Source organism: Populus alba, chromosome 14 (genome assembly GCF_005239225.2).
Source record: "Populus alba chromosome 14, ASM523922v2, whole genome shotgun sequence".
Taxonomy (NCBI): domain Eukaryota; kingdom Viridiplantae; phylum Streptophyta; class Magnoliopsida; order Malpighiales; family Salicaceae; genus Populus; species Populus alba.
Window position 1 is genome coordinate 22,273,392 of NC_133297.1, and position 72,089 is coordinate 22,345,480.

General features: G+C 34.1%; 1 protein-coding gene across 1 annotated transcript; it reads right to left on the minus strand.

The window, feature by feature from the left end:
• Nucleotides 1-18,438: 18,438 nt before the first annotated feature.
• Nucleotides 18,439-20,053, minus strand: LOC118042785 (uncharacterized). Its single transcript, XM_035050487.2, has 5 exons — nucleotides 19,642-20,053; nucleotides 19,407-19,541; nucleotides 19,207-19,305; nucleotides 19,012-19,107; nucleotides 18,439-18,905 (listed from the first exon to the last, which is right to left on the minus strand). Coding segments are annotated over exons 1-5 (564 nt in total). The 5' UTR covers nucleotides 19,643-20,053; the 3' UTR covers nucleotides 18,439-18,672.
• Nucleotides 20,054-72,089: the final 52,036 nt, after the last annotated feature.

A 72,089-nucleotide genomic window follows, 5' to 3' on the forward strand; every position in this document is an offset into this window, starting at 1 on the left:
TTAAGTTATGGGCTTTTCACTTTAGGGTTTTGGGCCAGTTTTGAGTAGACCTTATATAAGTCCACATAAAGGGTCCATTAGGGTTAATTTTTCAAGAACTATTTAAACTCATGTAAGCCAAAATTTCAGTAGCTTTGATGATTATTATTCTGAATTTTTTAGTTTTAACGTATGAGAGTGATTCTTGCATTCTTCAGTTCTTGAACGAACTAAATCTGACTTATCAAAGATTAACTGGCTTCGTGGCGTCATTTTACTCATTCCAATAGTGTTGGTGCCTTGGGATAGGTTCCGATTGTTTCACACTCCTATCAGACCTATTTCGGCTTTCTGGGATCAAATCTCAATCTTGATTATAGGTTGCATGACAACTTAATCACGAGGTTCGCATCACACAATTAGTTTTTTTTTAAAATATCAACTACTACCCTTCCCCCCAACCAAAATGAGACATTGTCCTCAATGTCTTAAGGTAGAAAGATAGAGTATAGAAGACATCAACTAAAATAGCGAACATTGACAAACCTGAAACACCCTTAAACAAATATAAGAAACAACAAAACATAATAATAAAACCAAAAAACACAAAGTTTTTACAAATGAAGACTCAAATCCAATCCAAGATTTTTACAACTTTTCTTAGTTGACCAATTTATGCGACTCATAGAGGGATCAATTACAAGGATGAAAGATTGTAGTTGGTTAATCAATTGTTTAGCAGTAGTAGTAGAGATTAAGATTTGTAGTGCTGAAGATGGTAGAAATTCTTGTTCCACAGCATGATCAAGAAAAGACAATAACTTATCATAAAAACCATTAACATTTAACAGACCTATGGGTTTATGGTGAATGTGTAGTTGGGTCCAAGAGAAAATATGAAAGATCTCTTCCAATGTGCCCAAACCACTTGGTAAGGCAATGAAAGCATCAATGTGTTTAATTATTGTATTCATTCGATTAGACATTGTGGAGACCTGTAATTCCTCTCCAATTATTTTTCCAATGATGTCCCCTTGTGCTAAAGCTTTGGGGACAACCCCCAAAACTTGATTACCTTCTAAAAATGCAGCTATTAACACTCCCCCCATTAACCCAAGGCTGCCTCCCCCATACACTAAATGAATCTTTTTCTCAGCTAGTACCTGACTAACATGATTTGCTAATTCTAAAAACTCTATTTCCTTCCTAAGATTGGATCCACTGAAAACATAAATATTTTTTATGTGATAACTTGAGGAACCTGCCATTTCTACACACTTCTATATTTGTTGAATGTATAGGTTAAGTAGAAATGAAAGGAAGGAAGATAAGATTTTATAGATGAGAAATTGAAAAGACAATCATACCACCTATATGTAGGCTAGTTGGAATATCACTCACTCTCCCCCCCCCTCTCTCTCTTTATTTATTTACTTATTTTGAAAAAGCATGTATATGTACAGGTAGTTGTGATTGTGGCTCACATCTTCCCTTGGTTTTACGTCCAAGAACGGCTTAAACGCCTTCTATAGGTCGGGGATAGGTTTCACATCCAGTTTTCTTAAAAATTGACAAACAGGGTCTTTTTTAGTCAGATTTCCAAGACTATGTCTAATATGTTCTTTATGGAATTGTGGCTATAAATCATGAATTGCATGATGCACATCTCCACTAGGGTGTGTCTTAAGAGTCAATAGAAGATTATCTAAAAACCCTTTACTCATGTCATCATTAATGAATTGTATTTTACCTTCACGGTTTATAGATACCATTCCTAAAAAATGACATGTCGCATTATAAGTCCATCTAGCACATCTGTAAGAGACTTTCAGTCGTTTTGCATGATGTTTCTTCGCAAAAAGTGCTTTTACCTATTCCAGGCATGTATGAAATGAAAGAATTGGAGGACTCACCTGATAATCGGACCTTTACTTCAATCAATCAACGAATATCTTCAAGAATCCCATGATTCATTAAGAACCCCAATCTTTTACACCTAGCACGGTATATTTTAGCAATCGCATTTTGAGGCAGAGCGGGAAAATAACTTTTCAATTTTTCAAAAGTGGTGTCCATTTTCAAATGAAAATTGGAGGAGAGATTCAAAGAAAGGGGAAAGAGCAAAGAATTTCACAAATATATACACAGATATCAGTTATCATGGGAAACTGAAATAACCGACTTAAGAGTCACGGAGTACCGTTATCCGCCATTTGACCGGGGTGAGAGAGACTAGCAAAACAAAAGTCACACCAAAAAGAAACATAAAAACAATGTAAGAAAAAAGAATCAATCTTTATATACAGGATCTCCCAATTCAATAAAGTCATGTTCAACTGAAAAATTATCAAAGTAAACTTTTGAACGATGTCCATTTACCTTGAAAACATTGTCATTATTTAGATTCTCGATATCACAGGATCCATATGGATACACATGTTTCACAATAAAAGGACCGCTCCATCTTCATCTTAGTTTTCCAGGAAATAAATGGAGTTGAGAATTATAAAGCAAGATTTTTTGACCAACATTGAATATTTTTCTTGGTATTATATACTAGTCTGTAAGGTGACATACCTAATGATGTTTTATAATCAATTCGATAAGCCAAAGTGCATCATTAAGTCTTAAAGACCAATCTTTCCGATTAGGGTTCACTGTTTTCTTCAAGATCTGTTTGATTTTCCTATTAGCAAGTTTTACCTGTCCACTTGTCTGAGGGTGATAAGAGGTGGCAACTTTATGTGTGATTTCATATTTCTTCATTAAAGACTTAAATGGCTTGTTACAGAAATATGTTCCACCATCACTTATCATGGCTCGAGGGATTCCAAATCGACTTAAAATGTTTTCTTTCAAAAACATTATCACTGTTTTGTAATCATTGTTTCAACTTGGAATTGCCTCTATTCATTTTGAAACATAATCTACTACCACTAATATGTACAAGAAACCGAATGATGGCCCCACTTGTGTTTTATGTCGGTGTGAGGAAGAAACCCATGGCCATTTGTTTTTTGCTTGTAACTAGACGGACTGCTTATGGGGTAAGATAAAGTCTTGGCTTAGAATTGGCAGGAGGATGTCGACCTTAAACAATGCACTTCGTGGGTTACACTCTAAGAGATTCAACATGGAGTTTCAGATGAGAAGAGTCTCCTTGGCCATCACGGTTTATCTTATCTGGGAAGAAAGAAATAAATGGGTTTTTGATACAAAGGCCAGAGGAGTTGATATCATTTTTAGGAGATTCCAAATCTTGTTTTATATTATGTTTCATTTTCAAGAAAAAGACCACCTCCAAGTGGTTGTTGGGTGAGCATCTTGGTTGGATGGTTGCAGCTCTCATCTTTGGGAAGAACAATCTGGAAGCTAGAATACGTAGAGTTTCTTTCAGCATGATGGTTTATTTGATATGGGAAGAAAGGAATAAACAAATTTTTGAGGGGAAGAGCACCCTGCCTGCACAAGTTTTTCGGAAATTTCAAATCCTCTTCTTCATTGTTCTCTATTTTCATGAGAAAAATCATTCTCTCATCAATGTTGCTTGGTGATTCCTTGTAAGAAGGAGATGTCAAGATGTCGTGGTTCCACTCTCTTCTCACTAGATCTTTGACGCCTTTGGAGGAAAATCTTTGATGGGAGAATGGGGTCTTTAGCTTGTTGTAGTTTAGCTTCGGGCCCCTGTTATTTCTGCATGTGCATGTATGTGTTTCACGTAAAATGCACTAATGTAGTTCATTTATAATGGATGGTTGGGTGCACTTCTGATTGGCCATTGGGTTTTGGTGTGCTGAAGTACAGAATATACATAAACTTACATGTGTTCTGTTTTGGGTGGTGCTATAGTGTGCGGGCCACTATTGTTGACATTGGTGTACTTATTATTTGTTTGTTCTCCAGACACCTATCTCTAGTGATTGGCTTTCTCTCCATATAACATGGCCTTGCATGAATGGCTGGTAGTTGTCTTTGCATGGATGGCTTCTTCATCCTTGCATGATGAGCCTAACAGTCTGTCCGTTCTGAATGATTTGTCTATGCATGGAAGGCTGGTAACTACTATTCTTGGCGGGTAGTGTTGTATTATTCTGGCTGAGTTTCTATTGTCTCTGCATGGTGACACGACCAAAAGCTTGATGTCTTTTCCCAAGTGCAGGAGTGTCGAAGTAATAAATAACCCGGTAAGATCGGGGTCGAACCACAGAGAGGTTAATTGTATAAATTATAAATAACAATACAACAACAACAATAACAACAATAACAATAATTATTATTATAATACTCAGTACGTGGCGTTGTTACACCTGAGAATGATCCAAAGATCGGGTCACAGGTTTCCAGCCTATATACTGAGTTTATGAAAAGATCAAAGGGATATATTACAGAATGTAAATAACAACAACAATAATAAAAATAATAGTAGTAGTAGTAGTAGCAATAGAAGAAGATGAAGAAATTAATGAGAACTTTGAGTTGGAAGATTAATGTAAGGATTAAACAATGATAAAAACGAATGTCAAGGTTAGAGGATCCACTAATGGTACTTCAAACAAGTATAATATAAACTCTTATTACTCAATTGGAAACCACACATAAAGGAGGTTCCAATCAGATTATAAATTGTTAACATGATTACATTAGTTATCTTATTCGAATAAAGCTAATACTTGTAAATGTTGGCAGGCATTCATGATTATAACTTATGTTAACAACAAATCAAGTCCCTTTCATAGCTCAGGTGTCGGTTATACCATACAGTATGGGCTATGAAAGTACCAAGTATTTGTTGTACCAAGTGTTATACAACATAAATCTAGATTAACCATTTAACAAGCAAAGTATTAAAAGTGAACAAGATAACAAATATAAAACATGTTAGTATCCAACGTTAAGGTCCATATTTAAGTCTATATTATACTTATTCTTACACCATTAGTGTGCCCTTTTCACCTTGACATAATTAACTTAGCTAAACATAATGAAAGAAAGAAACATAAATAAACAAGATAAGAACATAAATGAGAAAGAAGTTAACTAAGTAAAAGAAAGGAAATGAAGTGCATAAACTTGATATTAATGAAAGCAAGACATAAGCAATACAAAGAGAGAAAGCAAGAGCATGATCTTGATCTGAACACCAAGATGCCTCAATACATGGTAAGTGCCTCCTTTTATAGGCCAAAATTTGGAACTATTGATTTGTTGACTAATTGATGAGTGGGTGGCCACATCTTGACTAGATAACAATCCTTATCTTCTTGTCTGATCAAGACGTCATTGCTAACATCATAATTTGCCCAGAATCCTCAAGAATGTTCTAGGAAATTGTCTCAGCTTTCCAACAAAAAAAAGATGAGGTCATTTGGACTTCTAGAACTCAAGATATGGGCTGAACACTAAATAGTGTTTGGGCTGCAGGACAGCTTCGGACTTCTTCGTTGTTCCTTCAATTTGGACTTCAAAACGACCTTTTCAAATCTTGGGCTCCTCATGAAAGTTGTAGGCTTTTGTCTTACCTTTCCATCCATATAAAGTGGACCTAAATCCGAAATCTAGAGCTCCAGATATGATCCAATTACCGAGCAATGTTCCGGTTTGGACTGCACCGACATCTCTTTTCTAAGTTTGGCCATCTCTTTGTCCTTTAACTTTCAATGCTTAAACTCATCAATCAATCCTTTTATTTATGTGATAGTCCTGCATTTAAAATGAGCATTTACCATAAATTAAGGTATCTTATAATATCAAACTTGTTATTATAAAACATGCTTTAGTTAAGGAGTTATTGATACTTCAAGTGCAAAATGATGATATAAAACCTTGATAAACATGCACTTTTAAGTACTAATCACACCCCCCAACCAGCTTATTACTAGTCCCTAGTAATCTAAAGCGATAAAATAGAGAAACAATTTGCAAGTTCCACAAAGCAAGGCATTCATCATTCAACTTCCATTAATCTATCCAGATAAACAAACTCTCATTAAATTTATATTCCTGCTTCATACTTCGTAAACAAGATATTAATAAACCTTCTTTTTGTGTGCTCAATGAAAACATAGATGATGGGGCTTTTGTTGGAAGAAAACAATATTATGTTCAAATGTTTAAGGTGAACTTCCTTGGGTTGGGATTTTTTTTCTTTTTTCTTTTTTTTATTTATATACACATACAACTTAAAACACAATGTATCTTTAACCCATGTAACGAGTTTTAGGCTAATGACTCCCAGACCAGTTGGTCTTAGGGCATTAGGTGCTGAGACACCCCTACGAGCTTAACAACTCGGGTTGCAGATACTGATACGTAGATAGTGCAATGTTTGATTCCCTTAAGCTTTTCTCCTTAACCCATGTAACAAGCTTTGGGCCAATAGCTCCCAAGTCAGTTGACTTTAGGGTATTAGGTGTTAAAACACCCCTTCGGGCTTAATTGCTTAGGTTAGGGAGGCTACGAAACCAAACTTATCCACGTTTTATTATCATCAATACTATCTTTTTTTTTTTTTCTCTTTTTTTTTCTTTGCAAATTATATACTATCCTTTTCCCTTAGTTGTTACCTTCAACAAAAGAACATAATTAATGTAATAATCCAATGTGCAACCCACAATCATATGTTAAAGTGTGTGTGTGAAAATGAAGGTTTAATAATACTTGTTAAATGAGTATAGGAGCAGAATCAAGTGATAACAATGTGAGAGTTTGTAAACCTGAATATTTCAAGAAGTATTATGATAGACCTTGGTAATGAAAACTTACTAAGATGCGTCTCTAGAGTCAATAAAATTGATTCCATACTCTGCCATCCTAATAACAATTTTGTCAAATGGTTTTAATAATAGCAAAAACAGTTAGCAAGTTAGTATTTTTTTTTTTTAAACTACTACCCTCTCCCCCCAACCAAAACGAGACATTGTCCTCAATGTTCGAAGGTAGAAAGATAGAGTATAGAAGACATCACCTGAAACAGCGAACAATGACAAACTTGAAATACACTTAAACAAACATAAGAAGTAACAAAACAAAATAATATGCTATTAATAAAACCAAAAGACACAAGGTTTCACAGATGAAGGCTCAAATCTAATCTAAGCTTTTTACGGCTTTCCTTAGTTGACCAATCTAGACGACTCATGCAGGGATCAATGACAGGGATGAAAGATTGTAGTTGGTCAATCAATTGTTCAGCAGTAGCAGCAGAGATTATGATTTGTCGTGCCGAAGATGTTAGAAATTCCTGTTCCACAGCTTGATCAAGGAAAGACAGCAACTTATCATAAAAACCATTAACGTTTAACAAACCTATAGGTTTATGGTGAATGTGCAGTTGGGCCCAAGATGAAATATGAAAGATCTCTTCCAATGTGCCCAGACCACCTGGTAAGGCAATGAAGGCATCAGCATGGTTAAACATGGTATTCAGTCGGTCAGACATTGTTGGGACCTGTAGTTCTTCTCCAATTGTTTTTCCAATGATGTCCCCATTTGCTAAAGCTTTGGGGACAACCCCCAAAACTTGACTGCCTCCCAAAAATGCAGCCATTGACACACCTCCCATTAACCCAAGGCTACCTCCCCCATACACTAAATGAATCTTTCTCTCAGCTAGTACCCGACCAAGATGATTTGCTGATTCTAAAAACTCTTTTTCTTTCCCAGGACTGGATCCACCGAAAACACAAATATTTTTTATGTGATGACTTGAGGAACCTGCCATTTCTACACACTTCTATATTTGATGAATGTATGGGATGAGTAGAAATGAAGGGAAGGAAGAGAAGAATTTATAGATGAAAATTGAAAATGCAATCATACCACCTATATGTAGGCCAGCTGTAGTCTCACAAACTCTCTCTCTCTCTCTCTCTTTATTAATTATTTATTTTGAAAAAGCATGTGTATGTACAGGTAGTTGTGATTGTGGCTCACATCTTCCCTTGGTTTTACGTCCAAGAACGGCTTAAACGCCCTCTATGGGTCGGGGATAGGCTTCCCATCCAGTTTTCTTAAAAACTGGCAAACAGGGTCTTTTTTTAGTCAGATTCCCAAGACTAAGTCGATCATGTTCTTTATGGAATTGTGGCCATAAATCATGAATTACACGATGCACATCTCCACTAGGATGCGTCTCAAGGGTCAATAAAAGATTATCTAAAGACCCCTTACTCAGGCCATCCTTAATGAATTGTATTTTATCTTCACGGTTTACAGATACCATTCCTAAAGAACGACATGTCGCATTACAAGTCCATCTGGCACATCGATGACAGACTTTCAGTCGTTTTGCACGACGTTTCTTTGCAAAAGTGCTTTTACCTGTTCCAGGCATGTGTGAAATGAAAGAATTGGAGGACTCACCTGATAATCGGACCTTTGCTTCAATTAGCCAGCGAATATCTTCAGGAATTCCATGATTCATTAACAACCTCAATCTTGCACACCTAGCACGGTAAATTTTTGTAATCGCATTCTGAGGCAGAGCAGGAAAATACCTTTTCAACTTTTCAAGAGTGGTGTCCATTTTAAAATTAGAATTGGGGAAAATATTCAAAGAAGGGAGAAAGAGCAGAGAATTGTACAAATATATACAAATATCAGTTATTTGGGAAACTGAAAGAACCGACTTAAGAGTCACGGAGTACCGTTATCCACCATTTGACCGGGGTGAGAGACTAGCAAAACAAAAGTCACACTAAAAAGCAACAAAAAAAATGTGAGAAAAACAAAATAATCAACCTTTATCAATAAGATTTTTCAAACCAATGGATTCACTTTCACTAGGAAACTCATCAAAGTAAGCTTTTAAACGATGTTCATTTACCTTCAAAACATTGTCATTCTTTGGATTCTCAATATCAAGGGCCCCATAAGGATACACATGTTTCAAAATAAATGGACCGCTCCATCTTGATCTTAGTTTTTCAGGAAATAAATGGAGTTGAGAATTATAAAGCAAAACTTTTTGACCAGTATCAACTTTTTGACAATTTTCACAAGTTTTGCAGAATGCATGTGTGTCCTTGAACATGGTGGGCCAATAAAATCCATTTTGTAAGATTTTTGCAGTCGTCTCTCTTGATGAGAATTGACTCCCACATGCTTCAGAATGACAAAGTTTAATGACATTACTTACCTCATTGTCGGGAATGCATTTTTGAAATATTTGATCAGGACAATTTTTGAATAAGTAAGGGTCATCTAAGTAAAAGTTCTTCACTTCGTTCAAAAACTTTCCTTTGTCTTCGGTACTCCAGTGAGCTGGCAAATCTCCTGTTGCAAGAAAATTGATATTTTTAGCAAACCAAGGCATTGAACTGAGAGAAAGTAAGGATTCTTCAGGAAAGTAATCATCGATTGGTGTGATGTCAGATATCAAATCTGTTGTCACTCTTGACAAAAGATCGGCATCAATATTTTCGGTGCCTTTTTCATCCGTGATTTCTTCCTGAGAATAAATCATTTGCAAATCTTCATATTCATCCAACTCAATTTTACTCAAAGTAGATTCAAGTTGATCATGAACTAATTCTTCAATATGATTTACTTCTTGTAAATCATTATCATCTCCAGGCTGCTTGCAAACGTTGAAAATATTCATCTCTAATGTCATGTTTCCAAAAGATAACTTCATGAGTCCATTCCTACAATTAATCAATGCATTAGAAGTTGCAAGAAACGGACGTCCTAAAATAATAGGAAATGAATTACATGCTTCAACAGGTTGCGTGTCCAAGACAATAAAATCCACAGGATAAATGAATTTATCGACTTGTACTAACACATCTTCAATTATTCCTCTAGGCACTTTTACAGATCTATCGGCGAGTAAAAGAGTTACAGAAGTTGGTTTTAACTCACCTAGATTGAGACTTTGAAAAACTGAATATGGAAGTAAATTCACACTAGCTCCAAGATCAAGTAAGGCTCTTTCAATTTTATGTTCTCCAATAAAGCAAGAAATTGTAGGACAACCAGGGTCTTTATATTTCAAAGCATTATTGTTCTGAAGAATGGCACTTACTTGTTCGGCTAAAAATGCTTTCTTTTTCACATTCAATTTTCTCTTCACAGTGCACAGATCTTTCAAAAATTTAGCATAGGAAGGAACCTGTTTAATAGCATCCAACAAAGGTATATTGATCCTTACCTGTTTGAAAATTTCAAAGATTTCAGAGTTGTGACTAACTTTCCTTTGTTTGATCATGGCATGAGGAAATGGAAGTGCTGGCGGGGAATCAGCCTTTTCTTTGCAATGTTCAGGTTCAACCCCTTCCTTACCCTCAGAGATAGACTCATCATCTTTCTCACAAGGTTCAAGAATGGGTTTTTCAATAACCTTACCACTACGAAGAGTGATGACTGATTTGACTTGATCCATGTGTTGGCTTCCAGAACCACTTGCATTTGCATTGTATTGCCCCTTTGGATTTTGCTGTGGTTGAGAAGGAAACTTACCTTTCTCTTGGAAACTGAGAGCAGTTGTTAATTTTGCAAGAGCATCTTTAAAATCGGTCATGCTTTGAGCAAGTTGAGTATTGATTGTCTCCTGCTTTTCAATGAATGCATGCAATGTTTCCTCAAAATTTCTTCTAGGGAGTGGAGCATAAGGAGGTGCATATCCATGAGAATTTTGGAAATTATGGTGTGCTTGAAACGGTGGCTGTGAAGTTTGTGTATTATTGTTGTCACTCTTCCAACTGAAATTTGGGTGATTTCTCCAACCAGGGTTGTACGTTTGGGAGTATGGGTTATGGTTGGGTCTTTGGAAACTGTTTAAAGCATGGGCTTGTTCATGGAGGCATTCCTTAAAAGAAGGCAAAGTTGGACAATCATTTGTTGAATGTTCATTGGTTTCACAGATTTGACACACAATATCTTGAACAGATTTTAATTGACCACTTTTTTTCAATTCAAGTGCTTCGACTTTTCTAGCTAAAGATGCAAACTTGGCTTGGAGGTCATGATCTTCCCTAAGGTTGTGCATACCTCCACTAGATGTATGAGGTTGTTTTACTTGGTGCCTCATAAGTACCTGTGGTGTCCCAATTTTGAGCATTTTCGGCTAGCAAGTCTAGGTACTCCATTGCTTCATTAGGGTCTTTATCTTCGAAAGTTCCATTGCACATCAATTCAACCATTTGCCTATCTCTAGGTGTTAAACCTTCATAAAAATGTGAAACCAATCTCCATGTTTCAAAACCATGATGAGGGCAAGTATTAAGCAAATCTCGATACCTATCCCAACATTGGTAAAATGTTTCTCCTGGTTTTTGAGTGAAAGTGATGATTTGTCTTTTGAAAGAGTTTGTTCTGTGAGATGGAAAAAAACTTCTTTAAAAATTGTTGTTGCATTTCATCCCAAGCACGAATAGATCCTGGTCTTAAATTTTGTAGCCATGTTTTAGCTTTATCTTTTAATGAAAAAGGAAAAAGCTTTAATCGAATGGTGTTCATGCTACAATTTGAGTCATTATAGGTATTACAGACCTCCTCAAATTCCCTTAAATGCAAGTATGGATTTTCTAAGTCTAAGCCATGAAAAGATGGTAAAAGTTGAATAATGCCTGGCTTAAAATTAAAATGAGATGCATCAGGAGGGAAAACTATGCATGAGGGTGCACTTGTTCTTGTAGGATTCATGTGATCTCTAAGTGTTCTCATACGGTTATTCTCATTATTCTCATTATGAAGCGATTGATTATCTTCTTCAGCCATATTTTCTGAAAATGATGAGGATACCCTACAAAGTCGACCACTTAATGTACGTGACCAAACTCTCATGCACGTGTAAGAAGAGAATAAAAGGAAGAAAGGAGAAGAGAAGAAAAGGAAACAAAAGAAACAAAAGTTAAATAAAATGAAAAGTGAAAAGAGAAAATGAAATAAATATTATAATTTATACGAGAATTTACCTCCCCGGCAACGGTGCCAAAAACTTGACACGACCAAAAGCTTGATGTCTTTTCCCAAGTGCAGGAGTGTCGAAGTAATAAATAACCCGGTAAGATCGGGGTCGAACCACAGAGAGGTAATTGTATAAATTATAAATAACAATACAACAACAACAATAACAACAATAACAATAATTATTATTATAATACTCAGTACGTGGCGTTGTTACACCTGAGAATGATCCAAAGATCGGGTCACAGGTTTCCAGCCTATATACTGAGTTTATGAAAAGATCAAAGGGATATATTACAGAATGTAAATAACAACAACAATAATAAAAATAATAATAGTAGTAGTAGTAGCAATAGAAGAAGATGAAGAAATTAATGAGAACTTTGAGTTGGAAGATTAATGTAAGGATTAAACAATGATAAAAACGAATGTCAAGGTTAGAGGATCCACTAATGGTACTTCAAACAAGTATAATATAAACTCTTATTACTCAATTGGAAACCACACATAAAGGAGGTTCCAATCAGATTATAAATTGTTAACATGATTACATTAGTTATCTTATTCGAATAAAGCTAATACTTGTAAATGTTGGCAGGCATTCATGATTATAACTTATGTTAACAACAAATCAAGTCCCTTTCATAGCTCAGGTGTCGGTTATACCATACAGTATGGGCTATGAAAGTACCAAGTATTTGTTGTACCAAGTGTTATACAACATAAATCTAGATTAACCATTTAACAAGCAAAGTATTAAAAGTGAACAAGATAACAAATATAAAACATGTTAGTATCCAACGTTAAGGTCCATATTAAGTCTATATTATACTTATTCTTACACCATTAGTGTGCCCTTTTCACCTTGACATAATTAACTTAGCTAAACATAATGAAAGAAAGAAACATAAATAAACAAGATAAGAACATAAATGAGAAAGAAGTTAACTAAGTAAAAGAAAGGAAATGAAGTGCATAAACTTGATATTAATGAAAGCAAGACATAAGCAATACAAAGAGAGAAAGCAAGAGCATGATCTTGATCTGAACACCAAGATGCCTCAATACATGGTAAGTGCCTCCTTTTATAGGCCAAAATTTGGAACTATTGATTTGTTGACTAATTGATGAGTGGGTGGCCACATCTTGACTAGATAACAATCCTTATCTTCTTGTCTGATCAAGACGTCATTGCTAACATCATAATTTGCCCAGAATCCTCAAGAATGTTCTAGGAAATTGTCTCAGCTTTCCAACAAAAAAAAGATGAGGTCATTTGGACTTCTAGAACTCAAGATATGGGCTGAACACTAAATAGTGTTTGGGCTGCAGGACAGCTTCGGACTTCTTCGTTGTTCCTTCAATTTGGACTTCAAAACGACCTTTTCAAATCTTGGGCTCCTCATGAAAGTTGTAGGCTTTTGTCTTACCTTTCCATCCATATAAAGTGGACCTAAATCCGAAATCTAGAGCTCCAGATATGATCCAATTACCGAGCAATGTTCCGGTTTGGACTGCACCGACATCTCTTTTCTAAGTTTGGCCATCTCTTTGTCCTTTAACTTTCAATGCTTAAACTCATCAATCAATCCTTTTATTTATGTGATAGTCCTGCATTTAAAATGAGCATTTACCATAAATTAAGGTATCTTATAATATCAAACTTGTTATTATAAAACATGTTTTAGTTAAGGAGTTATTGATACTTCAAGTGCAAAATGATGATATAAAACCTTGATAAACATGCACTTTTAAGTACTAATCACATGGGTGCCTGTAGATCCTTTATCCTGTTTGCATGGCTGGTAGCTGGCTTACTTCTACCCCTGCATAGCAGAGACAACATCCTTGTATGGAGGAGCAACCATTTGCAGGGGCTGTATGGTGTCTACGTTGTCGCTTTGCTGAACTGGTTGAATGTGTGTGCATGAGTTGTTGTCTTCTGCTCTCAGCTGTTTTGGCTATGTTAGGTTGAAGTTATTCTAAGCTTGGTGGAAGATGGCTTGTGGGTCCGCATGGCTTGGTTTGGTTTCTAGCTATATAGTTTGGTCTCTTCATGACCTGCATGGTTTCCACATGTTTCTCTACTTGATGATTATTGTCGTGTTGTCGTGCTCTTGGTTGGAAGTGAGCAATATTGGTTCTCTTGATAGTACTTTGTGAGGCTATTGTTGACTTTGGGGTTGATTAATTACCTAAGGAGCTTGTTCCTGTTTTTTGGTTTAGGGTATCTACTACCATCCTATCTGTATATAATTTGTGTTTGCTACTTTCGTGGCATGGTTACTTTTGATCTTAATATATTCTTACATTTGATCAAAAAAAGAAACCAAATGATGGAGGAAATGGACCCATAAAATCTATACCCCAACAGTCAAAGATCTTAATAACAAGAATAGGATTTAAAGGCAACATGTGACGTTTTGAAATAGATCCCAACTTTTGACAATTTTTACAAGTCTTGCAGAATGTATGTGAATCCTTGAATATGGTGGGCCAGTAAAATCCACTTTGTAAGATTGATGAGAAATGACTACGATTCAAGATCTGATATCACACTAATCAATGACTACTTTTCTTATTCAGTTGTCTTTCTTGATGAGAAACGACCCCCACATGCTTCACAATGATAAAATTTAATTACACTACTTACCTCATTGTTAGGAATGCATCTTCAAAACATTTGATCAGGACAATATTTAAATAAATAAGGTCATCCCAATAAAAGTTCTTCACTACATTCAAGAACTTTCTTTTGTCTTGGGTACTCCAATGAGCTGACAATTATCTTGAAACAAGAAAATTAACAATATTAGCAAACCAGGGCATTGTAGAGACAGAAAATAAAGATTCATCAGGAAAGTAGTCATTGATTAGTGTGATATTAGATCTTGAATTGGTTGTCAATCTTGATAAATGATCTGCAACAACATTTTCGGTGCCTTTCTTGTCTTTGATTGTGATATCAAATTCTTAAAGTAACAAAATCCACCGCACCAATTTAGCCTTAGAATCTTTCTTAGAGAGAAGATATTTCAATGCTCCATGATCACAAAAAATGACAACAGGTGAGCCAACAAGATAAGATCTGAACTTGTCACAAGCAAATACTACTGCAAGTAATTTTTTTTCAGTGGTAGTGTAATTCATTTGAGCACTATTTAAAGTTTTACTTGCATAGTAAATCACATAAGGTTTCTTATCTTTTCTTTATCCCAAGACAGCACCAACAACATAATCACTAGCATCACATATTATTTCAAAAGGTAGTGACCAATAAGGAGGTTGAATGATAGGAGCAGAAGTAAGCAAGCTTTTAAGTTTAATAAAGGCTTTTTTACATTGTTCAGTCCATTCAAAAACATTTTCTTTTGTTAGAACGTTACACAATGGTTTAGATATTACACTAAAATCTTTGATGAGCATTCTGTAAAAACCAGCATGTCCTAAGAATGATATAACATCTTTAATAGATTTTGGTGTTAGCAAGTTAGCAATTAACTCGATTTTAGATTTGTCAACCTCAATTCCTTTCGATGAAACAATGTGACCAAGTACAATGTTGTTTGTTACCATAAAGTGATATTTTTCCCAATTCAGTACAAGATTCTTCTCTTCACACCTGCTTAAACCCTTTTCTAAGTTAGTTAAACAATCATCAAATGAATTGCTAAAAACAGAAAAATCATCCATAAAAATTTCAAGAAAACGTTCAACCATATCACTGAATATGCTAAGCATGCATCTTTGAAACGTGGTTGGTGCATTACATAATCCAAAAGGCATCATTTGATATGCAAAAGTACCAAATGGACATGTGAAAGTAGTCTTCTCTTGATCTTTCAATACAATTTAAATTTAATTATAACCTGAATAGCCATCTAGGAAACAATAAAATTCATGACTTGCAACTCTTTTTAGGATTTGATCCATGAAAGGTAAAGGAAAATGATCATTTCTAATCATTGAATTAAGTTTTCTATAGTCAATGCACATGCGCCAACCAATAATAGTTCTAGTTGGAATTAACTCATTTTTCTCATTTGTTATCACAGTAACTCCAGACTTCTTGGGTACAACTTGGGTAGGACTTACCTATTTGCTATCAAAAATAGGATAAATTATTTCATTATCTAGAAGCTTAATGACTTCATTTTTCACTACTTTTTTCATATTAGGATTAAACCTTCGTTGCATTTCTCTAAAGGGTTTAGCATTTTCCTCCAAATAAATCCAGTGTGTGCACATCAAAGATTAATTCCTTTTATGTCAGCTATGGTCCAATACTATGTTGGTCTGGACCATTCCTCAGTGTTTTTATCATATATGGAGTTATAAAACTTCAAATAGATCGAGACTAGTTCCAATTAAAAGATATCATGCATACCTATAGCTTTTATGAAGACACTAACTCCAAACTCTTAATAGGTTGACAATAATTCTTTTGAGATTCCTATTTATAATTATCATAAAATATTTCTCTGAATTTCTTACTACTTTCAGTCCCAATAACGTGATTGTGCATAAGGATTATATTGAAATTCAGTGTTTCTCATGCAAAGGGTCACACATTGATTTATTTGACATTTCCTTCTATTTTACACATAATATCACCTAATTTACAAAATTTTATCCTTCAAATTATTACTTTTACCTGGTCAGGGAGTTTTCATGATTTATCATTAACTAATATTTCACATACTATTTTATTACTTTAGCTTCTCTGAATTTTAAATTAATCTTTTGGAAATGTTCACCCCAACTCATAAGATTTTCTCCCTAATTTATTATTTTTCAATTAATAGCTACCCTATTTAACCCAGATTTATCTATTTTGACTGGAGGTTTACATGATAGACATAATCTTCTTGGTACTATATGCACCAATCTCCAAGGGATGAATGTGATATCCTTAATGCTATATGCATCACTCTTTAAGGGATGAATGTGATATCCTTAATGCTATATACACCACTCTCTAAGGGATAAACTTGATCTCCCTAGTATAGATAGCAATATCATCTAATCACCACTCTTCGGTAAGAGAGTTCTCATGCCCTGTAAAAAATAAAAAAAAAATTTAAAATTAATGATTATGATGACCACTCTTTAGTAAAGGGCTCCTAGGCTCTATGACAATGCTAGAAAAGCTACAGGCTCCCACTCTCTAGACAACCTATAATCACTTAGAAACTTCTAAGTATAGGTTCACCCTTTTCAGGTTCCACACGACCACTTAGGAATTTGTATAAATGATGGGCATGGTATCCAAATCTCTTAGAATTTTTTTTAAGTGCATCTTCTTGGCATTTTACATCTAAAAGAATATCTTTTAGTCTAAAAGCATATTTTTCATTTTTTTCTGACTTACACTCCCTTTTTATAAGAGCAAAACTCATCTCTCTACCCAAACTGAGAGTTAATTAAAGTCTTTGCATAATATTTTATCTCAAAGACTAAATGTCTAATGATGAACTAAGATTTCATTAATATATCTTTACCAAAAAAAATGTTGAATCAAGAAAAACTTATGGGTATAAGTTATTCGGAAGACAAACATGCCTCAGTGAAAGCACATAGGGTCTGGTACTAGTTAGACCCAGCTGCAACTGGGCTTGGTAGCGCGCCAATCCCAGGAACATAGATAGACTTGACAGCACGCCAAACCCTAGCTGTTAGGGGCTTAGCCTCAGGCATTGGGTTCGACGCTGGTTAGACCTAGCCATAGATGGGCTTAGTAGTGCACCAAGCCCCGAGCATTGGGTTTGACACTGGTCGGATCCAGCCATAAATGGGTTTGATATGGCACTAGGTCTGGCACTCACCAGACCCAGCCATGATTGGGCTTGGCAGTGCGCCAAGCCCCCACGTTGGGCCTGAAATTGGCCAGACCAAGTTGTGATGGGCTTGGCAGTGTGCCTAGCCTAAACACATTGGGTTTAGTGCTTGCTAGATTCAAGAGATGATTGGGTTTAACACCATCAATTCTATAAATTTATATATAAAATCATAGATGAATTATTTTTCAACAAATAGGCTTAGTTATACAACTTTATACTCCACCAAGACCATTAGGTGTATTAAAGTCTTTCATGGGCAGTCATTTCTCAATCCTTTAGCTGGATAAAATGAGTGGAATATAAACTCATAATACAACTCAAAATATCACAAAAATGAAGTTACACTTTAACCTTTTTTTTCTCCATAAAGGACATAACTTATATGCTATAAATACACCATGAGATCTTCAGAATAAATGTTCACAATCTTTATTCTCTACCGCACATGTATTTTTATAACATCTCTTTCTAGAATATTATTGTATTTTATCTCTCTAAAAAGATACTTATTTAAGTATTGGAGAGTCCCCACCTCCACTAAAAAAGATTTTTTGTAAGTACTAGCCACAAGTCATCTTGACACACTAAGTACCAAGTATAAGCCATCAACTATCTTGGATAGGAAAAATGGATGAAATTACTAGAACCAATTGATTAACTAAGTATCCAATCCTAAAATTCTATTTCTAGATTACTTGGATTTTTTGGGATATCATCTCTCGTGAATCATGATTTAATGCTCCTTGAGATGCATATTAACTACGAATAAATCTCAACATAAATCAATTGAATAGAGAACCGTCGCTGATAAAGTAAGTTAACATATCATTTGGCACCCAGAAAAAAATAAAGCTTTCCGAAGCCAAGTGACTTGATAAAAGTATAAACAAGCAACGCAGCAGTAATGACAAAGTATTTAAATCTCAATGAAGCTTGATTTCGTGTTCTAGACCGGACTGCTGATCTTTGAGAGTCCCTTTTTCTTAAGAGCACCTGTGTTACTGGATGCACATGGACCCACCTTGAAGCACTTTCTTATGTTCAGAGGACTCTCTGATTTACCCTGATTTGCAATAACCTTGGTTTCAGCAGGCTTCGTCGGCTCAGAATTACAACTTTTCAAAGTCAAGGTTCTTTCATTCTTCCATTTGTTTCTCTTCCCAATTATCCCGTCATTGTCTGCAAGCAAATCCATGTAAAAACTAGCAATCCGCAGTTGAAAAACTAGGTACACCTTCAATAGCGAGAAATATTTCAATTTAGAGGAATGATGTAAACAAGATACCAGGACTAGACAAGACTGCTCGAGGACGCAATGCTGATTTGGCTCCGAGACTAAGTTTTCTGTTCTCTCCAATACGTCTGTTGTCCTTCAATTTGCCTGCAAGTAGTATTCTGTCAGTACTCATGGCAACAATGTTTCTGCATCAAACACCGGCAGAACAGCACCATGTCTTAAATAATGCAAGGGAGAGTGAACCTTTGGATGCAGAAAATGGCTGTGCTTTCAAGTTTCTGACGAAATAAGGCTTTGCAAATCTTGCCATTGAAGGTGAAGAATCACTTTGATTTTCTTCTTCTGCAAGAAGTTCAGGTAGTTTTGAATTAAATTAACTCTCCAAGGCTGCAACCTACCAATAATATTTCATTTAGTTATACTATCTAGCGAGTAGCTAATACCTGAAGCGTGGGGACCATAACCTTCCACAGATGGAGATTCACTTTTAACCCTTAAAGAAGGCGTAGATACATGACCATTTGGGGGGGAGGATTCCTCATCTTCTTCCTGTTTCCTCACCTTGATCTTTGGATACACTTGGAAATCCAAAAACAAAACATTCCACGTTAGGCAAAGCAGAATTTTTCACAAAGTTACGATGAAGAGAACATAATTCCAGGACAATTAAAAGCCTACTTCTTTTGTGTAAATGGATGAACAATATTAGACTGCCCAGTTTCAGTTTTCATCAACGGTAATGGAAATAAAAGAAAAGGCTTTTAAATGGTCACTTTGAGGCTGCGTTTTAAAATACGTCAGAATTGGAGTTCGTGAGAAAAGTAAAGAAAAGAAAAAAACATAAAAGAAAAGAAAACGCCAGCTTGGGAGACATCACACTCACTGTTTGGCCTTTGTTTTTTTTTTTTTTTTTGAAATTCGAATTCAAATGTGATGTTTTTTTCTGAAGGTGCCTCAAGGGTGGGGTTTGATTTGATTTAAAAGCAAGAAGTTGTTCACGAGGACCATGGCTAGACAGCATTAATGCTTGGATGAGCTTGTGAAAAGTGAAATAGAAGCAAAGGGTACCAGAGGAAATGAAAATTAAAGTTCCATTTTTCTGCTTTCTTTACTTCTAAACCAAGAAGAGATTCTGCAGCTGACACATTGGCAGTGAAACATGTGATTGAACTTTCTCTTTGAATTATGTTTCCGTTGCTGCGGGAGAACATTATCAAGGCATAACACACAAACTAGCAATATTTTTATTTTTTATAAAAAAAATTATTTATTTTTATTTTTTCAACGTATTTTGATAGTTCAAAAAATATAACAAATCAAAAAATATATTTTCATGACAACCATGGTTATCAAACCAGACTTAGGGTTGACCCGGCCAAAGGGTTGGGTCCTGGGTTACACGGGTTGACTTAGATCAAACCAAGAAAAATTAGAAAAAATATATTTAAGGTTTTAATATACTATATGAAAAAATTAAGAAATAATCAATGTGAATATAGATTATACATGTTGTAAACAATTAAGTTTAAAAGATTACATCAAAAGGTTTTTTTATCCTACATTGAAAAAACATAACATTTTTCTTGTGAGCATAGAGCATATATACAAGGGCTTCAAATCCCATATTGAAAAAATAAAATATTCTTCTAGTATTTATATAGTGAACTTTGAAATAAGTTAATAATCAACTGAAAAATATATAAAAAAAGAATGGGTCTCTAGGTAGGAGAAAAAAAATTGAAAAAAAAGGACTCTACTAGGTTTTTACCGGGTCGCTCGAGTTCAAGGTTAACCAGGCAAGTGGGTCCTGATGGCAACATGGCCCAACTTTAGTGGGTCCTGCTCGCAGCTCTGGGCTCATCGTTGTTGGGTCCTACTCACTACTCTAGGCCCACTGCTGCTTCCTGTTCACTACTCTAGGCCCACAGTTTTTGGGTCCTAGTGGAGGCAGGGCCCAACTTCAATGGATCCTGTTTCATTTGGGCCCAAAGTTGTTGGGACATGTTGGGCATCCAGACCCATTATCATTGGGTCTGGCGGCAATGCCACATCCAATAAACTCGAGTCTTGGCAAAATGACCCAATAGCCGAGTATCCATCTGGACCCAAGATCATTGGGTCATGCTTGTCAAAAGGACCCAACAACTGGGTATCAATTTGGGCCCAACATTACTTGTAATAGGCCCAACATCATTAGGGATGCTTGACAGAAGAACCCGACATCATTAGATCATACTTGGCAGAACGACCCAGCAACTGGGCACACATTTATGCCCACCGCTATTGGGTCTTGCTCGTTGCTTTGGACTCACTACTGCTAAGTCCTGGTGGAGGCAAGGCCTATCTTCAGTGGGTTTTTCTTCAGTTAGGCCCACCGCTGCTAGGGCGTATTGGCACCTAAACCCATTATTATTGGATCTAGCGGCAATGTCGGGCCCAAAAAACTTGGGTCTTGTCAGAAGGATCCAACAGTTGAGTATCCATCTAAGCCCAACGCTGATGTCAAGGACCCATCATCATTGGGTCATGCTTGGTAGAATGACCTAGCAGTTAGGTGCCCATCTGGGCCCAACATCATTGGGTCATGCTTAGCAAAAGAACCCAGCAATGTTGGGTCTTGCTAACAAGAGGACCCGGCATCATTTGGGTCATGTTTGGCAAAATGACCTAGCAACGTTGGTCCAAATAATATTATATTATAGTACTTATGATTTTTTTTAACGGATTTTATTGTTAAAAATTTCTCTTATATAATATGGATATATAAAGTAAATTATGTAAATAAAAAATTTATTTAGAACTCCATCAACTTTAATTTGACAATATTAGAATCATAATTTTTCGTAATGCTTTTATTTTGAAAAAAAACAATCAAGAGGAAAAAAAATAAAAATCTTAATTTGAAGTAAAGAGAAAAAAAAAATTTTTATTATTATTTTAAAAGCATTTTTGAAAGACAAAAACAAACATGCTTTAATAAGAAAATTCAACCCAACTTCAAATGAAAAAAATAAAATATCACCACCTAATTTTTGTACAATATAAAAAACAATTCATCTATTTATATACTTTTTATCGTATGAAATAGAAAAAAATATTAAAGTCTTGGGTCTTGCTGGGGGAAGGACCCAACTCTAATAAGTCTAGTAAGACCGAATGTTTTTAGGTCCCGGTGTATGCAAGACCCAACATTATTGGGTCTTGCTGCAATGACCAAGCAAGCCTTTAGACCCTAGGCATGCTGTTCTGCATACCTACTCGCCTAGGTCTGCAGCCAAGCGCGCATGTCTGGCCTTAGAAACCAAGGCATAACAGCTTAGCACCAAGTGTCTGCAGCCTAGGGCACGACCCCACCCCCTGCAACCTTTGGAACTCTTTGTTGTAGGGCATGGAAACCTAGTGCCAAGTGTCTACAGTTTGGGGCATGTAGCCCTACCTTGCCCCACCAAAATTTACACAGACCGTCTTCTCCAAAACCATTTCTTTAATGCCAAATGTATCCCAATGAAAAGACAACCCCACCATCCCCCTACAATGTTTGCACCCCTCTATGGCAAGGCATGCCAGCCTAGCGTTAGGTGTCTGTGTCTGCAGCCCCACCTTGCCCTACCAAAATTTACAATGACCATTTTCTCCCAAACCATTTCTTTAATGCCAAATGCATCCCAATGAAGAAACAACCCCACCCTCCCCCTATAGTCTTTGCACCTCTCTATGGAAAGGACAACTTTGTCATTACATTGCTACAATCCATTGTGCAATGAGTCTTGATCAACACGACTTTTTTCACATGATTTAGCTTTATATATATATATATATAAGACAAGAGTGAAATTCTTTATGTTGTTTACAGTCACCCAAGAGCCAACTTTAAGCCTAATTTTTCATCTCTTTATTGCTTGAGAAAATAATCTTATCCTATATGGCTTTTAAGTTCAAAACGTGATCTTTCAAAATTGTCCAACTATGCATACAATGTGGCTTTTAAGTTCAAAACGTGATCTTTCAAAACTGTCCAACTATGCATACAATGTAGTTTTCTATATAAAAATAAAAAATATATATGTTTGTTTTAATTTTAAAGCTTTCTAAGTGTCTGTTTGTGTTTCTAATGAGTCACAAACATGTGATAATTATTATTTATCTAGTTTTATGTCAAAGTAATTTATTTGGGTCTTAATTATGTTATCTTGGTGTTTTTCTAGACATGGAGGGTTGATTGAAGTATATAAAGTTGAATCAAACAATGTATTGAGATCTTTTGGCAAAATATGAATTAAGAGTCTTTTGACTTGGCCTTTTGGAACAATATGAAGTTATGTATCTCCTTTTTGAGTGGTGGACTTATTCCTTAACTTTGTATCTCTACACTAGTAATTTTATTTATATATTTAGGGTGAGTTTGTTATTTATTTTTGTATCTCTTTGGTTTTGTACCTTAGAGTGGTGAGTGAAAATTATCATTTGTGTGAGAGACTTGCAACTTTTTGATTTCCATACCTTCACGGAATCAAGTTGGTATCAAAGCTTTGGATTTACAACCATGGTTGTTTGTGGGTGTTACGTGCAAGAATTTAAGAGGGACATTCATGCTCTTAAAATGATGAAATGAGATGGAAAATCTAGCAACTTCAAGAGCATCTTGAACAATATGAGAATTGAGATAATGATGATGATGATAGGAATAACATTGAAATTAGTTCCTCTACCAATAATAAAGAGGATGTTAATCCTTTCCATCATAGACCATATAACAGTGATAGTGACAATTCTTCTTCTCAACATCAAAGAAGAATGAATATAAGACCTTATCAAGATTTTGACATGGGAGTTGATATTCCTAAATTTGAAGGGAAAATGCAACCTAAAGATTTCATTGATTGACTTCGAATTGTTGAGAGGATTTTTTATTTTAAAAAAGTATCTTAATGATTAAAAAAAAGAAAAAGAAGTAAATTTAATGGCTTTTAAGCCTAGAAAATATGCTTCCTTAAGGTGGGAGAATCTCAAGAAGGAAAGGGCTCATAAAAGCAGAAACAATATCAAGTCTTGGAAGAAGATGAAAAGAGAGATTAATAAGAGATTCTTTTCTGAACATTATCGACAATAGACTTTTATGAGGCAATCTAGACTGGTTGTAGAAGAGTATACAATGAAGTTTGAATTGCTCATGCTTAAGTGTGATATTGTTGTTATTATGGAGGAAGAGATAGCTAGTGAAGATGACTTACTAAATGAATCAAATCAAGAAGATGAGGTGACTTATGTTAATCAAGGTGAGTTACTTATCATTTAGAGAAGTTTGAGTGTTGTTCATGATGAGAGTGAAGATTGCGTTCATTGCAATATTTTTTTACATATGTTGTAGTGCAAATGGGAAAGTTTGTGACAGGATCATTGATACTTGTGCTTGTGATAATATTGTATCTACTGATATGGTGAACAAGTTATAGCTCAAGATGGAAAAACACCCTTAACCCTATAAACTAAGATGGCTAGAAAAGAAGCATGAATAAAAGGTACCAAATATATATCTTGTGTCATTTTCCCTTAGAAAAAAGTATTCTAATTAGGTTTGGTGTGATGTAATATCTATGGATGTATGTCCTTTATTATTTGGTCATCCATGACAATATGATAGGAAAGTTCAACAAGATGGCTTTAAGAATACTTATTCTTTTGTAAAAGATGGTGTGGAGATTATATTAGGTCCTTCTAAACATGGACTTATTTCCAAACCTTCTAAAGGGGTGGAAACACTCACGGTTACTTGTTTTGAAATGGAAAAACTTGTTAATGATGTTGATGTGGCTTACATTATTGCTGTTTTTTTTTTTAAGAAAATGCTAAAATAAATTATTTACCCCATGAAGCTTAACATTTGCTTGATGGGTTGTTTGATGTGATTCTTAAAGATATACCACCTGGATTTCCTTCGATGAGAGATATTTAGCATTACATTAATTTCATTCGGGGTGCTCTATTTCCAAACAAAGCATCATATCGAATGAGTCCTATCAGACATATAGAGTTATAAAGACAAGTTGATGAGTTGATTTCAAAGGGCTTGGTAAAGGAAAGTAAAAGTCCATGTGTTATGCCCTTTCTTATTGTTCCAAAGAAGGGTGGCTTGTGGAGAATATGTATTGATAGTTGAGTAGTGAATAAAATCATTATTGGCTATCGATTCCCTATTTCTTGGCTAGAAGACTTACTATATCAGCTTTATGGTGCTACCACCTTTTCAAATATTGATCTTAGAAGTGGCTACCATCATATCCAAATGAGAGGTGATGATAAATGGGAAATAACCTTCAAAATGAGGGATGGACTTTTTGAATGGATGGTTATGGCATTTGATCTTTATAATTCACCTATTACTTTCACGTGGATGATGAATGATATGTTTAAATCTTTTATTGGTAGATTTATTATTGTTTACTTTGATGATATTCTTACATACAATAAGGATAAAGAGGAGCATCTTAATCACTTGTAAGTAGTATTTCAAACTTTGAGGAGTTAAAAGTTCTATGCTAATTTGAAGAAGTGTGAATTCTTCACCAACAACCTTGTTTTTTGGGCTTTGTTGTTTCTAGCAAAGACGTGAAGATGGATCCTAAAAAGAATGAAGCAATTCTTAATTGGTCGTGTCCTCAAACTCTTCATGATATTTAGAGTTTTCATGGCTTAACATTTTTTTTATCGGCATTTCATAAAAACTTTTAGCACTATTATTGCTCCAATCATTGAATGCTTGAAAGAAGGGAGTTTCAAATGGACTAACAAGTTAGAGAAGAGTTTTGGAGTTATGAAATAAAAGGTGACCAATACACTTATTCTTTGTCTACCTGATTTCCAAAAAGTTTTTGAAGTTAAATGTGATGCATTTAATGTAGTCATTGGTTATGTTCTTAGCCAAGAGATCAAACGTATTGCTTTTTTATAGTGAGAAGCTCAATGAATCATAGAGGAAATATTCAATTTATGACAAGGAGTTTTATGCCATTGTTTGCGCTTTGAACCATTGCTGTTAATATCTACCTATAAAACCATTTGTGCTATTTTTTTTATCATGAGGTTTTGAAATTTCTTAATAGCCAACAAAAACTTAGTCGAAGACATGCCATTTGGGTTCAATTTCTACAAACTTTCAGTTTTTCTATGAAGCACAAATCTGGAGTTCATAATGTTATTGCTGATATTTTGAGTTGAAGACATTTGTTATTGATTAATATGCAAATGGAAGTGACATATGTTTGAAGTGTTAAAAGATCTTTACAAGTATGATGATGATTTCGACAAAATATGGACTAAATGCTAAAGTGGTGTTTCCAAGCATTTTGTTATGATGAAGGGTTATCTTTTAAAATGAAATTGTTTATATATTTCTCAAGGTTCTTTGAGAGAAGCCATTATCTTTGAAGTTTATAGCGGTGGACTTAATGGACACTTTAAGAGAGACAAAACACTAGTTGTTGTCCAGGACAATTTCTTTTTGCCAAAGATGGAAATAGACGTTACAAGGTTCATACAACATTGTAGGACATGTCATATTGCTAAATCACATAGTTAGAATTAGGGTTTATAAACCTCACTTCCAGTCACTAAAGCTCCTTAGAAAGATGTCAGCATGAATTTTATGCTAGGCATGCCTAAAAGTTCAAGGAACAAATTTTCAGTTATGGTGGTGATTGATCGTTTCTCTAAAATGACACTTTGTTCTATTTAGCAAAACATTTGATGCTACTAATATTGTTGATTTATACTTTAAGAAGGTTGTTAGACTTTATGACATTCTAAAAACAATAACTTCAAATTGAGATTCCAAGTTCATGAGTCCTTTTTGGCATTCATTTTGAAGGAAACTTGATACTATTTCAATTTAGCACTACTTGTCATCAACAAACTAATAGGAAAACTAAATTCATCAATCAAGTTTGGGAAGTTCTTTGAGAAGTTTGGTGAAAAAGAATATTAGAGATTGAGATGTTGTATTACCACAAGCTAAATTCACTTACAGCCATTCTACTAGTCAAAATATTGGTTGTAGTCGTAAAACTCAACAAAATTTAATTATCGCAATAGTCATGATAAAAAAATTGGGTAAAAACTTTTATATGGTGAGAGATATAATAAGTTTTTAAAAAAACAGGAAATGACAAAGTTAAAATTAGAAGGGTTCAAATAAAATAATACAAAGGGGTAAAATTGAAATGAATGCAAATAATTAGACAACTAAAACTAAATAAATGGAAGTAAAGAAATATGGGGTTAAATACATAAATAATGAAAGTGTAGGGACTAAAGTGAAAAGGGACATATATCCACACCTTAAAAGCCTAAATAATGTCCTTATTTCTTTTAAAATGGTCGGCTAAGCATAGGGCAAGAGAGGGAAGAGAAATTGTGAGATAAAATGCCCAGAAAAAAGCCACCAAAGCTCCTCATTTAAAGGTGATTTTAAGGATTAGAGCACGATAGAATGGCATTAAGGTAGGAAATTGAAGGGAAAAAAAAATCAAAGAGACCCTAATCTAGGGGGTGTCATGACAAAACAAGGAGAAAGATGAGAGGAATAGAAGTGTGTTAGGGGAAGTTTTGATATTCAATCTCCATTTCTCTTTGAAACTCAAATTGATAAGCTTGTTCATAACAATTGATTATGTAGCTTTTCATGTTTTGGCATTTTGAAATGTTTTAGTATGATGTAAGTGTTGAACTAAGTATTGGGAAATTCTTGATGAGTGAATTGATGATGGATTAGTGTTTAAATGAATAATAATAATAATAATAATAATAATAAAGTATTTGGTAACATTTCAATTTAAGAAAATTGAAAGAAACATTTGTCTCCCTTTTTAAAAGGGGTTCAATTTTTTAGGGGTTTTAAGATGGAGAGATTGTTGTTTAAAAAATGATATTAATTTTTTGTGTGGTATTGTTGTTAAGTACCTCAAAAAGAAATTCACACACTAGCTAAAAAAAAAGGAGGAGAAATCCACCCTTTCAAACTAGGGAGATTCGAACATACCAATTTCTCAAATCTTGATCTTTATGTATTATTATCACCAATTAATGATGGGATAGTGGATTGATTAAAAAAAAAGTTTGAAAGAAAATATATTTTCACCCATATCAACCCTTTTAGTCAAAAAATGACAATTTTAGAGAAATGATAAATTGATGGCAATTGATGATGAATACCAATGCGGTATTGTTGTTGAGTAATTTAATGAGTAATGCGTACATTAGTTACCTAAATTCTCAATGAAAATTCCCACTTATGTGGATTGTATATTCGGCCAAAGAATAAAGAAATAGTAGAATTGTATAGTGAATTTTAATTTTAGAATATGGTGTGTAGGAATCATGGTAGATTGATTATTGACTTGAGGTAATGAGATGGTTAATGAAATTTAAAGAAAACATGTATTTTCTTTAAATTAAGGAAAACTAATTGAGGTAATTAATTAACAAAATAATAGATGTTTGAGAAATCAATTACATCATGTGAGAAATTGATGGGTGGTTGTTATTACTAGAGAGGCAATCAAGGGAGCGTCAAGACAGGATTCTGCGTACCATCCTCAAACTTCAGGTAAGTGCTCAACACCTCACTTCTTTTAAATTCTATTGAAAATTGCTAGATAAATTTCTTTTACTGTCTAATTATACAATTGTCTTGTCTATGTATTGACTAGTTTGCCATGTTTGATGGGACTGCATTGTGTTGACAAGTTTGCTCGGTTTGATAGGACTTGCAAGAATGAGTTAGTTTGCCACGTGTGATGGGATTGGTGTGTTATTCTGGGTTATGAGTGTTTGTACATGGATTTGGGTTGTCAACTAAAGTGGAGCCATAAAAATTTTCTTATTAATGAAGGAGTTAATGAAGCTATTCGTTAACTTAATTATGATTAGATATAGTAGTTCAATTAAATTTAGTAATTATTATGTTGTCCTTTTATATCTTTTATATCTGTTATGAAAAGAAATAGGGTTAATTTATTTTAATATGAAATTAATTTTCAGGGTCGCCATCACTTGGCAGATCTTAGCAGTTTAGAGAACTTTATTTTTTTTATAAGTTTAAATTCATGTAATCATAAGAACAATAGTATGTAATTTTGAAAAAGAATATAATTATAAATTATATTTTATTCTTTTCCCTAGTTGCGATGGATGATAATTGATTACTTAAAAGTACATGTTTATCAAGGTTTTATATCATCATTTTGCACTTGAAGTATCAATAACTCCTTAACTAAAGCATGTTTTATAATAACAAGTATGATACTATAAAATGCCTTAATATATGGTAATTGTTAATCTTAAATGCAGGCCTATTACATAAATCAAAGGATTGATTGATGAATTCAACTACTAAAAATTTGAAGATAAAGAAGGGTGAAGCTTAGAAAAGAGATGTTGGTACAGTCCAAACTAGAACACTATTCGGTAATTAGATCATATATCGAGTTCATGTCCAAATGATCTCACATTTTTACACAGGTTTGGTAAGACATAGGCCTACAACTTTCATGTAGACACCAAAATCTAAGAAGGCCGTGTTCAATTCCAAATTATAGCAACAACGAAGAATTTTAAATCTGTTTTGCAGCCTAGACACTGTTCAGTGTTCACCCCATATCTTGAGTTCTAGAAATCCAAATGACCTCAATATTTTTTTCCTAGAAAGCTAAGAGAATTTCTTAGAACTTTTATGAGTACATATGGTCCCAGTTCTGATGTTAGCAATGACGTTTTATTCAGACAAGAAGATAAGGATTTTATCCAAGTCAAGATGTGGCCACCCACTCAACAATTATTTATCAAATCAATAGTTTCAAATTTTGGCTTATAAAAGGAAGCATTTGCCATGCATTTAGGCATCTTGGTGTTCAGATCAAGATCATGCTCTTGCTCTCTCTCTGTTTTTTGTAATGTTTAAGTTTTATTTGATGTTATATTAATCTCTTGTTTATGCTTTTCATTTCCTTTCCTTTATTTGTATAATTATGCTCTTATCTTGTTCATTTATGTTTCTTTCTTTCATTATGTTTAGCTAAATCTACCATGTCAAGGTGAAAAGGTTACACTAATGGTGTAAGAATAAGTATATTATAAACTCAACATGGACTTTAATGCTTGATACTAACATGTTTTATATTTGTTATCTTGTTTACTTTTAATACTTTGCTTGTTAAATGGTTAATCTAGATTTATATTGTATTACACTTGGTACAACAAATACTTGGCACTTTCATAGCCCATACTGTATGGTATAACCGACACCTGAGTTATGAAAGGAACTTGATTTGTTTAAGTTATAATCATGAATATCTGACAACATTTACAAGTATTAGCATTATTCGAATAAGGTAACTAATGTAATCATGTTAACAATTTATAATCTGATTGGAACCTCCTTTATGTGTGGTTTTCAATTAAATAATAAGAGTTTATAATATACTTATTTGAAGTACCATTAGTAGATCCTCTAACCTTGACATTTGTTTTTATCATTGTTTAATCCTTACAATAATCTTTCATCTCAAAGTTCTCATTAATTTCTTCCTCTTCTCTTTTTATTATTATTATTGTTGTTGTTGTTGTTGTTGTTGTTGTTGTTATTTACATTCTTGCTATATTTTATGTACGTTAAGTATGCTCTGTGTTTGATCAAGGATCCTGACATTGTTGGTCTTGTCTTGTTCATTTGCATTAGAAATTTGTTTATATTATATAACATATCTCTTTGATCTTTTTATAAACTCAATATATAGGCTGGAAACCTGTGACCTGATCTTTTAGATCATTCTCAGGTATAACAACGCCATGTACTGAGTATTATTATTATTATTATTATTATTACTATTACTATTATTGTTGTTGTATTGTTATTTATAATTTATACAATTAACCTCTCTATAGTTCGACCCTGATCTTGCCGGGTTATTTATTACTTCGACACTCCTGTAGTTGGAAGAAGACATTAATTTTTTGGTCATGTCAATAATGAAAATGATGTGATGTTTTTGAATGTCTGTAAAAGAGAAGGGTTTAAGGAAAGGATGAATGTTATTTTCATTGATGATATTTATGATGATGATTAGAATGAAGAAGCTTGATGATAATGAATTTTTTCATTGGAATTTTGATTGTGAAAGTTTTTTCTTTTTTCTTAATACACGGCAAGGTTGTAATATTAGTTTGGTGGTAAAGTGGTAATTATTAGTTTGATGGTAAAGTTGTAATATTTAATATAAGGGTTTTTTAGTTATTAATTAAAATATAATCATAATCTTGTAAATAATCTCACTTTTTTGTTAAATTTTTAATGCTCATGAGTGGGGATTTAAAGTGTTATAAACTTATAAACTCCGAGATATAAATTTACTATGAAAAAATAGAGGCAACGTAAGAAATGACCTAACTAAAGGATGACCAAGATAACTTTTTTTTTTTTTTTATGGTTGAGGCACCACCTTAGCTCGATTGCTTGACGTATTTCTTTTTCTATGATTTTTTATATATATAATTTCATCATTCAACATTGATTTTTTATTGTTTTTTTTTTAATTTTCTCTTTCAATATTTTATAGATTTTGAATTCGTCTTCATAATTTCTTTTAGGTTTTTTACAAAGTTATTACAATCTTAAACAAATATTCTAACATTTGACAGGTACTTAATTTTGCATGTGTTTATTTTTGTTATCGTATAATTAAATAAAAAATAGTTTTAAGGAAATAAAATTATTAAATCTAGTGGAGTCCATGACTCCACTAGATTTCTTTTAGTCCACTAAATTATATTAAAAAAAAAACAATATTGAACGTTTGTTGAGGCACCACCTTAGCTCGATTACCTGACGTCTTTCTTTTTTCTCTGATGTTTTTTTTTTTATAATTTCACCATTCAACATTGATTTTTTTTATTATTTTTTTAATTTTCTCCTTCAATATTTTATTAATTTTGAATTGGTCTTCATAATTTCTTTTAGTTTGTTTTACAAAGTTATTACAATTTTAAACAAATGTTCTAACATTTGGTAGGTATTTAGTTTTGCATATATCTATTTTTGTTATCATATAATTAAATAAAAAAATAGTTTAAGAAAATAAAATTATTAAATCTAGTGGAGTCTATGACTCCAGTCTCAGGTTTGATGAGTTAAGTCATGAAACTTAGGTCGGTCTAATATGTCATCGTCTTAATATTTTTTTAAAAAATATCATGTTGAAGATTTTTTTAAAATCAAACAATGTTTATACTAATCATTCCAGTTATCTTTAAAACCATTAAATTAACTGAATTATATTAAAATAACTCTCATATTATTTAATTTAAAACTAAGAATATATAATAAGTCCAGAAATTTCAAAATTGATTCACTGAAACAAACAAATTTAATAACATTATGTATATAAAAAAAATTCTATAGCCTAAACATTATTTTTAATGTCGCATCTTATTTAGGTGAACAGTAAGTTATTTTTTTGGGACTAATTTAGAATCAATAAATTTAGAGGGGCTGACTAGTCTAGATTTTAGCCTTATTGTCATTTTCTGGATAATCCTCCAGATTCCAAGGATATTAGGGTAATTTGGCAGGACAAGGCAGTAGCGAAAGCTGAGTCTGGAACACATAAAACCCTTAATCAACCCGAAACCCTGCTGCCGCTGCTGGTACTACTGGTGCTGCTTACCTGTCATCGACCATGGCTTCGCAGTCACGAAGAGGCGGACTCTCACTCCCGGACCGGCGAGGCTCTTCAAAGCAGGAACCAAACATCCTGGCTAAAATCAACAACACTCAAATCGTATCTAAAGGAAAGCAAGCAGCCTCCGACGCCGTTTTTGTCGCCAAAAAGCTCCTTAAAAGCACAGGCAAGGCCGCCTGGATTGCCGGGACCACGTTCTTAATCCTGGCCGTTCCTTTGATTATCGAGATGGACCGTGAGCAGCAACTCAACGAGCTCGAGCTCCAGCAGCAAAGCCTTCTTGGTGCCCCGCCCGTTGGCCCTGCTCCACCCAAGTAGATCCGATCCGGTTAGGGATTGTTAATTTATGCTGTGTCATTTTTAGTTTCTGTTTAGGGATTTGGATTTACAGCTTTAGTAATTGATGTATGTTGATTCTCTCTCTTTAAATTGAATGTCTGGGTTTTGAATGCAACGATAAAGCGGGTTTTGGTGATTAATTAGGATTAATTTCTGTGAAAGTTTGGGTTTTCTGTGATATTTGAATGAATGTTTATTTGGGACTTTTGATGTTTGATTTGATTCCTAGGTTTACCATCATTGGTCACATAATCTAGTTATTAATCAAGTCAGAAAGCAAAACGTAGCGGGTTACGACGAATGCCAAGCTAGTCTTAGGATTTTAGTAGAATTCATCGAGGCAGCTTTCGTTCATAGTTTAGTAAACCTATCTGTCTGCGGTTATCGCATTCTTGATGATTTTAATCCTCCTGAGGCTTGCTTAAACTGTTTTGATGCGTTAGCATGCAGCTGCGTTGTTTGTAGGGTTCTAGTATGGCTACTTCACCCTTATGAATTAAGCAAACACACCGAGTAATTTCTTTTTCGAATTAAAATGATGCGCCGATTTGACTCACACCAGCCTTGGGACTTTAATGTGACCATACTAGTGTTGGGTTTCCGAGATAAATAGATGAAGCGGAATGATTAATTTAAATCTGTTTAAAAGTTTAAAAAATTTTGTTTGACAGATTAGAGTTGTTTAGAATTTATATTTAAAGATTAAATATTTATTTTGACTTTAAATATTTACTTTAAAAATTTCTCTTAGGAAATGGATTGTTATACCTTTGAGTGTTAACTATTTTCTGTTGTGTTTTAGATGTTTCTGTACTATACTATAATCACAAAAAAATAAGTGATATCTATAAATACATAAGAAACCATATAAATGATAAAATATCAATTTATTCCATAAATAGTATTACATATATTATTTTATGCTAATTTAAGAAATTTATTCATTGTTTCTAGGTTTAGAATTGCAATTCCTTATATTAATTACGTCTTATTCTTCAATTTTTAAAATTTATTTACAATTAATTTATACTTGATTAATTGGCTTATTTTAATTCCTGACAAGTAGTTCTTACATGTGCGAACTTGTAAGTTTTTTAATAAGTTGGCCAAAATATAAATCATAATTTTAAATAAAATATAATTAAATAAATTAATATATTATCAATTCAACAATATGAAGGTATTTTCACTAAAGTATGTAATTGTTCTCATTTCTTGCATTAATACAACCCCAATTCCAGCCCTAGAAGCATCATACTCTATATCAAACATCTTAGCAAAATCTGTAAGTGCTAAAACAAGAGCAGTGCATAACTTCTCTTTAATCAACTCAAAAGACTTCTGTGCATTTTCGCTTCACTAAAACTCTTTTTTCTTTTTCAAGCATTTAGTCAAAGGTTCAACTATACAACTGAAGTTCTTCAAAAATCACCGATAAAATGTAGCCAAACCATTGAAACTCCTTACATCAACAATACTAGCAAGTTTCAACCAATATTTAATTGCTTTTATCATTTGCCTTGTCAACCTTAACCCCACTACTAGAAATTATGTAATCAAGAAACACAACACTTTCTTGATAGAAATGACACTTCTTTAGTTTCCTATACAATTTAGCATCACATAAAGTTTCGAATACAACCATCAGATGCTCCACATGATTATCACTATACATCAAAATATACGACAATAGACAATCCAATATGCGTTATCAAAACATGATTCATAAGTCACATAAATATACTAGATTCGTTAAATAACCCAAATGGCATTACCATCCATTCATGCAACCTTTATTTAGTTTTAAATGTTGTTTTCCATTCATATCCCTTTTTCATCCTAATTTGATGATAACCACTCATCAAATCAATTTAGAAATCAACGCAGCACAATACATCTCGTCAAGCAAATCATGAAGTCCAAGTATAGAAAATCGATACTTAACTGTTATTTTGTTGATTGCATGGTTGTCTACACACATATCCGCATGGAACCATCTTTCTTTAGCATAAGCAAGGTAGACACGAAATATAGACTAAGTAACTCTCACACATAGCCATTTTCTAAGAGCTCACCAACCTAATTGAATCTCTTTTGCCTCATTTGGATTACACATATATGTTATTCTGTTAGGAAGGGAAGCTCTTGACACCAAGTCAATTTGATGCTTAATCCCATAAATATGTTGTAAACCTCTAGGTGTTTTTTCTATTTTTTCTAAAAATACATCCAAAAACTCCTCAAGCAACTTCATAATTTGTCTTGGTAATTCCACATTCTTTATTTGTAATAATAGTTTCACCCAAAACATGAAAATAACCCTGATTGAAGCTAACGCTTGCTTGATGTTTTCTTTTTTGGCTAACATAAGCCTTTTACTCGATTTCACCTCCTTTTGTTGACTTCACAATTGATCCTTTCTAACTTGCGGAGAATTTAATGGCAACAAATTCACCTTTTTCCTGTTCAACATAAATGTGTAAGTATTGTCTTGTCCATTGAAGGTTACTTCTTTATTAAATTGCCATAGACGCTTTAATAAAAAAACATGGTTAGCTGACATCAAAGCCACATTACACAAAACCTAATCATAATAGGTTTTGATGGGGGAAAAAAACACACGAACTTGCTTTGTCACTCGAATATCTCTATACTCGTTAAGTCATTGTAAACTATACAATTTAAGATGTGGAACAATAACTAAACTCTATTTCTCTACCAAAGTAGTGGACGCAATATTAGTGCAACTTCCATTAATGATCATTCCACACACCTTATCTTGAATTTGACATCTCGTATGAAAGATGTTCTCACGTTGTTCTTCATTAATGTCAACTTATGCATTCAAAACCCGCTGCACTACTAACAAAACTTCTTCTACTGGTTCAAAATCTTCTCTTTGCTCATCCTCTTCTATCTCATCCTTAATTTCAGTTTCAGACTCATCCCGACTAACCAACTCCCTATATTTTATATACACCACCATAACTCTCTTGTTCAGACATTTAGAAGCAATATGTTTATGTTGTAAACATTTGAAACATTTAATGTCTCGCGACCTATTAGGATGTTGAGGTTCGATCACCTTTTCTTTATCCTTTGTAGAGTCTAAACTTGTACTCCCTGACACGACCAAAAGATTGATGTCTTCTCCCAAGTGTAGGAGTGTCGAAGTAATAAATAACACGGCAAGACTGAGGTCGAACCACAAAGAGGTTAATTGTATAAATTATAAATAAAAAGATGACGACGACAACAACAACAACAACAACAACAACAACAACAACAATAATAATAGAAATAATAGCAATAATAGTAATAGTAATAGTGATAGTGATAGTAATAGTAATAGTAATAATACTCAGTACGTGACGTTGTTATACCTGAGAATGATCTAAAAGATCGGGTCACAGGTTTCCAGCCTATATACTGAGTTTATGAAAAGATCAAAGAGATATATTATATAATATAAATAGAATGTAAATAATAATAATAATAATAATAATAATAATAATAATAATAATAATAGTAATAGTAATAATATTAATAGTAATAATAATAATAATAATAATAATAATAATAATAGTAGTAGTAGTAGTAGTAATAAAAGAAGATGAAGAAATTAATGAGAACTTTGAGATGAAAGATTAATGTAAGGATTAAACAATGATAAAAATAAATGTCAAGGTTAGAGGAATCCACTAATGGTATTTCAAACAAGTATAGTATAAACTCTTATTATTCAATTGGAAACCACACACAAAGGAGGTTTCAATCAGATGATTTCTCATTAATAGCTCATTATAAATTATTAACATGATCATATTAATTATCTTATTTACATAACACCAAACTTTTAAATATTGTCAGGAATTCATAATGTTAACTGATGTTAACAACAAATCAAGTTCCTTTCATAGCTCAGGTGTAGGTAATACCATACGATTGGGCTATGAGAGTGTCAATCATTTGTTGTACCAAGTGTTATACAACACAAATCTAGATTAACCATTTAACAAGCAAGGTAGTAAGAATTAGTAAGATAAAAAGATAAGGCATGTTAATATTAAACATTAAGGTCCATGTTGAGTTTACACCATACTTATTCTTACACCATTAGTGTAAACTTTTCACCTTGACATAATAAACTTAGCTAAACATAATGAAGAAGAGAAACTTAAATAAACAAAACAAGAACATAAAGAAAATACAAGTTAACTAAGTAAAAGAAAGGAAATGAAAAAGCATAAACAAGATATTAATGAAAGCAAAAACTTAAAAAATTACAAAAAAAAAAAAAATATAAAGAGAGAAATAAAGAGTATGAACTTGATCTGAACAACCAAGCTCCCAAATGCATGGAAAATGCCTCCTTTTATAGGCCAGAATTCAGAATTATTGATTTGATAAATAATTGTTGAGTGGGTGGCCAACTTTTGACTTAGTAAAAATCCTTATCTTCTTGTCTGAATAAAACGAAAATGCTAGCATCAGAATTGGGTCCACTCATGAAAGTTGTAGGAAATTGACTCAGCTTTCCAGGAAAACAAATGGAGGTCATTTGGACTTCTAGAACTCCAAATATGGGCCAAACACTAAACAGTGTTCAGGTTGCAGGACAGATTCGAACTTCTCCGTTGTTTCTATAATTTGGACTTGAAAACAGCCTTTTTAGATCTTGATGAAAACATGAAAGTTGTAGGCCTATGTCTTACTGAATCTGTGTAAAAATTTGAGGTCATTTGTACATCTAGAACTCGAGATATGACCCAATTACCGAACGGTGTTCTAGTTTGGACTACACCAACATCTATTTTCTAAGTTTCACCCTCTATTTATCTTCACAAATTTTAGTAGTTGAATTCATCAATCAATCCTTTGATTTATGTGATAGGCCTGCATTTAAAATGAACATTTACCATATATTAGGACATTTTATAGTATTAGACTTGTTATTATAAAACATGCTTTAGTTAAGGAGTTATTGATACTTTAAGTGCAAAATGATGATATAAAACCTTGATATATATGCACTTTTAAGTACTAATCACTCCTCTTACTAAACCCCACTTTCTCATCTCGTTTAGATGTATTCCATGTTTATGAAGATGTGGAAATAGGTTTACTAAACCCACTCCAAGCACTCTTCATGTTAGCTACTACCTCTAATTGATGGAACTTTAAGTTTAATTCCACTATAAGGGTGATTATTCTGCCTTCTCGGTCTACCCCTTTCATCAGCCTCATCATCCCCATTCTACCCAATTCAGCCTCTACGATAGTATTTCATTGCACCCCATGAGCTTGCCTTTGTTGTGGTTGGAAATTGTTCATTTGTATTATTTGCATAGTATATCAATTCTTCTAGAATCTTGTCATGAGATCGTTGTAACCCAATAAGTTGTGCTTATCCAAACTAATTATCCTTAAAACTTCATCTCTTTCTTTAGCCATAGTATATTAATTTCCCACAATTCACACACAAAATCGAATAACAATATCTTTCAATTTAGAAAAGAAATTTAACGAAGAATATGAACATCCATCACAATCAACAAGGGAAAACTCATTCCAATCCAAATCCAAATCCAAGTCAAATAAAACAATTTGTTTTAATCCACAATCATTTTTTTTTTATCCCAAATTAGCCACATACAAAATCCCAAATCATCTTTGAAACCTTGGCTCTGATACCAAAATGATATGCCTTAGCTTCCTAGCTCGAACAAACTAGCAATATGATATAAAGATGAAGAAAGGTAGGTTTAGTTATATGAATTTTTTTCTTATGGTGTTTAGGTTGAAAATTATATGAATTGTAATGGAAATGAGGGATAAAGTCTGAATGAAGCTTTTTGATAAGTCAAAGACGTCACAAAGGAATTTCTATTAAGATAAAAACATCACACTTTTTGTGATTAAAAGTGATAAATCTGAATTGTTCTTTAACCAATTTTGGAAATGGAAAAACAAGGAATAAAATTCTCTAAATAAGAAGTTGAAAAGTTTTATATTATTTCAAAATTCCTAATATTTAGTCTGAAACATCACTATATACTTCAAACAACCCTCCAAGTTTAGGAAATACCAAAATGACATAATTGAGACCCTCAATATATAACTTTTTTTCATAAAACTAGACAAATAATAAGTAACCATGTTTTTTACTTATAGAATACGAACATAAACATACAAAAATTAAAACAATTATAACTTTTCATACAAAACTCCAATACATGCATGGTTGGACAAGCTAGAATGATGACATTTTGAACTTGAAAACCATGTAGAATAGGTTTATTTTCCAATGCAATACAATGATGAAAAATTCAGACTCAAATTTTAATCCACGAGCTAACAGCAATCCTAAATTCTTCAAAACTCTCAAATCATGGCTTAAGCCTTATTTGAAAACAAACAAACAAACACATTTGAACCATTTCCATTCAGTTTACAAGCCTCCAAACTCACTTAAGCTTTAGTCATACTAATTTAACTTGTTAAGCTACTTTGTAGTTATTTTGCTCGAGTTCTCATCATTGGACCATCTAAATGCCTATAAACATTAGAATTAGCCCCTTCCATGTTAGAATCATGATGCATATCAATGCATAAATATGTGAACTTGAAGAGGATACCGTTGTAGTTTAACAAAGGTGACAAGGTATTATTTAAGTTAACTTTGCATATTTGGAAGATCATTGGCGAGGCTATGCTATGAAATGGTGGAAGTAGTGGCTTTTATGCTAAGGTTACATGAGTGATTGAAACTTCACCCTACATTCCTTGTGAGCTCCTTGAAACCATTCCATGAAGACAAGGAGAACCCAAAGAGGAGCAAGTCATAATACGCACTTTTTTGGTCAAATGGAAGCAAAACTAGAAGGTTTCATGGAAGAACGATACAAACTTGTAGTAGTTTGAAGACAAAGTACAAGAGTACCTCACTTTTATTTTAACGAGTGCATAAGGGGAAGTTTATTAAAGGCCTGGTTATAAGAGTGCACTTATCAACACATTACCTATAAGCTGTTATAGGCCCTGACAATCCACTCTAATAGTGTCAAAATTGATAAGTAGTGTGTAATGGTACATGCAAATAGAGGGTCATGCTAGTACAAAAGTGGGCTTGGGCGATGGATTGCTTGCTAGGTTCTTGAAATCCATACACATAGTGGAAATGATAAATGTAATGTAATATTTGGGAGTCCCTAAGATCCTGTTAGACAAATCTAGAGTTGTTTAGGGATTTATTATTTGAAGATCTAATCTTCCATGCTAAATCATTTTAGCATCTTTTCTATGTATGTGGATTCAGACAATCCAAGCAATCTTTTAAATTTATCTCTATAGATCCTAATTCCTAATATATAGGTTGCTTCTCCCATATCCTTTATGGAGAAATTCTTAGACAACCAAATCTTTATTGATTGAAGTAAAAGAATGTCATTTCCTATTAGTTACATATCATCTACATATAAGATTAAAAAAACGACACTACTCCCCCTAACATGTAAACACAAGGTTCAATTCATATTTTTTATGAAATCAAAACTATTTGATTGTCTCATCAAAAATGGATATTCAAACTCTTTAAAGTTTGCTTAAATCCATAAATGAATTTTTGTAGCTTGCATACTTTGTTGGCAAATTTCTTAGATTTAAAACCTTCGGGTTGTGTCATATACACATCCTCGTGAAGATTTTCATTCAGGAATGTAGTTTTGACATCCATTTACTAAATGTCATAATCATAGTATACAACTATAACAATCAAAATCCTTACAAATTTTAACATAGCTACCATCAAGAAGGTTTCATCAAAGTCAACATCTTGTATTTATTTGTAACCTTTGACAACTAATCTAGCTTTGTATGTTTGTACATTCTCATCTATGTCAATCTCTTTTAAATACCCATTTATATTCAATGAGTTTTTTATTCTTTCATATGGATCAACCAAAGTCCATACATGGTTGGTGTATATGGAATCCATTTCAGATTTCATGCTTCAAGCTATTTTTTAAAATTAATATAATATATTGCTTCTATGTAATTAGTGGACTCATCAATCATGAGCAATTTGTCATTCTCAGCATCTATGAGAAGTTGATATCTCAATGGTGCATGACATGTCTTACTAGATCTATGGAGTTGTGTTTCTTCACCTTGAGATTGATCATCCAATGTCACAATCTCAGGCTCATGTTCCACTTAGATGTTAGTTTGTGGCTATTAAACTTCTTCAAGTTTTATTTTTCTCTCATTGCTCATTTTAAGAACAAATTTTTTTTTTCTAGAAAAGTAGCATGTTTTGAGACAAACATCGTTTGCTCAATAGGGTGGTAGAAATAATATCCAGCTGTTTGTTTTTGATATCCCATAAATTTTCATTTATCTGACCTAGCTCCCAGCTTTTAAAATGCATTACGCTTCACATAAACATCACATCCTCAAATCTTTAGGTATGGTAAGTTTGGTCTCTTTTCATTCTAAATCTCATATGAAGTCTTATCAACATATTTGAATGTAACTTTATTTAAAAGGTAAGCAACAGTTTGTAAGGCATAGCTCTAGAAAGAAGGTAGAAGGCCTGCATAACTCATCATAGATTGTACCATATCTAATAGGGTGTGATTTCTCAATTCAGAAACTCCATTATGGTGTGGTGTTCAGGAGGTGTCCATTGTGAGAGAATCTCATTTTCTTTTAGATAATCTTGAAAGTCTTGGCTTAAGTATTCATTAACTCAATCAAATCAAAATATTATAATACTTTTTCCAATTTACTTTTCAACTTTATTTTTTAATTCTTTGAACCTTTCAAATGATTCAGACTCGTAACATAACCATATCTAGAATGGTCATTAGCAAATGTAATGAAATATGCATATCCACCAATGGCACGAACATTCATTGGTCCACATACATCTATATGTATTAAACCTAATAATTATTTTGACCTTTCACTCTTTTCAATAAAGGGTGTTTTGGTCATCTTACCCAATAAATAGGTTTCACAAGTATTATATGATTCATAATCAAAAGAATCAAAATACCATTCTTTATATAGCTCAGTGATTCTTGTTTCATTAATATGACCTAATCTACAATGTTATAAGTAAGATTTATATGAATTATCTAATTTATTCCTTTTGATGTTTATATTGAATGTGAATACATGTAGATTAAGTGCATACAAATCATTTGTATAATTACTTGTTCCATAGCATCATTATTACAGAAAAAACATCATTTGTTCTTAATAATAAATGGATACAATGTTTCTAGCAAGTATTAAAACAAAATAACAATTATCAAGTTTTAGTAACATCCTACAAGGTAGAGTTAAATTATAAGTTCTATAGCTAATGCAACAACTTTTGCTCCATTGCCTACATGTATGTCCATTTCACCTTTAAACATTTTTCTACCTTTCTTTAGTTCTTGATCATTATTATAAATGTGAAAACTACATCCAATATCTAATACCCAACAACTACTATGTGAAGTAGCAAGATAGATTTTAGTCATAAACATCACACAAGTATTTACATTAGGACATTATATTATCATGCTTAGAAACAATTCCTTAAAGGTCTCATACTCTTTAGAATCAAACAACTCTTTGAGATACTTAATCATATTATAGGCATTCATATTCTCATACTTTATTTGAAGTTCAGGTGACATGCTAGTTAACATCACATATATAGCCTACTCATCGTCATCAATATGACAATGATATTATGTCTTAACTTTAATAAGAGCATCTTCATCAAGAACATGAGGAATAAGATTTTCAAGCACATATAACATTTCTTGTTTGAGAACAATTCTCAAATTTTGGTACTAGTCCAAAACATTTGTTCTAGTTATTTTTTTAGCATCAAATATGTTTTATAGGGATATGTTACTACCCATTTTATCTATCAACCTATTAATGTAATGAGAACGAGTATTATTTTCATGCATACATATTTAAATCTAAAATTAGACAAGGTCTTTAATCCTAATTTGATTTCCCACTATTTTCTTGCAAATTAATAGCTTTTTTTTTAGCAAGTTAAGATTAATAGCCCTCCCTATTAATTTGAGAAATCTCACTTAGATTTTTCTAATGGGATAAGATCCTATTTAATTTATCTAATCTTGAGTGACTCAATAAATTAAAATGAATTAAATTAGGCAAATAACATAGTTTATCAATTACATCTCTATGTGACTCCTAAATTAGTTAGGTGATAACTTTTTGTTTAAACATATCATATATGTTTAGCCATACTCATAACTCTAACTTCAAATGATCATGTGTGACTTATCCAAATCATACAAGTTAGTTAAGTAGGATCTAATTTTATAACATTAAATATATTCGATTAATGGTAACTTTGAGTGACTCAACAAATTATCCATGAATAAAACTCTAATTTTATGCATATAAAATTGAAAGGCAACTATTCATGTTTTCAACACGTACTTAATATATTAATAAGAGATTTTTTTTTTATCAAAGGTAAGAAGTGTATAGATAAAAAATTTAGCAATACAAGCTAGAAACCAGCAGAACAGTACATATATCATCATAGGGAATAAACCCATAGCAAGTACTAGGGAACATTCTCCCTAGCACAAGCCTATTCAGGAACTCTTGTACAAAAACATGGATAGCCCCCATGCAGGCACAAAGGGATCAGACTCCCTTGTACAACCAAATGGAAAAAACTCCCTTAAATACAGGAATGTCATTCTAGCAGACAAGTAGCTGCCGAGAAACCCAAAACCAGCAACATCATCATCATCAACTTCAGAAAGGAGTAGCAACCTCCAATATGATCATCAACCAATTACAGCCATCATACATAGCCTAACAGTGGAGCTAAACCGAAGCGGCAATCCAGCAGAAAGCAGACCCTTTGCTCAGCATTGCAATAGGACCATATCTTTGGGAAGAGAACCTCACCCTAATGAATTCCTACCAAGTAGGGCAACAGTAGGAAGCCACCATCAGCTACCACCCGTATGAGGACCGCCAACCCAAACGTTCCAGCAAGAAGTGCTGGATTGTGACACCAAATCAAAGACCCATAACTGGGAGGCAAGCTTAGACAAGCATCAACTACTACACATAGCAACCACCATACGTCAGCTAATGGACGCCAACCAGACCCAAGCTTGTAGAATCCTTACAGGCCAGATCAGCAGGGCAGGGCAGAAACAGACAAACCAGGAGCCATGCAAGTCCCATCTCCTCCAATAGGACACGGTGTCATCCAAGCTGCTAACATCACTAAGTCCCAACAGGCAAGGAGATCCTTTTGCATTAACCCAGTATTATCTAGTTACCCAGCCATCAAAACAAAAGCTTACAAACCAGCACTATATCAGCACCCTTGCAACCCAATGCAGAATTCATCAAACCAAGCTGCAGAAGCAGCACACCGCAGTCTCACGTGGCCTTCCAGTAAACCTAAAGTTGTAGTAGCCAAAGAATATTAGCAAGTCAACATTCCAAGGCAGACCAACAGGAAAGAGCAAGAAAGAGCAAAGCCCTGCACAAAACAATTGGGGAGAGATCCTCACCCAACTAGAATGAGAGTAGTGGACCATCCATGCATCAACTCCAGCTAGCCAAACCTGCATCATGTTGTTGATTGATACTAGAATCGTCTTCATTTAGCAGTCTCCACTTAGTATTGAGCTAAAGAAAGAATATCCCTCCATATCTTTCGAACAGAACAACATGTAAGTGAAGCTGCAATATAGATCACTACAGATGTAGCCCAAGCAGTGGGGAGAGAGCCTCACCCAAACTGATGGAAGTCATAGCATCAACAGCAGATTTGGAAAATGGAATTGAGGGCCATGAAGTCTGGCATATAGGGAGAGACCCTCACCAAGCCAGACAAAGCCCCAACTGGTAACGAACCCTTCACCAAGACAAGTCCCATAACTCACCCATAGCTGAACCAGAGTGACATGCAGACAAGTTATCCACTAACAATAGGGAAGATTCAAGCCAATCCAGTGAATTAACAACTTAGGTTGTGACCAAGCCAACAAAAAGACAACATACAAAGTATCAAAGAAGCATGGGTTGGACAACCCACGCTAGCCAAGGCAATCATGCCATTAAGAACCCAGGGAGAAAGCATCACAGAGAAGGAAATAGGAGGAAACCTGCTATGTCTAGAATCTCTGTGTTGAAAATTGGAGAAGCAGCCCTAGAGTGGAGTCAACAGAGGACGCCTTCTGACCATCCACAATGAAGAACCCACAAGAGCTTCATCAAAATCCCCAAATCCCTAGCTTCAAAATCTGAGCGGAGAGACTAGATTTCACCATGAAAAGAACCGCCAGACCACCAATTAGGTTTTGGGAACATGGCACGAGCTTGCAATTTTTGTTTAGCAAGAAAGAAAATTCAAAAGTATCCCAGCAAAGTAGATCCTAGGCGTCAAACCAGAATCTTCAATTTTATGGGATGACAGATCCAAAGCATACTTGCACAGTACACACGACCTAATGGCGCAATCAAGCGCCTTCTTAGACAAAAGCAAGATCTTGAGCACCAGCAAAGGAGCCACGATGCCCAAGCAAAATACCGAAGTCATCAGAGATGACGTGCGGGCTAGAGCTCGGTCCAAACCGGGTGTTGATAGATCCAAAACTTCCCTTGGAGGTTAAGCCAATAGAAGAGAAACAAAAGGTTGGATTCACGATGGCCACATAAAGACCAACGGAGAAAGAAAACCATGAAGAATGATTCTTCAATCGGGTTCTCATGAGCTGCAGCTCACCATCGGGAGAAGAGATTTCAAAATTTCAACATTGAGAGAGAGCATCTCTCTCTAGTTTCTCTCTCTAGCTGTAGCTATGAGAGATTTATTTTTAATTAACATCTCTCTCTAGGTCTCATGTATAACATGACTTAATAAATATACATTTCATGGATAACAATTTATATAAAAAAAATATATACCTTTAGTATGTCATTCTAATTGGATGATTATGGCTAAGCTAATTCTCTTGAGCCATTAAAGAGAATTAGATGATAAAATTTTAAGTAGTTGTAGCAAGTCTTCATAAGTTCATTGCAAGCACTTCAATTGTAGCCTTCATCGTCATTTCTTCTTTGTTTTGGATTACATAATAATTTTCTATCTAAATTTCTATATTTTTAAATTACATAATATTTACATAATTAATTAAAAAACCTCAAGTTACATTTAAGAAAAATTAAAATAAGAAAAGAATTACAATATAAAAGAAAAAATAGAGACAAGACTGGACACACATGTTCTATTTAATAAAAATTATAATAATTCAACCATCAAATAAAAGCACAATCACATTGATCTTTAATATCCATAGTCACTCATCATACATAAAATATTTTAATATGCATTATTACAAATATATATTGCATGTTATTCTAGTTATTGGTTTTATGTGCAATTTAAAATAATATTTTTAACACTTAGAAATATTCAATCAAATCCAATTTGATAATTTTCCAAACAAAAATTTTCAGCTTAAAAAAATTCTTAATAAATTAGAAAAACTATTTAAAAAATAATTAAACCATTTAATTAAATAAATCCTAATCCCATTAGAAAATAAAACTAAATAAAAAAAGAATTAAACAATTTAATTCATTCCTCATCCTATTAGAAAAATTAATTTTACAATTAATTTTATTTAGGGTAAAATCTAATTTATCTTGAGATCTTAAATTAGACATAAAGTTTTAGGGTCATATACATAATATGAAATGAAAAAGAGGCAGGGATAATGGGTAATTTTCCCAAACTCTAAAGAGACACTAGGGATATAATTGTAATTCTACCCCTTTTCATCTTCTCCCCTACTGCTGGCACTGGGCAGTTTGCCCACTACACATGGCTGGTGCAGTGGTAGCCAACACTGCTAGCCAACAACACCATGGACAACCCCTCGTGTTGGAAGACTAGCAACATTAGCAACATCTCATGGCTGCTACTAGGGAGGCATTGTTTCTGGTGGTGTGCTAGCTTGTGCACCAAGCAAGGCACGCCAGCGAATGGCGTAACGACCAAAACCTTATTTTTCGTTGCTATAATCTAGGCATAAAATCTAGATTCCAACCAGATTTAAGACTCTGGCCAAACAACAATTATTTTTTTTCACATAAAATTAATTTCTAATTAACACCGATAATAATAAAACATGCAATTAAACAACCCTAATTGTTCTAACGAAGGCTTCGCTACTATTGTTAGGTTCCTAAAATCTATACACGCAGCGGAAACAATGAATTTAAAGAAAATTTTAGGAGTTCCTAGGATCTTGTTAGACAGATCTAAAGTTGTTTAAAGATTTATTACTTGAAGATCTAATCTTCTCCATCTTTTAATAATTTTTTAAAGGTTGAGTTGTTGCAAACCATAAGTCGTCCATTTGTTCAAACTCCAATAGTAATTCACACGAATCACCAGTGAAAAATCTCCTAAATCTCTATTTAGAAGAGAGAGATTGCTATGCTTAGATAGAGAAACTATGTAAGTCACAAAATAGAGAGCTAGGACTCTAGGCATACCAATCTCTCTCTTCTAAATAAGGATTTAGAAGATTTATCACTAATGGTTCGTGTGGATTACTGTCATATCAACTTGTGGTTTGCAACAACCCAGCCTTTAAAGAATTTTTCAAAGTCGAAGAAGTTCAAATCTTGAGGTATGAAATCCCTAAACAACTTTAGATCTATATAAAAAGAGATTCTAAGGACTTTCGAATAATTTTGTTTTATTGTTTCCGCTATGTGAATGATATTCGAGAACTCAACAGAAAGACCATTTTTTATGGGAATGTTTGCTTTTGTGTTTGAAACTGCTTTTTATAATTACTTTTTATACTATTTTTCATTTAAAAAATAATTAAATTAATGTTTTTTTTTATATAGGTGTTCACGAAAATAGATGACGGGTTTAGGCCCATAATTATATTCAACCCAACTTCTAGTATTTTACAAATTTTAAACTCGACCTATTTAATATTTTTTTAGACTCAAGCATGTTGAATTTATCTAGTGGGCTAAAGTTTTTGTGTATACTATAAATATCTATGGATTCGGCTTTTGTAAATAATAAAATACAAGAGGCAAGGTGCTTTGATGCGATCCAAGAAAGGGTTGAACAAGAAAATTTAGATTCTATCATAATTGTGCCTATTATCCACTTTTACGTTATCATGCATAATCCTCAATTTGACCATTGCACGATAGCATAAAACTAGATAGTAGGCACAATTATGCTAGAATTTGAATTTTCTTATTCAACCCTTTCTTGGATTATATCATGCTTAACTTGTCCCAAATCACATGTAACAAAGATCAATAAGATTGTAAAAGAAATGCATAATTTTACAGAGAGTTAAGTAAGAAAGAAATTAGTAGTAATGATTTTAAGCAAAAAAATTTCATTAAGAAAATAAAGACAACATGGATAATCTTACTCTCTTAAAACCAACATTTCTTCTTAACAAAAGTCTCACAAAATCAAATACACAGTTCATCTGAATCTCCATACACTTCATGAAAATAACAGCAAGTTATAATTCACTCACAAGTACACAATTAGTAACCCATATCTCACTTCATCCTAGATAACATAAAAGGTATCAACATATAAATTTAAGTTTTTATGAAAGGGAGTCTACAAACTTCATATAATCTTTAATTAATGTCTTTTGAAGTAAGGGTGATAATAATAAAAGGCAAATAACCTACTATTAACCCACTAGCATGGTATATGACAAGGACATCTGGACAAGATTTTACCCTCTAATGTTTTTGTTATAATGACAAATAATATCCAAAACAAAAGTATTAGATATTTAAAGTTGTACTAGAATTTATAAACAAGGGTGATCATGTTTAAATTCAAGTTTATCTAGTTGCACTTGCATGGAAATTAAACATTATTAGGTCCTAATTAAATTGAAAAAGGTCACATGTCCCACATTATCCATGATATTAAGTCCTAAAAGCAAGAAAAATAAAATAAAAATGAAGGTGATGCTAAAGTACTAAAGAACACATATCGCCATCGAGAGAAAGCATGCAAGCAAAGTCTAGAGTAATGTCAAAATGTTAATTATTTAATCTTAAGTTTAAAATAATTACTTAATAAAAGGTAATTATTTAACAATTACTTGCCATCCTAGATTGTAAAAAATGACTCATTACTCTTCAACTTCGATGGTTAAACCAACAAACTCTAAAAGAAGAGAAAGATAATAAAATAACTTAGTTAATTATGGCTTAACAAGTTAGACTAAAATATTTATGATATAAATAAAAGCTATATAGTCTTACAATAGTCTAAAACATACTTGATTCTGGTTTTTAAACTTTTCAAGATCATTTATCATTTGTGAATGATCTATTGGTGCTGGAGAATAACGAATGGCTATTGGATTCAATGAACTTCTAAAGGGATCTAGTACATGATCTCCTATGCTAAAGGCTAATTTAGAGGAAAATTTAGAAATAAGAATAACTAAGACATCTTTTGCAACTATAGAAAGTATTAGATATTTGAAGTTGTTAGCTTTCCACCAAGTTAAAATATCAAAAGAAGTATCACTCAGGTCTTCACATGCATTTGCCAAATATTTCTCCAATTCATATTTACTCTCCTCCTTATCCTACTCCATTAAATGCTTGTTAATTTAGAAGGCTAATGCTTGACATAAATCTTCCTCCACCTTATTGGCATTTAAATCTTGAGAAAGATTGTTTCTAACATAAGATTTTGCCACAAATATAACATATTGGCTAGAATAGTAGTAAAAAATTACTCATAAGTGTATATTTTACCTTTTTCATTAACTCTTTCACCATGACATCAGACTCATACACTTGACATTAACAAAACTTCATATATTTTAACTTGTAATGAGGGCCTAAAACAATTATGGCAAACAAAAAAGAATTTATATCCTCAAAATTTCCCTGATATTTATCAAACTTACCTATCATATTGGTTGCCATTCCACCTATTAATAAATATCCATTTTTGGAAAACTTAGAAATATGTGTTCGCATAGAGATCGGCTCATGAAAGAAAAAATTGCATGTGACATGCAAAGACCCTAAGAATTTCAAAGTTACTCCATAGAACAATTTCAAAAACTTTATAAAATTCTTGTATTTTCTTAATCTAGACAGCTAGGAGGCCCTATAAGTTTTTTCTTACCATTTGAATTTACCTCTAAAAAAAATATCAAGTACCTATGATCATCCTCCTCTAATCTATAAAACACTTTCTTTGATTTTACAGTTATATCTTATATTAAATAAGTGGAATTCCAACAAGTTAGGACATCTAAACAAACCCAAATCTTACTTTTAACCTTTCACTTCTCCATTCATTTCTCAAAAGATACAAGTCTAGTAGGAGAAGATCTCACAAACTTAATAGCATCAAGCTTATAGGATGCTATGAAATGTTGTCATAGAGGTTGAATTAGAGTTGAATAGGGATGATGAGGCTGATGAAAAGGGTAGATTGAGAAGGCAAACTTATCACCCTTCTAGTGGAATTAAACTTAAGGTTCTATCATTTAGAGGTAGTAGCTCACCTGAGGAGTACTTGGAGTGGGTTCAAAAGGTTGAGAAGGTGTTCGATTGGTATGAGTATACTGATGAAAAGTGTACGGTGGTTGCATTGAAGTTTACTAATTATGCTTTGTTATGGTGGGAAAATTGAAAATTCAGAACTAAACGGATGAAAAGAGGATATCAACACTTGAACAACTATGAAAAGGGTGATGAAGAAGAGGTTTATACCCAATTACTACAAATAAGAGTTATTCATAAAAATCCTCACATTACAACAAGGTTCTTTAAGTGTGAATAAGTATGTGATGAAGTTTGATCTATTAATGATACATTGTGAATTGATAGATACCCAAGAATAGACCATAGCCAAGTTTATTGGCGAGTTGAGGAAGGATATTGTTAATGTTGTTGAGTTGCAACCAAATATCTTTATTAAGGATGTGATAAAACTTGTGACAAAAATAGAGAGACAACAAAAGAAAAGGGGTTTTCAAGCTGGAATAACAGCAAATAATGCTTCAAAATCTATTTCCACATCTTCATAAACATGGAATGCACCTAAATGAATGAAAAAATGGGGTTTAATAAGGGGAGTACAAGTTCAGACTCTACAAAGGGTGAATAAAAGGTGATCGAATGTAACATCCCCATATTCGGGATAAAGCAACGATCTCATATTAACTGATAACAGATTTGTTACACACACACACACATGTACATGGTGTTCATATTAAAATTTATCAAAATTTTTACTAAATTTTCAGTAGAGTCTCCCCTATATTGAGAGGTTCCAAGTTATCGTCATACAACATGTTTATACTTCTAATATCCTGAATCTCCTAACTCAATTCAACCCAAACATCTTGGTCTCAATCCCACAAACATCATCATTCATGTCAACCATAATGTTTAAGATATACATTGAACAACAATTACCATTATGGATGGATAAAAGATATAAACATGCATATATGGAACATGGTTATACAAACTATAGAATTAAATTCATCTATTCAAGTTTAAACATCAATTATACAAATTCACTTATATAAAAGTTGTAATATTACAAAATACAAGGGTACACTCCCTAAAACCTAGATTACAAAAAGTAAACACAAGCTAAGATGTATTCCTATCGTCCATGCAATGGTCCTAAAAAAAAATACATAAAATTGAAACATGAATATCACAATAATATCCAACAATTTAAAAAGGCAAACATGCATTCATATTTTATTCACTTCTCCCTTCTGGTTTTCATTGGAAACTCTTTCTCCTTCAACTACTAAAAATTGTTTCCTCTTCCATTATCAACCTCCATTCAAGATTTCATAAGATCAACCATGGTTATTTTCACTTAACACATTATTGATACCAATTTCACTGGTATCATCATTGATTAGTACTTAAAAGTGCATTTTTATCAAGGTTTTATATAATCATTTTGCATTTAAAGTATCAATAACTCCATAACTAAAGCATGTTTTATAATAACAAGTCTGATACTATAAGATACCTTTAATTTATGGTAAATTTTCATCTTAAATGCAGGCCTATCACATAAATCAAAGGATTGATTGATGAATTCAACTACTGAAATTAAGAAGACAAAGAGAGGGTGAAGCTTAGAACAGTGAAGCTGGTTCGGTCCAAACTAGAACACTGTTCAGTCATTGGATCATAAATGGAGCTGTAGAACTTGGATTTAGGTCTTCTTTATATGGATGGAAAGCTAAGACATAGGCTTAAAACAATCATGGGAGTTCAAGACCGAATTCTGCTTTTTGAAAGTCCAAATTTTAGCAACAACGGAGAAGTCAGAATATGTCTTACAACTTAGAGACTGTTTAGTGTTTAGCCCATATCTTGAGTTCTAGAAGTCTAGATGACCTCAATTTTTTTTGTTGAAAAGCTGAGATAATTTCCTAGAATTTTCATGATTCAAGTTTATTCAAATTCTGACATTAGCAATGATGTTTTGTTCATACAAGAAGATAAGGATTGTCACCAAGTCAAGATGTGGCCACCCACTTAACAATTAGTCATCAAATCAATAGTTCCAAATTTTGGCCTATAAAAGGTGTCATTTGCCATGCATTTAGACATCTTTGTGTTCAGATCAAGATCAAGATCATGCTCTTGCTCTCTTTCTTTGTATTTTGTAATGTTCAAGTGTTATTTTATGTTATATTAATCTCTTGTTTATGCTTTTCATTTCATTTTCTTTACTTATATAATTATGTTCTTATCTTGTTTATTTATGTTTCTGTATCTCATTATGTTTAGCTAAATTTATTATGTCAAGGTGAAAAGGTTACACTAATGGTGTAATAATAAGTATATTATAAACTCAACATGGACTTTAATGCTTAATACTAACATGTTTTATATTTATTATCTTGCTCACTCTTAATACATTGCTTGTTAAATGACGAATCTAGATTTATGTTGAACAACCCTTGGTACAACAAATACTTGGCACTTTCATAGCCCAATATATGGTATAACTGACACCTGTGATATGAAAGGAACTTGATTTGTTGTTAACATAAGTTATCACCATGAATACCTAATAATATTTACAAGTTTTGGCATTACTCGAATAAGATAATTAATGTAATCATGTTGACAATTTATAATCCGATTGGAACCTCCTTTGTTTGTGGTTTCTAGTTGAGTAATAAGAGTTTATACTATATTTGTTTGAAATATCATTAGTGGATCTTCTAACCTTGACATTTGTTTTTATCATTGTTTAATCCTCACATTAATCTTACATCTCAAAGTCCTATTTATTATTATTATTATATTATTATTATTATTACTATTACTATTATTATTGTTGTTGTTGTTGTTGTTTATAAGTTATATAATAAACCTCCTTGTAGTTTGATTAGTACTTAAAAGTGCATTTTTATCAAGGTTTTATATCATCATTTTGCACTTGAAGTATCAATAACTCCTTAACTAGAGAGCATGTTTTATAATAAACAAGTCTGATGATAAAAAAGTATCTTTAATTTATGGTAAATGCTCATTTTAAATGTAGGTATATCTCACAATTCAAAGGATTGATTGTTGTGATTGACTATTGGAAATGAAAGGACAAAAAAAAGGCTAAGCTTAGGAAGGAGATGCCGATTCAATTCAAATTCGAACATTGTTCAGTCATTGGGTCATATCTAGAGCTATAGATCTTGGATTTCAGTTTGGTTTATATGGCTAGAAAGATAAGAAATAGGCCAACAACTTTCATGAATAGGGAAAGACCTAAATTTGTCGTTTTCAAATTCAAAGTTTTGCCACAAAAGAGAAGTCAGAATCTATCCTGCAATCCAGCCTAAACATTGCTCAGAATTGTACCCATATCTAGAGTTATAGGAGGCCAAATGACATGACATTTAGTGGGTGGAAGGACAAGAAAATTTCCAATAACTTTCATAAGGAAGACATGCTTAAATTCTGATGGTAGCAATGACATTTCATCCAGGCAAGAGCTTGAGGGCTATCCACCATGTCCACCAACAACACTACTTGGTATTTTAGACATATCTCAAGTTGTAGTGATCCAAATGCTTTGAAAGTTGGTGGGTGGAAGGAAAGGACAATTTCCAACAACTTTTATGAAGAACACTTTGTAAAATTCTAATTGCATCAATGTCATTTAATCTGGCCAAAATGCTTGAGTGCTTGTGTCCACCAAGTCCACTACATCAATAATAAATTACCGAATGAATAGTTCTGAAATTTAGCCTATTAAAGGAGGTATTTACCATTCATTTAGGCATCTTATTTTTCAGATCAAGATCATGTTCTTGGTCTCTCTCCTTATATTTTTGTAATGCTTAAGTTTTGCTTTCATTAATCTCTTGTTCATACTTTTCATTTTCTTTACTATACTAAGTTAACTTATATCATGTTTATGTTCTTATATTGTTTATTTATGTTTTTATTCTTCATAATGTCGAGCTAAGTTAATTATGTCGAGGTGAAAAGGTTTCACTAATGGTGTTAGGATAAGTATAATATAAACTTAATATGGAATTTAATACTAATATCCTAAACAACTTGCTATTAACATGTCTTATCATTTTTATCTTATTAATTCTTAATACCTTGCTTGTTAAATGATTAATCTAGATTTGTGTTGTATAACACTTGGTACATCAAATACTTGATCCTTCATAGTCTTCGGCCGACATCGTTGTTATAAGAGGAACTTGATTTTTTGTCAACATAAGTTAGCATCATGAATACCTGATAAAATTTATAAGTATGGTGTTACGTAAATAAGATGATTAATATGATCATGTTGATAATTTATAAAGAGTTTATACGTTACTTATCTCTAATACTATTAATGAATCCTCTAACCTTGACATTTGTTTTTATCATTGTTTAATCTTCACATTTATCTAACATCTTAAAGTCCTCTTTAACTCATCACCACCACCACCACCACCACCACCACCACCATCATCGTTGTTGTTGTTGTTGTTGTTATTTATAATTTATATAGTTCACCTCCCTATGGTTCGACCCCGATCTTGCCGGGTTATTTATTACTTCTACACTCTTGCACTTGGGAGAAGATATCAATCTTTTGGTTGTGTCAATCATCACCCCGTAGGAGTTGATGCAAGGTGATCCCCTTACCTAGGATCCTAACATACACTAAATGTATGTTAGTCAATACATGTTGATCCCCTTACTCGGGATCCTAACATACATTAAATGTATACTGGTCAAAACACGACGATCCCCTTACCTGGGATCTTAACACATACAAAATATATGTTAGTCTACGTCCCATATCACACTTCTCATATTTTCTTTGTCAACGATAATTTCATCACTTGTCAATTCACATAATATCTTTTCACTTTGAATACTATTCAAAATATCGACATCATTTCACAAAATTTCCTCATTTCCCATAATATCCAACATTGGGTAATTCACATATCACATCAATAACATATTAAATCATGGAATTTAACTAGAAAGTATAGGTGCGGATCACCTACCTGGAGTAGAAGCTCTACTCGTGCTCCCCTCCTGCACCACACTGGTTTTCCCTCCTGCAATCACATGCTTATCTTAGAACTTTTTCTCATTCAAGGATATGTTTTATAATAATCATATCAAACAACTAATAGGTCTTTCTTTCAATCATATATATATATATATATATTATGTTTTTCTCATTACACCCATTAATGTTATCATTCTTTATCCAACCATAGTTGTCATTCATTTCTTTATATTTGAACTGTTACTGTTTAAACCTTGGACTGTTACTATCTAGAAATTAAACTATTACTATCTTGTTTACTGTCTAGACGTTGAACTGTTACTGTTTTGAATCGTTTCTATCTGCACAGGTCGTATTTCAACCTCAGCTCCAATATTTAACTATATCTGGAGTTCTAGGACTCCATTTTAAGCGAGGTTGGTTGCATTGGAAACCTAAGACATGGGGTTACAAGTCCCCTGAAGGAAGGAGAATCTAGTTTTACCCCTAAGATAATCAAAATTGCTCCTCAACAAATCAGACTTACTGCCTTATAAGGTCTATCATGACCCAGTCTTGATTGATAACCCATAAATAGAGTTTACAACTCCAAATTGAGCAAGACCAATTTCCTTAGTTAGCTAACATCCAAAAGTACAATTTTTATGAGGAATCTGGTCCTAGTTCCCTCATCCTCCTATCTGAAATCACATTGAAAATAAGGAGATGAGTCTGTCCAAATTTGTCACCCCCTTCCCTTTACACATAACTTTCACAAACTACATTTTCTAAGTAAATTATCATGGTTTCACATCCCTAATCACATACCACACATGAATTAACTTAATTTTAACAATAAATACTTTTTTCTCAATTCAAGTCTAATAACCCTAATATATAATTCAACATCAATGCATCAATTCGTTATTGAATTTGAAATAAATTTTAAGATCATGTTTAAAACACCTTACCCGATAAGAATTAAGGTTTTGATCTTCAACCATTTGAAGATTTTCAACTCCCTCATTTCTTTTCTAATGACAGTCGATGCTCTTTCTTCTCTTCTTGTTCAATTTTCTTGTTAATCCCTTGCCCACAAGTGCTTATTCCATCTATAAACCCTTAATCTTGGATAGCTTCTTGAAGTTTTGGTGTTTCTCTCTTGATTTTGCAAGAATGGATACAATACTCCCTCTTTTCTTTCTTTATGGTTGCTGCAGATTTTTGGTGAGGAGATAAGTATTTATAATCTATAATTTCTCTTATTTGCATTTAGGCCCCATTTCCTTTAAGTGTATTATTCTCTTCAATTAAATCCAACCCTCAACATTACCAGATTTATTTATAATATCTCGAATTATTTTGCCTGAAAATTTATATTTATAAATTTTTGAATTCTTGTTTTTATATAACCATATGCATGACTTTCTTCACTTTTATTTTCCATGTAGTTAGTTAGCAATTTAAGCAACCTTTATTTTTCCTGGGGTTTACATCAAACCTCAATATCCTAAAAGATCACGGGACATTAAGTGTTTCAAATGTTTAAGGAATTCACATATTACTTCTAAATGTCCAAACAAGAGAGTTATGGCAATGCATTAGAAATATAAGGAGTTAGTTAGTGGTGATGAGGTCAAAACTAAAGTTAAGGATGAGATAAAAGATGATGAGCAATGAGTAGATTTTGAGCCAGCAGAAAGGGATTTGTTAGTAGTGTAGTGGTTTTGATTGTACAACTTGATGTTAGTGAAGAACAATGTGAGAACATCTGTCATATAAGATGTCATATTCGAGATAAGGTGTGTGGAGTTGCACGTGTGTAGTGTCGCGGTGATCATACTCCTAGATCAGGATAATCGAGAATCGTTTGGGTGAAAATAACAAGGAATTCTTTTCCTTTATCAGTAGAAAAAAGGGACTGGAAGGTGCCACCTATTATTTTGATTGCTAGGAACCCTAATTGGTGTAAGAGTCTGGGAAATGAGACTGATTACATAAATGAAATGTATTACCACCCCTGATATGCCTTAGCTAAGGTAACTTGTATTATTTATTTTTCAGATATAAACTAAGAAAAAGTTGTTTTTTCTAAGCATTGGTCAGTCTAAGATTTAAGAAAAGTCCTTAGTAAGAAAGTTTTTATCCTATCAAATTAAAAATCTAATTTTTCTAATGCCAACAAAAAAAATAAACTATTTTTTTTATTTAATATCAAGAATATATCTTATGTATATGTTCATAATTCCACATACCAAAAGAAACAAAATAAGATTTTTCTAATGCCAGATACATGCAGCAAACCTCTTTCCTCGTGTCTAAAGAATAAACCCTCAAATCCAGCTGCAAACACCTCCAATAAATATCAGAGTAGGAGGGAGAATTAAAGAAGAGTTTTAATAGCTGAAAAAAAAAGGAAAAGAAGTGTAAGAGATCGACTGGTGCAACTAGAGAGGGAAGAAAATAAAAAACAAAAACTTGAGGGGAAGAATAAAAAGAAAATCAATAGTAAAGCGAAAGAAAAAACTTGTTAAATCCCTCTTAAAGCTACTAAAAATCGCAAGGTATGACCAAATTTCTTTCCCTACCTGTTCTTGAGTTCTTGGAACTGAAAGGAAGAAGAAAACCATGAGGGAATGCCTAGAATTTTACAGTAGTTGCTAAGGGAAAAACTAAACTAAAAAAAAAAGACAATAATGTGATCGAATAAGGGATTTATATCCAGTACATACAAAAAGAGAGATGAACAATTTTGAATGTACAAACCTAGTTAGATGGCCGGCCATAATGAAGGTTAGGCAGACCATGAACTTAGGTGACCAAATACTTGAAGGATGACCTTGCGAAGACCTTAGAGTCATACATGAACTAGAAAACAGAATCATAGATGTATAAGTAATTTCTACATATATCATTGACAAAATTTTATGGTAATGTGTTGAAATGTTGTTAAAATGCAATTGTGCTGATTGGTAAACCTTGAAAGGGCATGTTGCAGCTGAAACGAGACTCCCTTTAGTTAATGCCTTGGTTTTATTAATGTGTTGAATGGACATGTGTGTTTATGAATCAATAAAGCAAGCATGTGTTTGTGAATTGTAGTTTTAAGTATGGTAATGAAAAAATGTGAGGAATTGCATGTACATGTTGGGGAGAAATAGGCAGTGATGTTTAGACCAAAGGGAAGGAAATAATTCATGAGGAACCACGTATAATGAACACACTTAGAATGAAATGAGATAAATAAGAAGTAGGACCCTTGTGTGTTATGGATTTATTATGTATTATGTTGGTACATTGCCATAATACAATTGAGAATGCATGAAATTATGTTGTAGCAATGCTAAACACCGGTTTGGAAGTAAATGAGTTGACAACACTTTGGCAAATGATCATGGTGTGTTATTATGCTATTTGTTAATGAATGGTGAATGGAATGTGATTCAATGAGGTCCTAGGTTCAACTAGGATGAAAAATGAAGGTAGGGGTTACGCCTAACATAAACCTTATGGTTGGCTAAAGAAAAAAAGTAGAACTAGAAACGACTCCATTGCTGCTGATGATTTTCAAATCGGCAATGACATGTATCGCGTTGATGATTTCAGAGTCAGCTTTGAAATTGTGTTGCTTTGATGATTTATGAGTCAGTAGTGACTTAGTTTTCATCACCAATTTTTGAGTTAGTTGTGACCATATACGTTGACAAGTTCAACATCAGCTTCAAAAATGTGTTGCGTTGACTATTTCTTAGTCGGCTAAGGTTTAGTTTTCATCAACGATTTCTACATTGGTCGAAAACAATATGTGCTGATGATTTCAACGTCAACTGCAAAACTTTGTTGCATTGACAATTTATAAGTTGGTAGCGACTCAATTTTAGTCAATGATTTCTACGTTAGTAGTGGCCTACGCGCGCTAGCAATTTATGCCGAGTAAAGGTCACCACGAGTCAGCTTTCGCTGACTATTCTGTGTTCCAGCAAATAAGTTCGCTGACAAGTTTGCGTCACTAGCAAACCAATTTCATTGGTGATTATGTGTTCCAGTGAATTAGTTCTCTAACGAGTTTGCATCACAAGCGAACTAGTTTCACTAATGATTCTGTGTTCCAGTAAATCAGTTCATTGATGAGTTTGGTGATGCATTTGCATCACCAATGAACCGGTTTTCCTGATGATTTTATGTTCCAGCAAATTAGTTCGTTGATGAATCTGCGTCATCAGTAAACCAATTTCACTGATGAATTTCTACGAAAAATTACATATTAGAACTGGTTCAATGATTAAAATGATTGCATTGTATGATTGTAATATATGAACACTAAAATGTGAACATGTGTATTCTTGAAATTTGTATGATGATGACCTGTGTGATTATTGAATACAAATGTATTGATTTGTGACAATTGATGTGTTAGGTGGTGCAGTCGGGACCGGATCCGCAACCGAACTAGGACATCCCATGGGAGGAGCTGGTAGGTGGTTTTCACCTTCCTCTTACGTAATGCTAATCTATGAAATGCTTTATTATGAATGTCATAATATCGCATTAGTATGAATACCAAGCTACTAAGGGAGTATTTGTTTTATGATTGATGATTTGCTTCGGCTAATGGCCTCCTAAATGGATGATCGAGATAAATAAATGATTAGATTCAGCTAATGGCATTCTAAGTGGATGATCAGGATAAATAAACAATTAGCTTCAGTTAATGGCATCTTGAGTGGATAAATAGATGATTAGCTTTGGCTAATGGTGTCCTAAGAGGATAGCCAAATTGAGGAGCTATAAGTTAGTGTCAAGAATTAATACGTCCATGTGTACTATGTTTTGTATGTACCAAGTATATGAAAAAACTATGATTGTTAACTACTTTAAATAGAAAATAACGAATTTTTTCCGTAAAACTAATTATTTGTTTATTATTAATTATTTATAATTCTTATAAATATTTGTACTGCAGCAGGGACATCACACTAACGAGATGGCCCATTTCATGGGACCTTACTTGTTACAAAGAATCATGTAGTCGCATTTTAAACCACGATGTATTTTGTATGAACGAAATGTATTAAATGTATAACTATTATTTGATACTTTTGTTTAAACTCGTGATGTCTATTAGTAGTATAGAAATGCAAACTTATGACTATGTACGTATATTATAATGTAGAATTATAATTATGCAAACGTAATGTTATGTGTATGTGTAAGAAGTACTTTTTATGAAATATTGATTGATATTATTGCATATGGATTGTACCTCGATAAGGAGTAGAAATCTGTTTATCAATTTTCAAAATGATATTGTGATGAACAAAAAAAAAATTACTGTTGTTTTGGCTTTCAAAACGCCAGGTCATTATAGAAGAATGAAAAACACGAAGAACACCTAAGATGAACCCAACAACATGAAATCAAATCCAGACTAGATTTCATGAAATCAAAAGCACAAAAAGGTTATAGATCATTCAAGGATCAAGAATTAAGGGTTCATTCATTTTGATTATCATTAAATCATCATAATTTGGCCAAAATGATTTTGGTTTAAAACCAAAACCCTAGGATTAAATAAACTTGTTATTGATACAATTAAACACTAAATTATGGGTTAATCATGCATAAGAAAGGTGTATGTGCAAAGAAATTGACCAACATTGGTCCAAATCAAGGGTTTAAGGCAATGTTCTTCCCAAAAACACAAAGAACATTGCCCAGAACCCAATAAAAAACCCCGTCATGAGGCAACCACTGCCAAGCCTAGAAATAAGCATTTTTTGCCTCTAAAGCATGCATTTTTTTATCCCAATGGATCACAATATTATACACAAACATGTCTGAATCTATAACTAATAAAAACACATCAAAATAAAGTATAAGATACCAAATCCAAAAATTAACAACCTAAAACATCATACATGTTCATCCAACATGGATTCCAAATTATTTTTTGGAACCCATTTTATACATGAACAAACTTAACAAACTAAGGATAAACACTATTGCTTTAACATGCATAACTAAGGCTAAATCAAAGCTAAAACAACATTTATCTATCAAAAGAAACCTTAAACAATAACTTTAATACATCAAAAACATAAAAAAAAATTCAAAAAAACTTTATTAAATAGAAATCACAGCAACAAAAAGGTGCATGCAACATCATTTGTTAAATATTTAAAAGTTCTTTTATATACTTGTAACTATAAATTCAAACCAAAACAAATAAAAAAAATAACAAAAACAAGCCATATAAGACCTGCCTTTTGGTTTACAATATATACCTAGAACAACTACTCTCTATTGGCTTTTCTTTGGAAAATTTGCCTTCACAAACTTACAAAGCTTAAGAAAACTTTTGTTTAGGCTTTTAAACCTCTACCCTTATATTTTTTATTGATATTTCTCTCCTTTTTTTCTTACCCTTTTTAGCCCCTTTTCTTGATCTTGAAGGGGTATTTATAGGGTTTTGTTAGGGTTTTGAGAGGTCTTAATTCCATTTCTAGCCTTTTGATTTTGAGGGAAGTGTTGTGAACCCTTTATAAGAACCTATTAAGGAGTCTTTGCGTAGGAATACACGAAAACCAAATTGTTTTTTGTATGATAATTGCACTGTAAGGGCTGATTGTAACAACCCGGCTTTCCAAGCCCAAAACACGGTAAATTTTTTTTATTTTTTTTATTTTTTTATATATATGCATTCAATCCACATGGTGCCGACAATCAATGGATCTAAATCCTCACATCATCAAAATACTATCCATACAATCAACATTTCATTTCAAAGTGAAACTTACACAAACACATAATATTAAGGTTGCTTGATTTGAAGTTCGTATTAAAAATATATACATAGACATGAGTTTGCAGTCTTATCCTACTAATAGTCATCACAATTTTAAACAAAAAGGATCTAATAAAAGTTATACATTCAGTACATTGATCCATACAAAATACATTGTGATTTAAAATACATCTACATAATTCCTTGCAAAAGTAGGTTCCCGTGTATCGGGTTTCCTAGGCATCTCGTTGGTGTGAAGTCCCTGCAGCAGTACAAACATTTAAGAGAATGCAAATACTTAATAATAATAATAATGGTAACTAACGGTTTGGCAATTAAATAAAGCATTAACAAATATAATTTCTTCATGTATTTGCTATAACAACTAGTAGTACATATAGATACTCAAGTTTTCGGATGTCATTCGCCAAAACTAATCATTCATTTGTCCCGGCCATCCATCCGTATTCCATGGCGAAAGCTGCGTCGCTGCCGATCCCAAAAATCGACAGCAGAAACTGCATTGCTGCCGATCAAGGAATCGGCAGCGAAAACTGTGTCGCTGCCGATTTCTGTATCGGCAGCGAAGACTGCGTCGCTGCCGATCCAGAATCGGCAGCGAAAACTACATCGCTGCCGATTTCTGCATCGGCAGCGAAAACTGCATTCATCATCATCTCTCTCTCTCTCTAAATATATATATTTTCGTTTGGGTGTTTACATTCTCCCCTCCTAAAATATGAATTTCGTCCTCGAAATTTAAGAAGTTTTACACTCCATACCTGGTAGTTCAAATAAATTGGGGTACTTTTTCCTCATCTCAGCCTCCCTCTCCCAACTTTCCTCTTCTACTTGAGCATTTCACCATAAGATTCTGACGATGGGGATCTTTTTGCTCCGTAACTCCTTCACTTCTTGATCTAGTATCCTTATGGGTCTCAATTCCAGTGTTAAGTCTTCCTTGACTTCTACTGGGACTTGGGGTAGAACTCGGGCGGGGTCCACGTCAGCCTTCCTTAACAAGGAGACATGGAACACATCATGGACCTTGGCTAGCTGTGGGGGCAAATCTACCTTGTAGGCTACTAGTCCTACTCGTTGTAAGATTTTGAAGGGTCCGATGAAGCGGGGAGTTAACTTCCCTTTTAATCCAAACCGTAACATGTTCTTCCATGGGGCTACTTTCAGGAACACCTGGTCCCCCGTACTGAACTCGAGAGGTCTTCTCCTCACATCAGCATACTTCTTCTGTCTATCCTATGCAGCTTTGATGCGATCCCTGATAGTTCTCACTTTCTCCGTGGTGACTTGGACCAACTCTGCACCATATAACTTCTGGTCCCCAATTTCCTCCCAACACAAAGGAGTTCTGCACCTCCTACCATACAAGGCTTCATATGGGGCCATCCCTATTGTGGCTTGGTGACTATTGTTATACGTGAACTCCACCAATGCCATGTGTTCCTCCCAGTTTCCTCCAAATTCTAGCACACAAGCCCGTAATAGGTCTTCCAAGACTTGGATGACTCTTTCTGATTGGCCATCCGTTTGAGGGTGAAACGCAATGCTCATGTCCAATCTTGTCCCCAAGGCATGTTGTATGCTCGGCCAAAGTCAAGAGGTGAACCTGGGATCTCGATCCGATACAATGGACACCGGAATCCCATGAAGTCGTACCACCTCATTTATATAGATTTTGGCAAGCTTGTCCACCGAGTCGATCATCTTTATAGGTAAGAATAGTGCGGATTTCGTCAACCGATCTACAATGACCCATATCGCATCATTTCCTTTCCTCCCTTTGGGAAATCCTGACACAAAATCCATGGTGATCATCTCCCACTTCCATTCTGGAATTTGTAATGGTTGTAATGGTCCCGCAGGCCTTTGGTGTTCAACCTTGACTTGTTGACATATCCCACACTTTGACACATACTCAGCTATTTCCCTTTTCATATTAGGCCACCAATAGAGGTGTTTCAGGTCTCGATACATCTTAGTGCTGCCAGGATGTATGGAGAACTTGGACTCATGTGCTTCTTGTAGAACCATTTGTTTGACTGTTTCATCATTAGGCACGTACAACCGTTATCCCATCATCAAGGACCCATCATCCGCTACTCGAAATTTCATTTCTACCCTGGCCTCCACATTCTTTCTAATCTTGGACCCGACCTTGTCATGGAATTGGGCATGTAGTATCTGTTCTCGATACGTTGGTCGCACCACTAATTGGGCTACTACCCCACCTCCTGCATCGATTCCCAAATCTGCACCCAACTCTTTTAATTCTGCCAATTGCCGCCCCTTTCCCACTGCTAAGCTTCCCAAGGAGGCTTTATTTTTGAGATTGAGGGCATCTGCCACCACGTTTGCTTTCCCCGGGTGGTATTCTATGGTGCAATCATAATCCTTAATGAGTTCTATCCATCTTATTTGCCGCATGTTCAACTCCTTTTGCGACATCAGATACTTCAGGCTTTTATGATGAGTAAAAATTTGGGTTCGAGACCCATACAAATAGCGTCTCCATATCCTCAAGGCAAATACTACAGCTGCCAACTCCAGGTCGTGCACCGGGTAGTTCACCTCATGAGTCTTTAATTGCCTTGATGCATAGGCGATCACCTTCCCATGTTGCATCAAAACACACCCCAATCCCTTCCCCGAGGCATCACTATATACCACAAAACCCTCGGTCCCTGAGGGAAGAGTTAACACTGGAGCAGTGGTGAGCCTCCTCTTCAATTCTTGGAAGCTTGCCTCACATTCTTCCGACCACACCCATTTCTTATCCTTCCTAGTTAGCTGGGTCAAAGGTGTTGCAATCAGGGAAAAACCTTCGATAAATCTCCGATAGTATCCTGCAAGTCCGAGGAAACTACGTATTTCAGTAACCGAAGTCGGTCTTTCCCATTTCAAGACTGCTTCGACTTTTTGGGGGTCGACAAAAACACCTTCGGCTGAAATGACATGTCCCAGAAACGTCACTCTTTTCAGCCAAAATTCACATTTACTCAGTTTTGCATATAGCTGGTGATCCCTTAAGGTTTGTAAGGTTTGTCTCAAGTGTTCCTCGTGCTCCTCGAAAGAATTCGAGTACACCAGTATATCATCAATGAATACCACCACAAACTTATCCAGGTATGGTTGAAAAACCCGATTCATCAAATCCATGAAGAGGGCTGGGGCGTTCGTCAACCCGAACGGTAACACCAAAAATTCATAGTGTCCGTAACGAGTTCTAAATGCGGTCTTTGCTACATCCGCTTCTTTAATCTTCATCTGATAGTACCCTGATCTCAGATCCATCTTCAAAAATGCCCTCGCTCCCTTTAATTGGTCGAACAAATCATCTATCTGAGGTAACGGATACTTGTTTTTCATTGTTATTTTGTTCAACTGTCTATAGTCAATACAAAGTCTATAGGTTCCATCTTTCTTTCTTACAAATAGGATCAGTGCTCCCCAAGGAGAATTACTGGGCAGTATGAACCCTTTGTCTAATAATTCCTGTAATTGAGTCTTTAACTCGTTCAGTTCTGTTGGAGCCATCCGATACGGTTGTTGGGCTATGGGTGGGACTCCAGGAAAAGTGTCTATAGACACCTCTACCTCTCGCTCCGGGGGTAGTCCTGGTAGTTCTTCAGGAAACACATCTGGGAAATCCTTCACCACAGGAATATCCTTCAATAGTGGACCTTCATCATCAGAGTTTAAGATGTATGTGAGGTATCCCGTACATCCCTTTCTTAAAATTTTTTGAGATGTTACCACCGATATTAAAGCATTCAGTTTGAGAACTCTCTCTCCTTCAAAAGTCATTTTCTCGCCCTTAGGTGTTTGGAAAGTAACAGTTTTAGCATAACAATCTATTAGAGCCTTGTATTTACTCAACCAATCCATGCCTAATATTATGTCAAAATCATGCAGCTCTAAGGGAATCAAGTCTACTTCTGTTTCATACCCGGATAAACTAACCCCCACATCCACATATACAATATTTGTTTCAACCATGTTTCCCATTGGAGTTCCAATTACAAACCCCTTCTCTACTATTTCTACTTCCTTTCTCAATTTAGTGACAATTCTCTTAGCAATGAATGAGTGGGTGGCACCCGGATCAAACAACACATGCACATTAAAATCATTCAATAGTAGTGTACCTGCCACCACATCCGATGCAGCCCTGGCCTCCTCCTGTGTCATGTGGAAGACCCTCCCTGGGGTCCGATCATTTTGTGCCCTCGGCTTCCCTCGACTGGAGTTTGCCCCTGATTGAGAAGATCTCACTGGCCTATTAACAGTGACTGACTGCTGGTGGCTCTGACTGGGCTGTCTATAGCTCTGTACTTGTCCGGTGTTTCTTTTGGGGCAGTCCCTCTTGTAATGACCTCTCCTACCACAGTAATGACACCCTTGGCTAAGATATTGGCAGTTCCTCCACCTATGACCCTCTCCTCTGCACACAAAGCATCGCCCAGGGAAACTGAGCAGTCCCAGGGTGTTTTTGTCCACATTTTACACAAAAAGGATAATCAACACCCCTGCGGTCACCGGTCCCAGTTGAAGAGTTTGCCCTCGAGTGCGACTGTCCAACCATCACTCTCCCACTTGACTGTTGGTGAGGCGGTAATATCAGACTCCCCTTTTTTCCATACTGCTCAAACGCTCCACTTTTTCCTTTCTTCGGGTGCGGTGGTCTGCCGCTGAAATAGTCCCCATCTCTCTTTTTGCTTATACCCTGATACCCACCTTGGCTTTCTCCAATACACGCCTCCAGAGCTTGTGCAGCCTTAATCAACTCCCTTACCGATTTAAATCGCAAAGCGATCAATCCTTGTCTCAAATCTTGTCGTAAACCATCTCTCAACTTTTTAATCATATGTTCCTCTGTCGGCACATAATGTGGGGCGAACAAAGAGAGGTCATGGAATCTCCTTTCGTACTGCATATACTGACATATCACCCTGTCTAATGCCAAGAATCTTGTTCCTTCTCCTTGCGATGATACTTGGAATAAAACTGATTTTCAAACTCTATCTTGAAGTCACTCTAAGTTAGTGTCTCAGTCGCACGCCTCAGCTGAACCGTTTCCCACCATGTCATGGCCCTATCAGACAATAACTGGGTTGCACAATTTACCCTCAAACCCTCGGGTATGCTTATTTGAATCATTGTCTTCTCTACCTTCCTGATCCATCTTCCAGCTATCTCTGCATCTTGCTCCCCCATATACGGTTCACAGCCCATTTCCCTCATACTCTTGACTAGTCGCACCAGTGGCACCACATTATCCATGGTCATGCTAGTCATAGGGGCTGCTGGTGGAATCTGCGTGGTGGGAGTTGTTTGTGCCGCTGAACTAGCCATGCCCTCCATCACTGCTTTGTACAAGGAATCCCGCATCTACATATTGTAGGGGCACACCAGTTGGAACAGCAGATGGTTGTGCTTCTGTTCTTTCTCGTTGTTCTGTTGCAACGGGGGGTGTTCCCTCTGTCTGATTAGGCCTCGAGCCTTCCCCCGCCACCGTATCTTCCCCCTGCAAGGTTTCGGGTGGTACTATCGGAGCATGAGATGCCGTATCATCCAAGGGATCTTCGTCTTGCCAACCTTGGGCACCTTGGTTCATGCCCCTCCTTTCTAAGGAGGGCGGCTCAGTTCGTCTCTCTTGTCGGGTGCGTACCATCCTGAAATTCATCACAACAACACATTTATTAATGATCCTCAGGATCCATACCAAGTGCTCTGATACCAACTGTAACAACCCGGCTTTCCAAGCCCAAAACACAATAATTTTTTTTTTATATATATATATGCATTCAATCCACATGGTGCCGGCAATCAATGGATCTAAATCCTCACATCATCAAAATACTATCCATACAATCAACATTTCATTTCAAAGTGAAACTTACACAAACACGTAATATTAAGGTTGCTTGATTTGAAGTTCGTATTAAAAATATATACATAGACATGAGTTTGCAGTCTTATCCTACTAATAGTCATCACAATTTTAAACAAAAAGGATCTAATAAAAGTTATACATTCAGTACATTGATCCATACAAAATACATTGTGATTTAAAATACATCTACATAATTCCTTGCAAAAGTAGGTTCCCGTGTATCGGGTTTCCTAGGCATCTCGTTGGTGTGAAGTCCCTGCAGCAGTACAAACATTTAAGAGAATGCAAATACTTAATAATAATAATAATGGTAACTAACGGTTTGGCAATTAAATAAAGCATTAACAAATATAATTTCTTCATGTATTTGCTATAACAACTAGTAGTACATATAGATACTCAAGTTTTTGGATGTCATTCGCCAAAACTAGTCATTCATTTGTCCCGGCCATCCATCCGGATTCCATGGCGAAAGCTGCGTCGCTGTCGATCCCAAAAATCAGCAGCAGAAACTGCATTGCTGCCGATCAAGGAATCGGCAGCGAAGACTGCGTCGCTGCTGATCCAAAATCGGCAGCGAAAACTGCGTCGCTGCCGATCCAAAATCGGCAGCGGAATCTGCGTCGCTGCCAAATCCAGAATCCAGAATCGGCAGCGAAAACTGCTTCGCTGCCAATTTCTGCATCGGCAGCGAAAACTGCATTCATCATCATCTCTCTCTCTCTCTAAATATATATATTTTCGTTTGGGTGTTTACACTGATTGAGTTGCCTACTTTCAAGGCCTCATCAAAGCAATTCTGACATCATCATCACCTAAGACCACCTGAAGTTGATAGAGGGGGTGCACACCTTTCATTTGGATCCAACCTTGCACAATTTAAAGATCTGTAGCTCCATATTCAAGCGTTTAAAGTTGTCAACTCGATCAACAAAAACTATAAAAAATAGAGGTGCAAGTTGATGAACGACTTGTCATTCACCTTTTGTTTATTAAGTTTGAATAACACGTCGTTTAAGGTTCTTAATTTGGAATTTGGCAAAATTCAATGAAGTCCTTGTTCTTTTAATTGCTTTTAATTGTACCCATAATTGCCTCTAGACTTCTAATTTCATACAATTTCACCCTTGTCAAACTCAATTGTCAACCCCAAAGTTGATTGTTATTTTTATTTTAGTCCTTAGTTTTGAATTTGTACATTTCAACCCTCAATTGACTAATGAAATTTCAATTTCTTCAATTTAACCCATGATTTGGTCCATTTCAACCCTTACATGTATGCGTCTTTTTTAGTTTGGTCCTTGGTTTCGGATTTCTTCAATCAAGTCCCTAATCGCCTATTAAACTTCAATATTTATGCAATTAAGCCTCTGATTTGACCAAATAAACTCTTACAAATTGCAATTTTCCCCTTAGATTTGAATTTCTTCTAATTAAAGCCTAAATTGACTTTAAAAATCAAATTTTCTAATTAAGCTCTTAATAAATTCAATTAAACCTTGAAAATTCCAATTGAGTCCTTAAACATCCAATTTTGAATTTTCCTCCTTAAATTGAATTTTCCTTTGCCAATAGGGCTTTTGATTAGTACTTAAAAGTGCATGTTTATCAAGGTTTTATATCATCATTTTTGTACTTGAAGTATCAATAACTCCTTAATTAAAGCATGTTTTATAATAACAAGTTTGATACTATAAGATACCTTAATTTATGGTAAATGTTCATCTTAAATACAGGCCTATCACATAAATAAAAGGATTGATTGATAAGTCCGAAGCTGTCCTGCAGCCCAGACATTATTTAGTGTTCAGCCCATATCTTGAGTTTTAGAAGTCCAAATGACCTCATCTTTTTTTTGTTGGAAAGATGAGACAATTTCCTAGAACATTCTTGAGGATTTTGGGAAAATTATGATGTTAGCAATGACATCTTGTTCAGACAAGAAGATAAGGATTGTCACCAAGTCAAGATATGGCCACCCACTCATCAATTAGTCAACAAATCAATAGTTCCAAATTTTAGCCTATAAAAGGAGGCACTTACCATGTATTAAGGCATCTTGGTTTACAGATCAAGATCATGCTCTTGCTTTCTCTCTTTGTATTGCTTATGTTTTGCTTTCATTAATATCAAGTTTATGCACTTCATTTCCTTTCCTTTGCTTAGTTAACTTCTTTCTCATTTATGTTCTTATCTTGTTCATCTATGTTTATTTCTTTCATTATTTTTAGCTAAGTTAATTATGTCAATGTGAAAAGGGTACACTAATGGTGTAAGAATAAGTATAATATAAACTTAACATGGACCTTAACGTTGGACACTAACATGTTTTATATTTGTTATCTTGTTCATTTTTAATACTTTGCTTGTTAAATGGTTAATCTAGATTTATGTTGTATAACACTTGGTACAACAAATACTTGGTACTTTCATAGCCCATACTGTATGGTATAACCGACACCTGAGCTATGAAAGGAACTTGATTTGTTGTTAACATAAGTTATAATCATGAATGTCTGCCAACATTTACAAGTATTAGCTTTATTCGAATAAGATAACTAATGTAATCATGTTAACAATTTATAATCTGATTGGAACCTCCTTTATGTGTGGTTTCCAATTGAGTAATAAGAGTTTATACTATACTTGTTTGAAGTACCATTAGTGGATCCTCTAACCTTGACATTTATTTTTATCGTTGTTTAATCCTTACATTAATCTTTCAACTCAAAGTTCTCATTAATTTCTTACAATTAACCTCTCTGAGGTTCGACCCCAGTCTTGCCGGGTTATTTATTACTTCGACACTCCTGCACTTGGGAGAAGACATCAAGCTTTTGGTCGTGTCAAGTTTTTGGCGCCGTTGCCGGGGAGGTAAATTCTTGTATAAATTATAATATTTAATTTATTTTCTCTTTTCACTTTTCATTTTATCTAACTTTTGTTTTCTTTGTTTTGTTTTGTTTCTTTTTCTTCTATTCTCTTTTCTTCCTTTTATTGTCTTCTTACACGTGCATGAGAGTTTGGTCACGTACATTAAATGGTCGACTTTGTAGGGTATCCTCATCATTTTCAGAAAATATGGCCGAAGAAGATAATCAATCGCTTCATAATGAGAATAATGAGAATAATGAGAATAACCGTATGAGAACACTTAGAGACCACATGAATCCCACTAGAACAAGTGCACCCTCATGCATAGTTTACCCTTCTGATGCATCTCATTTTAATTTTAAGCCAGGCATTATTCAACTTTTACCATCTTTTCATGGCTTAGACTTAGAAAATCCATACTTGCATTTAAGGGAATTTGAGGAGGTCTGTAATACCTATAATGACTCAAATTGTAGCATGAACACCATTAGATTAAAGCTTTTTCCTTTTTCATTAAAAGATAAAGCTAAAACATGGCTACAAAATTTGAGACCAGGATCCATTCGTGCTTGGGATGAAATGCAACAACAATTTTCAAAGAAGTTTTTTCCGTCTCACAGAACAAACTCTTTCAAAAGATAAATCAATCACTTTCACTCAAAAAACCAGGAGAGAAACATTTTACCAATGTTGGGATAGGTATCGAGATTTGCTTAATACTTGCCCTTATCATGGTTTTGAAACATGGAGATTGGTTTTACATTTTTATGAAGGTTTAACACCTAGAGATAGGAAAATGGTTGAATTGATGTGCAATGGAACTTTCGAAGATAAAGACCCTAATGAAGCAACGGAGTATCTAGACTTGCT

Coding starts and splice junctions, on each gene's coding strand:
- LOC118042785 (XM_035050487.2), bottom strand. Junction 19,108..19,206: donor GCCATTTTCTGCATCCAAAG/GTTCACTCTCCC, acceptor TACTACTTGCAG/GCAAATTGAAGGACAACAGA. Junction 18,906..19,011: donor AGCAGTCTTGTCTAGTCCTG/GTATCTTGTTTA, acceptor ATTTGCTTGCAG/ACAATGACGGGATAATTGGG.